Here is a 60948-nt window from a genome sequence, read left to right on the forward strand (position 1 = left end):
AGGAGAACTCAATTATCTTGTCAGTGACAAATGTCTCACTCTTCCCTCATAGCCAGATGTGCACTGCAGTGCATGTACCAGACATTCAGCGAGGTGGAGAGGGCATGGAGCTGTGGCCTTGAATAACACCAGACGAGGGACGCAACCGTTTGCTCCACCTTTAAAGTGCACTCACATGTGAGTGAATTTCTCTGTCACTCAACCCACCTTTTCATGAGGGCATGAACAGAAGCACCATTTCAAATTATCAGCACAGATTATGTACAAAAAAGATGATGATAATGATGATGATGATGATGATGATGATAATGAGAAGGTGTTGGCAGTTATTGAACAGCTATTTAACAAGTACTTTAACTAGTACACCTGAGTTATTAAAAGAACAGGTATCCAGTTGTCTTTAAAAGACCACCTTGACTTCCTCTCATCTCAAAGACTACAAAGCCCCTGAGCCACTTTCGTTGTTTCACAAAGAGGCCAACCTTGCCTGATGAGCTGAAGTTGGCGTGGTGCCAGTGTACCAGTTATTATGAATGAAATGATGGCCTACTTACTAATGCAGTACCTGCACCTGCTGGTGTCGGCTGTCTGGTTGGATTAGTAGAAATGTGGCCAGCTGACACTCTTTGGTGAGTTACAATGGTAGCATAAAAACAAAGGCAGGTTTGAGGCTCCATGACTTGTTGACAGCTGCTGTTGGGCTCCTCGGACGCAGCTGACCACATTGTCAGAAGCATTTTAACGACTACCATCAGTTGTTTTGGGGAGATTCAGTTTCAAACCTAGATTAAATCACCAGGACCCAATTTATTTGTTTTCAAGATAAAACAAAAACAACAAATATTGAATTCAATGTAAAAATTATTATTTTTTTAAAGTCTAAGAGGTCCTGCATATCTTAACACTTGAATTATTTCCTGTTTACTATTGTGTTTATTAAGAATTGAACAGTAAATCGCTTAACCTAAGGTTAGCTTGAAAAACTGTTTATAAAGGGTAAGTGAATTCCAATACACAGTTCATAAAAATTCTACCTTTGCCCATCTCCTGTGTTGGAGGACTTAATTAAATGTGTTAATGTTTTATATCATAAAAATAATTTAGCAAGCTATCATGTTCACTACTTGTAGGCACTGGTGCTAGACTCACATTTGATAGGGAAATTGTAAGGTTCTCAAAGTCAAAAAATAAGTCAGACTATTTTCATTGCATGAGCTGAAGTTGGTTGTTTATAACTCACAGTGTTAACACAACACTTTTCAGCAGTCCAGGACTTCCTCAGCCGACGCTGAGCCGCTCTGCTAACTTGGCCATTACCACGCAGGTCTCCTGGAACCTGGAAGAAACCAACAGCCTCAACAAGAGAGCGGGGTCTCTTTATATCAGTCAGCCTTATATATGAATATAGTTCATTTGGAAATGAGCCATTGGGTTTAAAAGTTTATTATCAAAGCTGAATAAAACACTCAGTGAAAATATATATTTAACAATTTCAATAGCCATTCAATCTGAAAGATATCAGTTCTCCCCTCAAACTGAATGAGCACGATAGCTCTGCAAACTACCAACTACTGGTTTTCTTATTTTTGAAAGAAATTTAGGCTTTATGGCTTTAGATTAACGTGTACAACAGATTTACAGACAAAAGTTATATCTCATACTTTGTACATCCCATACTCAGTTCTTGAAGTAGAAAAAATAATTTCACTAGCAAGGACCTCCACCTCAATTGAGTAAGAACAGAATTTATCGATTATGATATGATGGAATGCACTGCAGCCTGGGCAAGACATGGGGTTTGGGGAAAGCTCAGCTGAGAATCCACTGCGGCTCTCGGGCCTCGCAGACCCCCCAAAAAGCCTTCAGAGAAACCAGTGATGACGAAGCCATGCGCAGGTCCTAGAGCCGTGGCAGGTGTGGAGCTGTCAGGAGTCCAGTTTTTTCCTCCGTTTTGCCCCCCGATCACCTCTCCTCCTGTGTCCCGTCTTTGTCTGTGGCCACGCCCCTCACCTCCCGTGGCCACGCCCCTCACAGGTCCCAGCAGATGCAGCCACTCACCCCCGATCACCACCTGCAGGTGTACTGCATCTCCCTGATCACCTCCCCAGACTATATGTAACCTGCCCCTGCACAACTCTGGTTGTCGGTTCATTTTTGTTTAGTCACCCATCCGTCCTCCGTCTGCTTTCCGTCAGCTCTCCATCAGCTCTCCGTCAGTCCTCCGTCAGTCCTGTTCCCGTTCCTCCGGCCTCTGTGCCTCCTGCGGATATTCCCCGTCAAAGTCACCAGTCGGTGGAGTTGCCCTCCCGGCTCGGAGGATTGTTGACGCCGTCCCTTCCGCTGGTCTGCCGGCTGCCCTGTCAGCCGTGTCCCCCTGGAGCTGTCGGTCGAGTTGCCCTCCCGACTGGACGCAAGTGGACACGATCGGTGCCACCTTTTCGTTTGTTGTTTTTTTGTTTTTTATAATAAAGACTGTACTTTGGAACTTATACCTCGAGTCTGTGAGCTTGCATTTGGGTCCTGGAAAAACACCCACCACATAACAGAATGAACCGACCAAGGAAGGACCCAGCAGCCACAGACTCGAATCCAAGATACATGACTTTATTTCAGTATTTTTCCAGTCAGGCCCGCCGGAATGACACTGTTTCTGCTGAACCCCGGGCTGGGTTCGAGGGAACCCGCCTGGCCTTCTGGGACCCCCCCAGAAGGAGGCGGCGATGCTGGGGTCACCGGCCATCTGGTCCTGCTGCACCCTTGATCTCTGGACATGTAGCCATCAGTCACCACGTGCAAGCCTACAGCCCCGTCGGTCGCCACGAGCGAGCCTACAGCCCCGTCGGTCGCTACGGGCGAGCCTACAGCCCCGTCGGTCGCCACTACGGACTCTCTACCCCGCAGCGCCGGTGAGCGAGCCAGACGCCGCCTGGGCGTTGGCCCACAAGTGCCTGCAGCGTGGCCTACGCGGCAGTAACGCTGCTCCTTCGTTCCCTGTCGCTGGACGGGTCGCTGACGTCCTGCCTCCAGCTCCTGCTGCCTGCGGATGGGTCGACGCCCCGCCTCCGGCTCCATCCTCCGGCGCGTTTGTCGCCCCGGCTCCGTCCTCCAGGGCGGTCGACGCACCTCCTCCAGCTCCTGCTGCCTCCAGGGTGGTCGACGCCCCTCCTCCGGCTCCGTCCTCCGGCGCGGTCGTCGCCCCGCCTCCTGCTGCCTCTGGCGCGGTCGTCGCCACGCCTCCTGCTCCGTCCTCCGGCGCGGTCGTCGCCACGCGTCCTGCTCCGACCTCCTGTGCGGTCGTCGCCCCGTCTCCGGCTCCTGCTGCCTCCGACGTGGTCGTCGCCTCGCCACCGGCCCCTGCTGCCTCAGGCGCGGTCGACGCCCCGCCTCCGTCCTCCAGGGCGGTCGACGCCCCTCCTCCAGCTCCTGCTGCCTCCGGAGCGGTCCTCCGGAGAGGTCCCCCGAGCCCGTCCTGCCCCGTGAGCGTCCTCCGGAGAGGTCCCCCGAACCTGTCCTGCCCCGTGGCCATCCTCCGGAGCGGTCACCTGAACATGTCCTGCCATGGCAGGACATACCTCGAGTCTGTGAGCTTGCATTTGGGTCCTGGAAAAACACCCACCACATAACAGGAGCAGCTTGGAAGCCCATCTGAACATAACCATGACAAGGTGATCTGGGACTCCTCTGTCTAGGGAAGAGATGGCTGGAAGGAGTGGCCAGTAAAAGGGGTCGGGAGAAAATCCAACGTGGTGAAAGTGGGAGCGCAAGCAGGAACGAGTGGAGGTGTTGCTGCACTTCATGGTGAAGAAGGCGCGACGGGATCCGCAACTGCAGGTTATGCGTCCATATCTGCCAGGGGTCCAGATGCAATTGAACATAGGAACCATGTTGCCGATTAGGCATGTTTGCTTGTCGGAGTGGAGCTCGCAGTCCTTGCAGAGGTTGGATAAGCAGAGGTGACGACCAAGAACGAGTTGATGGGCGAGGGTTAACTCAACTTTTCACAGGACATAGAAGAAGCAGCAAGAATGTTGGTTCCTGGGCACATGGAAAGCAATTTAAGCGAAGGGTGGTAATGCAGCAGTAGAAGAGATCGAAGGCGTGAAAAAGACGGAGAACACGTTCGACTCAGGCATGAAAAAGTGAGCAAGTGATGGCCACACGAGACATGAAGGCGAGGGAGTCTCCTCTTCTCTGCCATTGATGTCGACGACAGGGAGGTCGCCGGAATGGATCTCCTTGGTCCTTACTCCCATTAAAAAGGGAAGCGATGACCACCGGATGGTTCCATTGGCGGCAAAAAACGATGGAGGGAGGGAGTTTTGGATAAACTGTTTTAATATGATGGCTATTTCGCAGAGAAAATCCACCACCATGAGGACCCCCAAAGATTGGCAGAAGGAACGGCATCCGTTCGGAGCCGAACCCCGGCCAAGTGTTACGGTCAATCACTGAGGAAGGTGACACCGTTCCAGTTTGCAAGGAGATGTTGCCATCCCTGCCCTGGATGAGCCGATGGGTCCAGAGCTGGGGACGTAGATGATACGAATGAGAGCGAGTGGCGGGAAGAAAAAGAAGAAATGCAGCAAGCATCCCGACAGCCACAATGAGAGCAGCAAATCATTGAAAGGGGACAGAAGAACCCGAAACCAGCAATCTGGAGAAATGGAAGGACTGGCAAATCTGAAACTGGCCCGCTAGAGCCCAAATGAGACCTGTAGTTGGATGAAATGGGGGATGGCCAACTCTGGAACGGGTATCTCTGTGCCCGAATGGCCTCTGTGGACTGATGAGATGGGGGGGACAGACAAAGCAGAATGGAAACGGGCATCTCGGTGCCCAAACGGAACTCCACAGTTTGATGAAACGGGGGACGGGCGAAACGGGAACGGGCCTCCCTGTGCCCGAACTGAGCGCTGCAGCCCGAAGAGAATGGGACGGATGAATCTGAACAGACATCTCGGTCAGGTGTCAGACCGGATGAGTCTGCGTCTCCTGAGAACAACATCACCCTCACCAACCTGTTGAACACAGCATGTTTACCCTCCTCTGAATTCCTGGACCTTTGGACAGGTTACAAGTCAACAGGTCCCCATCCTCTCCACATAGGAGCAAGACACCCTGCCTGAAAGAATTGTGGTCGCTTTTTGTCTCTATGCAGTTACTTTGTGTATCTTTCCATCATTTTGCATGCATTTGTGTTCATGTTGTCTCTCTTTTTGTTCTTTTTAGTCTATTTTAATCTATTCATTTTACAGTTGTATTTCATTTCATTATTTTGTGTCTTTTTAGTTGTTCTGCATGGGTTTTTGTTGATTTGGCATGTTTGTTTTAATTTATTTCCCAGTTAAAATTCTCCTTCTATTTTATGGTCATTCTGCATTGTTTTGTGTTCATATTGGATCTTGCAGTGTTAATTTTTTTGTCTTTTTACAGTTGTTTTGTGTATCATTTCATCATTTTACATGCATTTGTGTGCATGTTGCGCCCCTTTTTGGTCAATTTTGTGTCTTTTTGGCAGTTATGATCTATTCTTTTTATTTTGTGTATTTTTGCAGTTGTTTTGCATGTGTTTGTGCTTTTTTTCAACAGATCAATTTCTTTGTTTCTTTTCTGCACATTTTGAGGCCAGACTGCAGCACTTTGTGGTCCTTTTGTGTCTCTTTGTAGCTGTTTTACTTTTCTTTGTGGTTTGTGTATTTATTGTCCAATAAGAAATGTCTGTCACGTCAGGCACAGGCCACCACCTGTTGCCAGTAATCCTTCAATGCCTAAACCAACTTCTTGCTGCTTCCTGATAAAGATCTGAAGGTTTTATGAGTCATGTGGGTCTACACTGAGTAGATTAGAGAAAACAAAGGAGACGTCATCATCACTGTGACATTGTCTGTGACCTATACACATCCAACACACTCACCTGCAGCAGCCAGGAGTTCACCTGCAGCAGTCCAACACTGCCCTCTAGTGCAATTATAAAAAAAAACAAATCCTCAAACGCTCCAGTGTTAAAATTGGGATCGAGTTCAAGGCAGGTCATGGATTATTTCACCAATTCCTCGTGAGAACAGTTTTATTAAACCAATTGGAAGAAACTTTGTTTCATCCACAAAGCCTCAGACATAACATTCGCCACATCAATAAAGATCATCTTATTCCACAAACATCCAACATTCTTCAGGCATCTACTTCCTTACCCAACGGAAATACCACCTTAGCCACCGTGAGCCTTTTTCTGTTTAAGGCATCATACGATTTTTATTTTTTATGTGTTTGTGAGATGGAAAGCGCATATTTTCAGAGAGTGATCATGCCAATAAAGCCAAAAAGTAATGACGGAAATCTGGAACTCGATGGCAAACGTTATGTTCAGCCTATATGATTTACATAAACAACAAATGGAAACACTGAAGACTTCTCCGCAATGAGTCACTTTTGGAGCACACTGCATCATGGGAGAGTTTGTGCCGGCAATAAGAGGGCAGCAGAGAGCTTTGAGATATGTTTGCTGTAAGGTAAGACTGTGTATCAACAATATTAAAGTGGATATATAATGTGATTATTACTAACCACCAGACACACTCGCACACACACAGTCACACCACACAGGCATGCAGGATGCAGAGCCGGCCAAAGGCACACAAACACACACAAACGTGCATGACCCACTCACACACAGGACTGTACACACCCACGAGTCCATACACACATACACGAGTCGAGTGCGAAACCACATATACACACACAGGAGCACTCGCTCGCCATAAACCACATTCATACACACACGCACACTCCTGCAGTGCATACCTCCCCACTACTGGTCCAGACCCAGACACCGCATGCCAGTGCACCTCGCTCCCTGACCACAGGCCGCAGGAGTAGAAGAAGAAACAGATGGGTACCAGCTGTTTGGATGAGAGCCCCGGGTACACAGCTACTGTATTGCACCACACACACACACACACACACATGCATGAACACTTGAACTCATTCCAGTTGTTTAACTGCAGCCCTGCCTATACAGTTTCTAGTATTTACTCACACAGCATTTACAAGTAATGCATTGTTCGTGCTCTATTAAACAATTCAAAACCTTCCAGTGTTGGCATTAAACAGTCTTTCTGATACATCCAACGTGGTGTGTTTATGTTAATTATAATGACGTTTCAAATTACTACGTATTTACTGATGTTTAAATGCAACACAGTCCCTTTGGACAGGCTATAGTTCGATATTATTTTAGTTCTTTACCCTGGCAAGCACACTTAATACAAGGAATAAGACAGAGGAAAAAAGAACAGACAAAGCTTTGTGTGTGTGTGTATACATATATATATATATATATATAGATAAATCAAGCAGAAACAAGAATGAAATCCAAAAAGTCAAGGTTATAATATTAAGAAAAAAAACAAAAAAAACAAAAGGGTTTTAAGATGGTTTTGAGTATGGTCACAGATTTTTTTTGATACGAGTGCATCACATTTTAAATGAAAGAATAACTATGAGGTTAAAGTGCTGACTTTGAATTTGTTCATGTCCATATTAAACAGTGTAGGAATGATACACAGTATAATGGAGAATGCTTTGTGTTTCGCTTGCTCAAGAAAAGACCCTTAAAACAAGCAGAGAAACTACAGACTTCAGGCAATCTGTATTTGCAACCAAATGTTGAAGCTGCGTTGATTAGTATTTCTTTTCTTTATGTAATATAAGAGGTGTTGCTTGTAGATAGAATCCCAGAGAGAATTATGACCCAACTTTGCTGTTCTCCTCCTTTATGTAGCATTTTAGCCTCTTTCAGCTCTTTGTTTTTACATCGTGCCCTGCAGCGTTTGTGTTTTGGTTCATTCTCATTGCCAAAAACAACAAATCAAGAATAACTTCTGGTTATATGTCTCCACCAACCAGTCAAGCTGCAGTTTACGTCCATTATTTGTGATATACGGATATTTGAATAAAATTGATTTGACTTTGTTAAGTTCTGTTGTTCTTATTCTGCTTTCTGTCTAATGATTTTTGTCATAGCCATGAGAGTGGACAACCCTTCAAAAATGGATGTTGCTGCAAAGAAACTACAAATTCATGGTTCACACACATCTTCATCCTGACAGCACAGATGATCTATACAATCACCACAGTTTCAAGATTAGTATGGCCGATTAAATTTCCAACCAAATGTGACATTTAATCACAATCTCCCTGTTCCTGAGTTACGCTGTTGAATAATGACCAAAAAGGTGATGTTTACAAACATTATGATGTCACAGTAAAGTTGACAGTCGACCTTTTGGATATTAGACATCTGTGTGAAATTTTGTCAAAATGAGTGTAATTTTTTTTTAGTTGTGAGCACAAACGTGTATCACAACGTTTGTGTCACAGTGACCTTTGACCTTCGATCAACAAATTATCATCAATTCATCCTTGAGTCCAAGTGGACCTTTGTGCCAGATGCAATGAAACTCCCTCAAGGCGTTCCTGCTATATCGCGTTCTCAAGAACGGGATGGACATGAGATCACAGGGACCTTAACCTTTGACCTTTGACCACCAAATTATTAACAGTTCATCCTAGTTTTAAAGCATAAAACGTCTGATGGACCCATCTGCTCAACACCGAACAATAAACAAATAAAATCAGTGACAAACCGGTAAACGTAGTCGTGCATTTAGCTGCGAAAGAATCAGATATTTCTCTCAGGAGGAGACCAAAACAGAGCAAAAAGGAGAGTTAATATTTAGACTTACACTTATCAGGTGCACAGATACACAAATCCAAATAAATGTTAATGTTGCAAAAAAACACCTGCTTTAAACATGAGGACTTCATTTGTTAATGCTAATTGTCGTAATTACAAATGGTCCACTAACATTTATGGCACTTTAAAATCCAAGTTATTGTTTCATTCCAATTCTTATGCATCGGTGGACAGAGATGACCAAAATGTGTGTGTGAGGATATGAAATAAATGTATCTTTACAAGTGTGTTTTCTTAGAAACTGCGACCACTGTTCCCTAAATAGATGTCAAGTTAGCTGTCCACAACGATGGCAGCGGATGCTGTTGATCATTCTCGACTCTCCTTTTTCTTTCTTTCCTTCCTTCTTTCTTTGTGTTTCCTCCATGAACCCAGCAATTTCTGATCCAACCTCAGCTATCAACTTTCTTCCTATGAGTCAACTTGAGGTGGTGACTCCTTCAGCTCATTACAACATGACTTACCCAAACCAAAACTCTCCTACTGCCTGAGATGCATGTTTCCTCTCTCTGAATGGCATTAGTTACAGCCAGCGGTCGTTCTCTCTTATTACTCTGACTTTCAACACAATCTGTCCCATTAAATACAAATACAGCATTGTGTGAAGTACAGTAAAGTCAGGGTTTATTTTATCAGTGTTTGAGGCTGGTGTGACAGTCCTGCTACTACAAACGTCACGTTTCTACAGAAGGCCATCTGCACGGCTTACCGGGATCCTGGAGCAACACTCTCTGGTCCTATACCAGTCGTTGCACACTGTGCAGGAAAAAAAATGACAAATGGAAATGGTATTGTGTGTATGGTTGACCACGGTCGTCCTGTGATTTCCAGCTTCAGCGCTGATGTGGTCTGGCCAGTGTGGGTTTAGAGGGCAGACCGGATCAACAGTAGGCTGGTTGGGGATCATTTTCCCTCTTGAAGCCAACAGGATGCCTTTAATGAACCGCAGCGTGTTTGAACTGTCGCATCTCGCCATCCGAGCAGTCCAGGCCTCATCGCTGCCGTGCATGACATAAAAGAAACATGCTAAAAACTGAAGATGTATCAAATCCAGACAAAAGACCACAAATCAAATGTTGGCTATAACGGAGGGGAATGTCTTTGGGTAATGTAGAGGTTCCAAGAAACAGTTCTTGTTGTTTCCAGGCAAATGCTTTAAGCTCCCTGTCGTCTTCATGTCACGTCTGATGCAACTTCAGAGTCATATCACAGCCAATGTTTTAGTGAAGACTGAAGCTGCTGGTTGCTTCTCTGCTCTCCCCTCAACCCAACCGGTCGAGGCGGATGACCGCCCACCTCTGAGCCTGGTTCTCTTGGAGGTTTCTTCATGTTAAAAAGGAGTTTTTCCTTCCTTCTGTTGGAGGTTTTTCTCCCTTAAAGAGGAGTTTTTCCCTCCTAGCCTACGTGGGAATTGTTGAATTGATGGGTTTATCTGTATAATGCTGTAAAATTCTGTTGTAAGGACTTTAATGTGTGAAATAACCTGTGTTGTGATTATATAAATCACAATTGAATTGAATTAAATTCATATCTGAGGGCTTTAAGGAAACACCGTTGTTTACCACAGGTTCCAGTCTGCTTGGACTGACCCTGCTTGATGAATAGCTGCTGCTGAATGAGTTTACCTGTTGCGTCCACAAGATGGTGTCGCTCGTGTATCACATAACTGACAGACCTGCGGCACCTCTCGTTGTGGCAGCAGCAAAGGAGAAAACAGGCTCACATAATTTTCAGATAACTGCAACCTGTGATTAAGGTTCAGTAACTGCGAGTGTTGATATGCTGCATATTGTTTCAATTACTCCAAACTGTTGTTCCAGGCCGTGCCATCGGAAAAAATGCTCAAAATACTCCATGTTTGATCTTGTGGGCTCTTGTGAAACTGGAAATGAATGGTGATTAACTATAATGATGATCATCGTGGTGAAAGGTTTTGTGCCACAGGTTATTTGACTATGTGAGCCGGTCTATGTAGAGTAGGTCTATAGACGAGAGACCTTAAAGATCATTACTATTCATAAGGAATATGGCACATAGAAGAGTCACGTTCTGTTTGATCAAAGAAACAGAGAGAACTTACAGTCAGCAAATAAACATGTCATATTTAATCATAAATATATGATGAAAGAAAAGTATAACTAGTTTTTTTTTTCCTTACGATAATGCTGGTCAGTTAGAAACACATGAACTACCTACTGTAGGTCCAGCTCCATCTTTTTTGTTGTAGTGGGAGGCTTTGTAGTGTTGAATGAGAAAGAAGGTTATGGTTATGATTAAAGTAGGCACTAAAGCAAAGGTGGTAATTGGGATCATAAACACTCACTTTTCCATTTACCCCTCTAATGAAGCGTTCCTGTTTATTCCGAGCACCCGCTTCATCAGAAGAAATAGCATCCACACCGAGCCGGCCCGTTTAGCACCCTTCACATCTGTTTATATTATTTTGGTGGCACGATGAAGGATGTCAGCAAATAGTTTGCGGGCGTGCAGCACAATCAGGCAGAGAATACTTGTGTGCAAAGATATCTTGTTTTTGAGGGTCGATACTGTACCAGTATCACTGTGCTGAGGCGGCTGCCAAAAAAAAATGGGATTAGAATTAGATAGAGATAAAGATATGATTCTGTGACAAAACCTTGAGACGGGATCCACAATCCATGTCTTTTGTGGATCGAGGCTGGAACAGATTGTGACAGTGTGTGCTGCTGGAAACTCAGCTGGCCTGATCATACTCACAAGCCTGTGTTAAACCACCTGTTTAAGCCCACCGTGATGCCACCCATTGGTTTGTGCCGTTCTGAAACCTTAAAACAAATCTGTGACTGTCATTTTGGTATTTTAGAGGGAGGGGTGTTTCTGACTCGTAGATCTGATCAAGAACCAAAGGGCACTATTCCCACCCACTTATACCACAAACCTGACCACACCCCAGGCCTGTCAATCAAACCAAGCACCTCCAAATAGACCACAAGAACACAGGTCAGGAGTGACTCTAGCTAATGACATCATAATGACTTGTGGAAAGAAATGTATTGACGTTTTGGAACCAGCCCCCAGTGGTCCTCAGTGCTATTGCACTAAGAACTCATTTTGTTTAGTTAATTCTTAGCTAAACAGTAATTCATGTATTTTAGTGCAATTAACCTTGAAAATGGTCTTTTCTACTTGTGTCTTTATGAAAGCATGTAACACAGGAGCTCTGAGCTGTCAGAGAGTCCAGACACAGGCTTGTTTTACGGCCGATCCAGAGCTCTGCCAGGCTCTCTGCATACCCTGGTGGTGGCTGCTGTAGTGCAGGGAGCCAGACGGTAGAGATACAAAATGAAGCCAAAGCAACTGATGGCTCATAATCATAACTTTTAAAGGGGGACAAATTCACTGTGGCTTTTCTCATCAGGGCAGAGGTGTTTTTCATCAGTCATAGGAGGTTGTATTAGGACATTAAACTCAGACATGTGTGGATCAGGTGTCAGGTGGTTATGTTTGGTGTGTGTTTTCAATGAATCGTGTCCTTCTGCAGTATCAGAGGACCCAAGATGCATCAAAGCTACTCATCAACTGTGGGTGTATTTTCACTGGTTTGACAGATATTTTATTCTGACTGGAAGTGTTTAACTAAATATTACGCCTGCCCTCTGGCTGTTCAGATTAGGGTCACTTTAACATTCTTCTTCTTCCCTTTAAAAAAGCAACATGTATCTATTAGGCCATCTGCATTTCCAGTGCAACCCCACTTTTTAAACATAATTCCAGTCAACTTCACCCGATGCGAGGAACGTTAATTTATCATAATTCTTTGAAGATCGGACCTGGAGGAAGCTCACTCAGCCAGCGTGTTCCCTTTGCCTTTCCAAGTCCAAATGCCGTGTGGCATGTTTGACATAGCGAATGAAAGGAATAACGCAGGCTGTCAGGTAGGAGAGAGCCAGGCTGCAAGGCCACAGCAATCAGGAAAACTTGGTCCGGCACAAGGCATGACTTCAATAAAATACCTCCAGTCCTACTTTTAAAAGCATTAGTCCAGGACAAATTAAAAAGTAGAGTGCAATTAAAAGAAATCACTGTGTAAATGTTAGCATGTGGAAGTTTTTCTTTTTCTTTTCCTTTTCCCCTTTCTCCCCTTCCTCCTAGCTGAACAAAGAATGCCCCAGAGGCAGAGCTGTGCAGCTGCTGAATATTACTACATACATGTGTTTTAAATAAGACCCCATTATAATCAAAATCATAAAAAAAAAGGTAATGTGGCTCTCTTAAACAATTTAAATTTAAGTTAACCAGTGTAGAGTTGCAGCCTGTGAGCATTTTGCTCCTAATTGAATGAATCTTTAGAAGAAACCGATTAAACAACCATCAAAGAAGCCATTATTGGAAACAAATATATTGCTATAGAAAGTATTTAAAGAGCTAGAACAATTAATTGAAGGCTATTGCTTGTTGTATTTCCCTACACATTTTGTATTTGCCCTTTTGATCAAATGATGGATCCAGGAAAATGCTTCCAAGACTGAAAAGACGAGTTTACAAATCATATTCAACGACACAATCAGAACACTGACACTGCAGGTTGTTTTTTTCCAATGTGTTTGAAACAATTATGGACTCTGTAGCGGTGAAACACAACATCACAATGTTCTGCATAACTCTTGTGGTCCTGCAATAGATTTCTCTGGTCACCCTCCACAGCCTACTAAGAAATGTTTGACATTGGCAGGAGTGAACGCACTTTGTGCACATTTTACTTCACTGTATTTATTGAGTAGATGTGGCGGGGAGTGATATTGAAGAACCCAGGTGCCACCACGTCGTTTGTGCCAAATATTTTCCCTGAGAAGCCTCAGAACGTCACATTAGAACTCGGTGTTGACAGTTTGACCGTGGAGGATGAACGACAAACAAAGCCAGCAGCATGCTCTTGGTTGCGATCCTGACCTGACGCACTTCTTCAGTCTGGGACAGTGGCGTTTTCCTCCTCTTGAAAATAGAATGTCACCCTGAACATCTCGCCCAGCCCCGTTGCTTCATTGCCATTAGCTTTCTGAAGCATTTCAAGGGCCTCTGTTGACAATTTCCTGAGTTTGACACAACATTTTATGTGTGCGTTCCGTTCTCCCCTGGTGAAATTGCAAATGCACACATACCAGTGGTCACAAAAATGCCTGTAACTCAGGTGTTGATGTTGATCAAGTGAAGTAACTTAGACATTGATGCACACATTACACATTGATGCATCAGTATTAATGATGTTATTCTGTGATATGTAAAAATACATCAAAACAAGTACTTCAATTACATTTTGCTGATTTTACTTTTGCCTTTAGATTTTAGAAGGATTTTTAATGCAGCACTTTAACTTTCAATGGAGTATCTTTTCATTCCGGTATTTGTACTGTTACTTAAGTAAAGGGTCCAAATACTTCCCAACACTGAAGATTGCACACAGTTGGCTGAGTGTAAAATACACCTACCAGACGACTTTTTTGGACTGTCCACAGTAGTCAGCATGCTCATACTAAGTGGATCTGAAATGAATTCATTGTAAAGAAACCAGAGGACCAAATTGCAGATACATTTTGTGGGGCATGCTGGTCTGCAGAAGTCTGCTTTGCTCAACCCTTCAGTTAAAAGTCACTGAGGGTGTCGCCTCACACCAGGACAGATGAGTTTCCATGGGAGGAACGAAGAAGTCTGGCCAAATCCACTTTTCCCCCTTATTAAAATGGATATTTCCGAGCTGTCAGGGGGTGAAGTCTGGGTTTGCAGAGACTCGTCCTGACTTCTCGCTGACATCAGGCTTCCTTTCCCCAAACGTTCAGTATCTCCTGTGGCTCTCCCTCCCACTACGCAGCATAGCGGTGTTCCCTATGGGTCCTGAGCCAACACAGCTCTGGCAAGCTGTTCGCTTTTCACTTAGCGGCACACACTAATTTACTGAGACTCGACACTGTTTTGGGTCCGCGGTGCAATTCCCAAGTTCCAGCTGAGAAAATATATCATTAGCCCCTCATCGTGTAATGCTTGCCACGTTACGTTATAAAAGCTGGGTGTAAAGCGACATGGATAAAACAGGAGCAATTTCCAGTGTGCTTCATTTCGACCGCCCGCTTCGAATAAGTGGTGGGCGTCAAAAATTTGAAAAGGGGACAAGATGCGGTGTTGAAAAGGCCATTTTGCTTACTAAATGCTCCTGGGTGGCTGGAAGACTAAGCATTTCCATTGCAAATGTCTCCAATAACGTGTTACAGCCATATGAGTGCAGATCTTTACGAGCCTTCCTTGAAAGTTATGTGGATTAATTAACTTTCCAGGCAAATTAAGATTCCATGCTAATTGTAGTCTAGGTAATTTTAATGAGATCTGCACAGAAGATGGGTAATTCACAAATAAATTCTCTGCTGTAAGGCTCGATAAAGAATAAAAAGAAGTTACTACTCAGAGGCCAAGTCGACTCTCACCGAGAGCGACCGATGTGCTGCTCTGTCATTAAGCGCTGAGAGTGCATGAAGACCCTTTTTTTGGCACGAGACCACAGTTCTCTGGGTTTTTCAGTTCACAAACATTTTTACAGGCGTGACAGGCTGCGACCGAGCAGGCCGCAACAGACAGCTCTGTCACCTCAAGACAACCACCCTGCAGCGCCACACGAAACAGCTAAATATATCACCCTCCAGGAAGCACCAAAAGAAACCGTTGAGTCTGACCGGCGAGCTCGTGGCTTAATTAACAAACACGCGACACATAAATTAGAGACCAGCGGAAGCTCTTAAACTGGATGCTTTGTAGGCATCACCAACGCACACAAGCTCTCATATCATATCACTCATCGATGCCATATTATACACCCGGTTATCTTGACTCACGTCGTCCATCTACTTAGTGCTCCTACCTATCCAGACTACTGAGAAACCCTTCCCTCTATTCTCTTAATAACAAGTGCACGAGTCATTCATGTGGCAGCAATTTTGGGTTCGGCCGACACCCAGTGGCGAATGTGCCTGACCCCCTTTCTGCCCCCTCCAGCCTCCCTCTCCCCCCTAACACCCTCTGGAAAGCCACATCTATCACCAGAGCTTTCAGGGCCCTGACTGGGAGCCTGATCTCATTAAGGCCGGGCAGAGCTGTGTGTGTCTGCAAAGTCAAAGTACTACAGGTTACGAAATGTTGTACCAGAGGCCTATTTGGGACCTAACTTGTAGTAATGAGCATGGCAAGCTCCTGTACTGTATTAAACACTTAAAGGAGTTTCAGAAGCTCTGTAATCCCATTTAAAAAGCCTCACTGAGCAATTTTTATGGAAGTTTCTAACAAGCATCAGTGCTCCGTTGCAGATTTATTGAAAAGCATCCATGTTACTTAGCAGATAATGAAACCAAATCAAACGAGCAACACATCGCAGTGGTATTTTTTTTATTTATATCTTTAATAATGGTTAGTGGAAACGGATAAAAAAAAAGGCTGAAATTTAATAGATGAGTTTATTATATCCTCATCTTAGGAAACAGAGAAGCAGCTGAACTTTTTCTACAGTAGCAGAACGCAGGTTTTGTTGGTGACAGGGCTCCTGTTAAATCATTTCATTGCCGCAGAAAAGCAGTGGCCTTTGACTCCGTGCAGAAGACATCATCACAGTAAAACCCATTGCAATAAGCCCCCCTTTGTTTCTAATACATCCAAGTGAAAACCTTTTTTTGGACTTATTACAATGGTTTGGGATTTTCTTCCTGTGTTATACACACTTTGGCAAATTTCCCAGTATTGTGTCAAAATGTCCCACCACTCATGACTGTGGGACTGACTGTCTGGCATAGAGAAGTAAGGAAGAAGAGAAAAGCACAATGGAGGTAAACCAGGAATATGGGCATTCCATTTTTGCCCTGTTGTAAATACTCAAAACATCTCGTCTGATGTAAGACTCACAAACTGCAGCTCGGGGACAGTTGTGAGTGTTAACAAAATGTTAAATGCTCTAACTGCAGCAACCTGCTAATCTGAAGTCCATGGCCACCCAAAATACTGTGTTTGCCTGGTGCAGTTCATAGATTATTGTATTTACACAGAGAAAGGAAAACAAAGTATTGATTGTTGTTGGGGTAAGTTTTGCACTGTGGACCATAGCAGCCCCATTTTGATGTGAGACTGGGCTGCAGAGGAGTAAATGAAAGCAAAGATTTCGTATACGCATGCTATGTCCCAGAGCTGTTCCGGGAAAAGAAAAAAAGTTCACATTAACTTGATGTTTTAGGACAAACATTTTGTCCAACAAACAAAAACTGATAGTTTCCCATTGGTCGGGAGTTTCAAAGGGTCACACAGGGGTGATGGGAACAGGGAGTGTTGCAAGCTGGTTCCTGACAGCAGGTAGAGTCAGTGCTGTGAGCGATGAGGCAACAGTGGTCCAAAGGAGGATAAATACCAGCACCTCCTGCTCAGTCATCCTACCGGATAACCTGTTGTTTGGAAATAAATCTTCTTCGGTCCACTCTCACCACATACCGTGACATAATCAGCCCTAGCTGCAGTCAAGTACCCATCACCCCAGTCAGTATATATTCTCTCAGTCTCCACTCCCTGGTTGTCAGTCCGTGACATTAATGCTACAAGGTTCCACCAAGTCAAAAATGTTAGGCCATCCTTGATTTGTCAAAGCACAGTAAACAAATACCACGTCCTTCGTGTTAACACCGTTAGATAAAAAAGAGCCGAGTATCAATAACTGTATTTCAAGCAGGTGAGCACAGATGCTGTATTCCAAATGGCATACTTGTGCACTAATACTCACGATATTGAGTGCATAAGTGCGTTCACACTGTCAAGTACAGAGACATGTAGTGCACTACAAGTACCAGGATGATGCACTTATATGGTCCAAAAAAGCAGTGACACTGAACACTTTTCACCCTAAACTGTTGCCGCACCACCAACCTGCACTACACAAGAGTCACAATATGTAAGAGCACTATTTGTCAGTGTACTACAGGAGGTATGTGATTTGGAACACAGCAAGAGTCACTGGGTGGAACTCTAAGTTGATGGTTGATCCAAAATGTAGGGGATGGCTAAATTAAAACAGAACAAGGTTGGTACTTTAACATTTATTACCAATTTTTGTTTTTGTATCATTATGGCCTGAGCACCAATGGTGCAAAAGCCCTATTGTTATTCAAGCGATTATTATTATTCCCCGTAAACAACTGCATTTTTGGCAGCTTTATCATTCTCAAAAACTCATGAAAGTTGTTACACACGTCTCTCCCGGCGAAAAATTTCATATTTTAGTGGAGTCGCAAGTGGGCGTGGCCAAATGGCTTGCCCCCGGCGGCTACATTTACCTACGTGCACGAAATTCGGTGGACATGTGTACCACACCTAGACGTACAAAAAAGTTACAATACACCATTACGTCAACTCAACAGGAAGTCCAACATTTTTTATTTAGTTACCATTTTTGGTGACTCACACGTATTGTACTTTAACGAATTCCTCCTACGGATTTTGTCGGATCGACTTAAAAGTTGGTCAGTGTACTCTTAACATGTTTGGAAATAAAAGAGAATTTGTTTTCGTCGATGGGTGTGCCTGTGGCATGGTGGCCAGTTTGAGCAGTCTCGCCATGAAACTACAAATTGCTGTAAATCTTATGTACATGGACTGACTGTCTCCAAACATTACATGTATGATAACAGTCCAGCCCTGAACACATCTGCATGGTAATATTTGCTTATAGTCATAGTGCCCCTTGCTGACAACAGGAAATGACACTTTTCATACTTTCACATGCTACATCGAGCTGGTTGATCACATGAACCTAAAGTCGGGTCAGAATAGCCTTAACATGTGGTTGATGATATATATTGAGATTTTCGTTCGACTTTGTCAAAGGGCGTCGCCATGGCGAGGCGGCAACGTTTGATATTTCGGTGTGACACAGGAAGTTGATCTTTAAGGTCAAAGGATGCTTGAAACCTCATGAAAAGTGGCACATACATCTGGCGTGGTGAGACCATACATCTGATTTGCGTGTGGGCGTGGCCAAATGGCTCGCTAGCGCCCCCTAAACTGCAGCCCCCGCACCTACTTTAACCTACACGTACCAAATTTGTTGGACGTGTATAACACAGAGATGTACAAAAAAGTATTTTGGCATCATGACCTCAACTAAACAGGAAGTCCGCCATTTAGAATTTTGTTACTATTTTTGGCTATTCGCACGTGTTGTATTTTAACAAACTCCTCCTACAGATTTTGTCAGACCAACTTGCAATTTTCTCTGTCCTATCTTAACACATGGGAGATGAAAAGTTATTAAAATAATTTGTTTTTGTTGATTGATGTGGCATGCCGTCGCCATGAACCTACAACTGACTGTAACTTTTATGTACATATTCCAATCTTTCTCAAACATTACATCTTTGATAACAGTTCCTCCCTTAAGACACCTGTATGGTAATATTCGCTCAGTCATAGCGTCCCTTGCTGGCAACAAGAAATTTAAAAAAAAAATTAAAACTGCAAGCGGGGATATGCGGTGCCTCAGATCCTGCATGTTGGGGAGCCAGGGGCCCGACCCGCCGGATCCCCAACATGCAGCATGCGAGGGCCCGCATATCACTGCTTGCAGTTTTAATTCACAGGCTTGTTTTACTGGCAACTTGAGATCATTTATGGAAGTACCCGTTATAGCTTTTTTAAGTTTAACTTTTAAATTCAGTAATTCTGTCCATTACCTTAATACTGTTATCGAGTCTGTCTCTGGCCTGCATAAAAGACATTTAGCTGCGAATCTTTCTTGGGGAAACTCTTAAATTGAGATATCAACCAGAAACACCAAATGTGTTATGTTGATCTAATGCAGACTGCATATGAAAGGGCACGTTGCATCCAGGTATGAAAAGGGACACGAGTGCGGAAATGCCTTAAACTGCAATACCACTGAGGGCCCACTGGAGGAGACAGAAAAAGATTAGTGTTAAGGGTTTAAACAATGGAGGACTCAAGAGCAGACACAGAAGCCGAGATAGTGATTAATATCTGTTTTATTGAACACCATGAAGTGGTGGAGTTGTTGGCTTCTGGGGTGGATGATTAATGCAGGACTTCAGACGAGTGTCTACTTGTGATCTCCGAGGACCGACACAGGACTTCAGGTGAGCCAAAGCTGCATCTCCTTTCCAACTGGAATGGTATCATCTTCTTCTACGATGACCAACTTTCCAACCCAGAAGAGATTCAGCTTTCAACCAACGCTGCTCCTTCCACCAGCTTTGGCGGGCCACTAGGGTCGAAGATGGTTTTCAGCTAAATGGCCCATGGAATTCCATAAATTCCTCCAAGGCTTCCTCCAATCATCTTCAGCCATCCACGAAATGTATCCAGTCATCATTGCCACTCTCCTGTGGGGGCACAGATGGCCAAAAAGGTCTATTCTCATTCATTCAGACAATATCGCTGTAGTTGACATCATTAACAAAGGCAGAACAAATTCACCCACGATCATTCCCTTCATGCACCATTTCACGTGGCTGTCGGTCACTCATCAATTCATTCTCCAAACCGAACATGTTGCCAGTCATCGTAATGCTACCGCTGACCCTCTGTCCCGCTTCTCTTTCCAGACTTTCAGAACCTTGGCTCCAGATGCAGAGAAGGATCCAACCCCGGTACCACCATTTTTAGAAACGATATTCCTCATCTAAAACCAACCATCGCAGAACTCATCACTTTATCTCAATGTGACCAGGTTATAATACACAGGGGCCAGAATAAACTGGAACTTGAGACTGATGTAGACAAAGATGTGAGCTTCATTACATTATAAAAAATAAAATGTATCTCCAGTTGACTGTATAATCTGGGGAATAATGAAAGGGTTGAAATAACTACGTTTAATACAAAAATCAAATAAACCATAAATTAACAACCAAAGAAATAAAGAATGTGGGTCAAAACTGCACTGACAGAGAGGCTGGTGGCAAATGAGATGTACAATAAATAAACACCACTGCAAACAAATTAATTAGAGCTAAACCAAACAATTTAACAGCACTACAAAATGCCAAAACTTAAACTCAAACAAGACATGCATAAGGACTGCCACCATTTTGTTCTCCCTGGCAGCCAAACCAAAGCCTCACTGGAAAGAAATGAAACAGAAAAAACAGCCCAAATAATTTTGTATTAAAACAAACTAAAACCTAACAAATGGTGGAAAAAAAGAACAGTGGCTGGCTTCTCAGAAGTGTCTGGTAAAAGAACTAAGGAAACAAACAAAAATTAATATACAAAAGAAACTTTACAACCACATTTTACAAACAAAAGCAAATACCGTCCAGGCCTGAAACAAAGCCCTTCCCCTCAGTTGGAAGCATGCAGGTGCCTGGAGAATATTTATATAAAAAAGCCGCGTTAATATGTTAAAAAGAACAATTGATTAACACATCTTTTATTTTGTCTAAAGAGCTAAAAGACACAGTTCATCTTTATATTTGTTCACTAGTAAAACCATGTTTTTCAACAAATCGTGGTTTGGCTCAGCTGTAGGAGGGGCTGATTGGGGGAGTGGCTCAGGGAACGGTGCCCGGGAGAAGCCTAATTGGCCTCAGCTGAAACTGATCCCTGATTGTCCCTCTCTGGTTTGATAAAAGGGAGTAGCAGGACACCAGACAGGAGAAAGCACACGGAGTAGCAGGGTGGCTGTGAGACAGATCAGTACACAGAAAGCGTGTATGTATGTAGTGTATGGTTGTGGTGGAAATAAACACCTTGGAGACAAGAATTCATCTGACTATTGTCGTTCGTGCTGGGAGAAACCACCCGCGGTAGGAAGACGCATGCCACAGCCACCCTCCGCTCTAATCACTTTTCCGCCCACCTCACTTGCACCCTGAAATCCATGTTTCTACACGCATTCTTCGGCTTCTTGTGATGCTCAGAATTCACATCTTCAGCCAAGTTCGACCCTAGCCACCACCCTTGCGTGTCTGACCTTTATCCTATCTCTGAGGATTGCTTGGCCTATTCACTCTAATGGAGTAAATCAAGTCCTGATCACTGCTCCTTCTCCGGCCACCCATTCCGCATCGGGGCAGCCACTACTGCGTCAAGCAGAGGAGTCCCAGACCACCTAATCAAGGTCATGGGCCGCTGGTCCTCCCAAGACTACCAGCTTTACACTCGCCACAGCCTCAAAGACCTGCGTAACGGGCAGGCATCCCCGAGGGCTTTTTTGGGGGATCTGTGAGGCCCGAGAGCCACAGTGGATCCTCAACTAAGCCTTCCCCAAACCGCTAACTCGCACCTTGGCGCCGTCTCCCTCAACCATTCCTCATCGTTCAAAATAATCAATACAAATTCGTACTCTGCATTTGAGGTCGTGATCCTTACTCGTGAACTGTTTGAATGCTACAGTCACATCAATATGCATACAGACTACAGCATGACCACTTAAATCAATAATGATGGGCATACAGTTAGAAAAAGGTAATAAAAGGTAGAAAATTAATAAGTGTGTAGTTAGGACTGATACAATAAGAAGCCATTTGAATTCTTGAGAACTTTTCTTTGTAAATACTTTCTAAAAATGTTTGTGCAAAACAAAATATTCTGTCTTCACCTGCTGACCTGTGTGTTTGTTTCACAACTTACTGTTTCTTCATAGAAACAGGAAGCATCACCTTGTTTTCCAGTAATACCACTACTTATTACCAACACTACAATGACATGAAGCTGTTGAGTTGGTTACTTGCTTGTCTGAGTAGTTAAAGTCTCGCTGTTATGACATCAGCCAGTCAGAATCACAAAAACGTGTCTTGTGTGTATTCTCCTGTTTATCCATGGTAAAAAATATTAGGAATTTAATTTAAAAGATCACTTTTGTTGCTATACAACAGAAAACATGACAAAAAGTCAAAGGCTCATTAGCAGGTAGATGCGAGTTTAAATATTAGTTGATGCGAATGTTGCAAGCTCGTTCCTGGTAGCAGGTTAGAATGTTAAAATGACTCATGAGGTGAGTGGACAAAATTACAGTAAATATTAGCACTTTGCACACTCAAACAACACAGAACTAGAACAGAGGTGAAGAAAAGTTGCTACTTTACTCTTCAAAGCACTGAACGCCTCCTCAAGATGAAGACATATATGCGTTGATTCATCGCTCACAGCACTGACTCTACCCGCTGTCAGGAACCATCTTGCCACACTCCCTGTTCCCATCATCCCTGAGTGACCCTGAGAAACTCCCGAGCAATGGGAAATTCTCAGTTTTTGTTTGTCAGGAGACAAAGATCAGGAGAAATCTCGTTGGCCAGTGATGAGGCAACAGTGGTCCAAAGGAGGATAAATACCAACACCTCCTGCTCACTCCACCATCAGACAGGAGAAGTCAAAGGAGCTGACGACAGTCATCAAGATCAGGAGAAATCTCGTTGGTTCAACATGAAGACCTTCAGTGTTGCAGTTGCAGTGGCCGTCGTGCTCACATTTATTTGTATCCAGGAGAGCTCTGCTGTCCCACTCACTGAAGTAAGAACTGGACTTCAGCTCACTTCATTATCTTGTTAGCTACAAATGCTCTGTTTACATGTTAAAATGTTCTTCTTCCTGTAAACAATTCATCAACAGGAGCAAGAGCTGGAGGTACCAGTGAGCATCTTTGATGCAGCTGCAGCAGCTGAAGAGACATCAGTGGACTCCTGGAAGGTCGGTAACTTGAACTGAACACCTTCAACTGATTCAACTAGAAGTGGATGTGTTTTGTCTCCAGAGTGTCCTGATGCTTCCTCCACATAAGTAGAGAGAAGAAACAGAGTGAGTGATCATGCTGCAGATGAACACTGAGCTCTTGTCTCTTGTCTTTCTCACAGACGCTGTATAGCAGCAGACAGAAGCGCAGCGCCAAGTGTCGCTTCTGCTGCGGCTGCTGCGGCATGAGCGGCTGCGGAGTTTGCTGCCCGTTCTGAAGACTCCTGCATGAGATTCTCACAACAACTACTTCTTATTTGTTTGTTACACTCTTTGTTCTACAACTTAAATCTGTTTTAGTCTTTTTTAAGATTCTGACAGTTTCTCAACTCAAACAGGTGATCAGTGATGTGACGACATCATCCTAATGACTCTAAACATCTCATACTACACTGTGGTCTTACAATAAACTTTGATGTCACTATATTGCAACGTGTAAAAGTGTTTTCATCACGAATTTAAAAAGTCTTTTCCACAGAAGACATCCTGACATGTAAACACAAGAAAATAAATGATGGCTGAATTCCATTTAGCTGCTTCAGTTATAGGATGACCTGCAGAGTGTGATGTGACATAGCCTGAGAGGGATTCTGTTAACAAGACCATGTAGAGACAGTTGGGTGCAGATAACTGTGTCAATTACAACAAGAATGGCATTGAAATTTCATAGGCACACACACAAAAGATTTACATTTCTACACATGGTTTAAATTTGTGAAACTACAGTTGTTATGATCCTCTAGCTCATTGAGAGGAGGGAAGCAACATCAAACCATTTTAATTGATAAAACACAGTTACTTGTTAATTAAACGGAGCTCAATAGTTTGCACATAAAAAAATAGAAGAAAATTAAATTGTGGTTGCAAACTTTACAAATGTACTTAAAAAGGTTTACATTTCTTCACAGGTTTTCAACTTGTGAAACTACAGTATTTTAAAATGTTTCCCAGTTAATGAAACAACAATATGTTATGTATGGTGGAAGAATTACAAAGATTAAAAATAAAACCAAGTAGTTAATCCAACCTCATAATATTGATAGAACATATCTCTTGACATATCATGAGTATCTACAGTTTCTTATCAGGTGACTCATAGTTCAGAAAAACACTTTAATCTCACAATGGAAGCACATTTAATTTTTATGATTCTTTTTCTTTGAAATATAATAAAAGTTAAACTTTAACTATACAAACAAGGAAATAACCAACCTAACAGCTCCAGATCAATTAGTAACAGTACAATATTGTAAAAATTTGTGGTCTTACCGGAAGGTGATGCTTCCTGTTTACATGAAGATAAATATGGGTAGATTCCATCAGAAGCTATTCATGGTTTTAACTTTCAGCACTGCTGACAGACCTGAAAGGTTTTCAGTAAATGACAGAGAATGAAGACAGAATATCACTTATCGCAAGAGATTTGTTTAGATAATGCTTGCAAAGATATGTTATCAAAAAATTCAAATTATCTCTGTTTGTATAACTGTTTAATTGTGTATAATTTTGGAAATGTATTCCCTTCATCTTTGGTTTATGTGTTTGATCATAAACTGATGTGTTGTTGTTTTTACAGTAATAGGTCAGTATAAATGATGAAGTAACAAAAATCAAATGACACATAATGGTTATTCAAGGTTCCTTTGCCAGTTCTAGTCATAATAGTAGGTCTACCTTTTTCATTTGCATATATGTCATACTATTTAAAACGAACCAGTGCATGTGATGTGGATCCATTACCAGTAGATCATATTTTGTATTTCAGAACATCAGTTCCAGTCAACAGCCCAGTGTCACATTCAGATGTGTCACAGCTACGTTGGTTCACAGCTGCAAAACATATTAGTTTCACAGTAACAGATAACACATTGTGAGGTGCCAATGTTTGTCTTGCCTTATTCATTCATATTGTCCTGCATATACATCCGGTGACTGTTCAAAAAAGCCATCTGGCCTTTTAGAGATAATGATAAGGTGCCTTAGGTTTAGGTACCAAAACAGCTGGGATAGGTTTGGGAAAAGACCACGGTTTGGGTTAAACTAAGTACTTTACTTATAACCCTGCTTCCAAAGATGGTTGGACATTGTGTAAAATCTATAAAAACACAGAATGTGATTATTTGCAAGTCAGGGCTGTTGCAAGACAGATTTAATGGGAAAAAAAAAAAGCCAAAGACAACATTCAATTTTGAAACTGAGAAATTGTATTATTTTTTTGAAAATAGGCCGCTTTTGAATTTGATGCCAGCAACACACTTCAAAAAAGTTGGGACAGGGGCATGTTTACTATTGTTACATCACTTCTTTTTACGACACTCTGTAAAGGTTTGGGAACTGTGGACCAGTTGCTGGAGTTTTGAAATTGAAATGTTGTCCTATTTTTGCCTGATATAGCATTTCAGCTTCTCAACAGTTCAGGGTCTATCTTGTTGCATTTTATTTACAGGATGTGCTAGTGTTTTAAATGTGTGACAGGTCTGGACTGCAGGCAGGCCAGTTTAGCTTTCAGACTCTTCTGATACACTGCAATGGAAAAGTTGTCTGGATGGCAGCATATGCTTCTCCAAAACCTGAATATATTGTTCAGCAATTATGTTTTTTTGCCAGATGTGAAAGCTACCAATGCCGTTTGAACTAATATACCCCCATACAATCACAGATGCTGACTTTTGAACTGTGATTTTTTTTTTATTTATTTTTTTTTTTTTTTTAACTCTGATAACAAGCTGGATGGTCCCTCTCCTCTTTAGCCCTGAAGACACGGCATCCATGATATCTGAAAATAATTTAATAAAAGACCACAGGACAGCTTTCCACTTCACCTCAGTCCATCTTAAAGGAGCTTAAAGGGCCTGGAGAAGGCGTTGGTGTTTCTGGATCATGTTTATATGTGGTTTCTTCCTCACATGGTAGAGTTTTAACCAGCTTTTGCAATGTAGATGATAAAACCCCCGAATCATTTGCAATTTTACATCATTCTTAAATTGTGTACTATTTGCCCATGCAGTCTTTTACAAAGTGTTAAACCCTTCCCCATCATGACTGCTGTGAGACTCTGTCTCTCTGGGATCGCATCATTTTTTCGCACTTACTGTGAAACTAATTTGTTTTGTGCTGTGGACCAATGTAGCTTTTACTCATTTCAATGTAACTGTGCTGCTGCAGAGAAATTAAAAGTACATATTATAAGCATGGTGTGTGACAGTCCTATACTTCAAAGCAACCCAAACAAAAAAAACCTCATGATGATGAGGACAAAAGCTGTGGGTAATAAACAAAACAATGATAATTTCCCAGGTTCACGCAATGATGATGGGAAAAGGGAGTGATGCACGCCTGTTCCTGATAGCAGGTAGATTAAGTGCTGTAAATCATGAGGCAACAGTGGTCCAAAGGAGGATAAATACCAGCACCTCCTGCTCGCTCCACCATCAGACAGGAGAAGTCAAAGGAGCTGACGACAGTCATCAAGATCAGGAGAAATCTCGTTGGTTCAACATGAAGACCTTCAGTGTTGCAGTTGTAGTGGCCGTCGTGCTCACATTTATTTGTATCCAGGAGAGCTCTGCTGTCCCACTCACTGAAGTAAGAACTGGACTTCAGCTCACTTCATTAGCTTATTAGCTACAAATGCTCTGTTTAAATGTTAAAACGTGGTTTTACAATTCATCAACAGGAGCAGGGGGTGGAGGTACCAGTGGCATTTATTGATTCATCTGTAGCAACTGAAGAGACATCAGTGGACTCCTTGAAGGTCGGTAACTTGAACTGAACACCTTCAACTGATTCAACTAGAAGTGGATGTGTTTTGTCTCCAAAGTGTCCTGATGCTTCCTCCACATAAGTAGAGAGAAGAAACAGAGTGAGTGATAATGCTGCAGATGAACACTGAGCTCTTGTCTCTTGTCTTTCTCACAGATGCTATCTAACACCAGAGAGACGAAAGGCATCAAGTGTCGCTTCTGCTGTGGCTGCTGCAAAATGAGCGGCTGCGGAGTTTGCTGCCCGTTCTGAAGACTCCTGCATGAGATTCTCACAACATCCACTACATTTTTTTTATATTTTTTTGTTCTACCACTAAGAACTGTTTTTTGTCTGTAAAAATCTGACAATGTTTCTTAATTTGGTCACGCTGTAAGTATAGTGTGCTCAGTGATGTAACATCATCCAGAGATTGAGTTAAAAATCTGCTACAAGTTTCTTGCAATAAACTTTAATGCTACTATATTACGATGCGTAATAGTGCTTTCATTACAAATATAAACAATTCTTTTTGACAGAACACAGTCTGACATGTTACAAAACCTGTATTTTTTTTACTGGTCATTGCACTGGGTACGAGGAAATTAAAGAAAACAATCCAAGTTGATGAAACACAAGGAAAATTGAAAATTGTACCTATAATGCTGCTGTAGCGAAAAAAAATGTCCCCTTGTGGGTTTAATAAAGTATCTATCTATCTATCTATCTATCTATCTATCTATCTATCTATCTATCTATCTATCTATCTATCAAATAAATTTAAAATAAAAATACTTATCTTCAAATATAAAGAAATATGTGTGTTTTCCCAACCCTATGTGAGCAGCATGAGTGGGGAAGCTGGAGCAGTGCACTATGTTTTGGATGTAAAAAATGTTACGTAAACGGGAGTACAGTTGTTAAATTATATGTATTGGACTACTTAAAAGTATGTACATGGAAGGTGCAACAATCAGTTTGCAAAAAGGAAATGTATACATGTGGATATGTTAATGGTGGACAGGTGGACACAATAAAATGAATGAGGGCTGCATTACATTTAGCTGCTTCAGTTTCATGTTGACCTGCAGTGGCTGAAATGACTGAGAACAGTTCTGTTAACATGACCATGCAGAGACATTTGAGCATTGTTTTAAATAAGGCAACCATTTGTGTGAGCAAGAAATAAATATAAATCTGGGTTAAATCTGATAAAAACAAGGTTACATTTTACTTGGAGTTTTAATGTGTGAAACTATTTCCAACCTGACCTCATTGGGAGGAGTGGAGCAACATAAAACCAGGTGTAATTGATGAATGAACGTTATTTATTCGTTAAAAGGAGCTCAATAGTTTGCACATAAACAAATGAGGTGAAGTAAAGTGGTAAAAACAGGTGCTGCTCAAATGAAAACACAAATATAACCTACGAGTCTCTAAAAAAGGAGAGTTTTTTTTCCAAACTTGTATTAAAAACCTTTCTGAAAATAAAGCCTGATTAAAAACCCAACTAAAACTTCAGAACCAAAAATACAGAGTCAGCACTTCCTGTTTCTAGAGTTTTAGATAAAGTAGGCTCCGAGGTGTGAGCAATTACTTTTCCTGGACTTGCCGCCCTGCCCCCAGGTAGTTTAACGAGTACCTCGCACACTTTACAGAGAACAAAGTTGAATGAACGAACTAACATTTTCAACAATAACTGAGTGGTTCTTTTGGCTTTCTTCCACCTGAACAGAAAGTTGGTCAGGCATTTGAACATTCATGCTGCCTTCAAATAGGGTCGTATTTACCGTGTACACGAGAAGAGTCCATATGAACGGTCCCCTCTTGTGGTCTTCACGACATCAGAACTCAAAACGTTCTATAAGCCTCGAGTTCACGAGTTGTGACGTGTTTGCTGACGTTTACGGAAATGGAAAAGACCAGGGAAATTAATATTCTATTGGATGTTAAGCTAAATAAAGTAATTTTAGTCACGTATAATTTTTCATTTTAACTTAGATAATAGTTTACGTCTCAGAAAAATGTTGATCTCCCAACGGCCTCATCTTTTCCATCGGTGCCTTTGCGTTTCCTTCCTTAAAATATCTCCCCATTATCTTGCTAAATTTTGAACCTCTTTGGCCTCTAGATGCTGTCCATGTTGTCGTTACCTAGCAACGGTGTTTCTATGACTTAACCACTTGAACCCCAAACAAAGGGTGCACACGATTTCCCATGTTGTAACCACGAGCTCACGAGTCCCATTTGAACGTAGCAATAGTCCTCGGCTGTCCTCTCTCAGCTCATTCACAGAAAAGGTGAAACAAATCAATCCATCAATCAATCAATCAATCAATCAACCAATCAATCAACCAGTCAATCCGTCCGTCTATCCATCTATCCATCAATCAATAAATCAATCAATCAACCAACCAGTCAATCAACCAGTCAATCTGTCCGTCTATCCATCAATCCATCAATCAAAAAATCTTTTTCCAATCACAGACGCGAGATGCTGCAACTGGTTATTCAAACACAAAAACAAACACAAAACCAAACAGTGTTTTAGAACATGAAACTGAACCACAGTAATCTCAGACTAGTTTTAGTTTACGTAAAAACAAAATGTTTAGTATGGTGAGATTTACAAAAGACTACAATGCAGTTTAATCCAACTGAACTACTGGTAAGATTGTGAGAAAGTATCTCCTGATATTCACTGTCAGTGTTGTTACGTGACTCATGGTTCAAACAAACACTCAAATCTTCTTGCTTTCAGTGATATAACAACAGTTAGACTTTAACTTTACAAATAAGAAAGTAACTAACCAACAGCTGCAGGTCATTAAGTAATAGTGTAATATTGTACTAATACTAATTTTACTGAAGGACGAAAGAAAAAAGTTCATTTTGATTTGAAGTTTCAGGCCAACAAACAAAAACTGAGAGTTTCCCATTGGTCGGGAGTTTCCCAGGGTCACAGGGATGATGGGAACAGGGAGTGTTGCAAGCTGGTTCCTGACAGCAGGTAGAGTCAGTGCTGTGAGCGATGAGGCAACAGTGGTCCAAAGGAGGATAAATACCAGCACCTCCTGCTCACTCCACCATCAGACAGGAGAAGTCAAAGGAGCTGACGACAGTCATCAAGATCAGGAGAAATCTCGTTGGTTCAACATGAAGACCTTCAGTGTTGCAGTTGCAGTGGCCGTCGTGCTCACATTTATTTGTATCCAGGAGAGCTCTGCTGTCCCACTCACTGAAGTAAGAACTGGACTTCAGCTCACTTCATTATCTTGTTAGCTACAAATGCTCTGTTTACATGTTAAAATGTTGTTCTTCCTGTAAATAATTCATCAACAGGAGCAAGAGCTGGAGGTACCAGTGAGCATCTTTGATGCAGCTGCAGCAGCTGAAGAGACATCAGTGGACTCCTGGAAGGTCGGTAACTTGAACTGAACACCTTCAACTGATTCAACTAGAAGTGGATGTGTTTTGTCTCCAGAGTGTCCTGATGCTTCCTCCACATAAGTAGAGAGAAGAAACAGAGTGAGTGATAATGCTGCAGATGAACACTGAGCTCTTGTCTCTTGTCTTTCTCACAGACGCTGTATAGCAGCAGACAGAAGCGCAGCGCCAAGTGTCGCTTCTGCTGCGGCTGCTGCGGCATGAGCGGCTGCGGAGTTTGTTGCCCGTTCTGAAGACTCCTGCATGAGATTCTCACAACAACTACTTCTTATTTGTTTGTTACACTCTTTGTTCTACAACTTAGATCTGTTTTAATCTTTTTTAAGATTCTGACAGTTTCTCAACTCAAACAGGTGATCAGTGATGTGACTACATCATCCTAATGACTCTAAACATCTCATACTACACTGTGGTCTTACAATAAACTTTGATGTCACTATATTGCAACGTGTAAAAGTTTTTTCATCACAAATCTAAACAAGTCTTTTCTACAGAAGACATCCTGACATGTTGCAGTAGAAAAAGTACAGATGGACACAATAAAATGAATGAGGGCTGCATTACATTTAGCTGCTTCAGTTTCATGATGACCTGCAGTGGCTGAAATGACTGAGAACAGTTCTGTTAACATGACCATGCAGAGACAGTTGAGCATTGTTTTAAATAAGGCAGCCATTTGTGTGAGCAAGAAATAAATATAAATCTGGGTTAAATCTGATAAAAACAAGGTTACATTTTACTTGGAGTTTTAATGTGTGAAACTATTTCCAACCTGACCTCATTGGGAGGAGTGGAGCAACATAAAACCAGGTGTAATTGATGAACGAACGTTATTTATTAATTAAAAGGAGCTCAATAGTTTGCACATAAACAAATGAGGTGAAGTAAAGCGGTAAAAACAGGTGCAGCTCAAATCAAAACACAAATATAACCTACGAGTCTCTAAAAAAGGAGTTTTTTCCAAACTTGTATTAAAAACCTTTCTGAAAATAAAGCCTGATTAAAAACCCAACTAAAACTTCAGAACCAAAAATACAGAGTCAGCACTTCCTGTTTCTAGAGTTTTAGATAAAGTAGGCTCCGAGGTGTGAGCAATTACTTTTCCTGGACTTGCCGCCCTGCCCCCAGGTAGTTTAACGAGTACCTCGCACAGTTTTACAGACAACAAAGTTGAATGAACGAACTAACATTTTCAACAATAACTGAGTGGTTCTTTGGGCTTTCTTCCACCTGAACAGAAAGTTGGTCAGGCATTTGAACATTCATGCTGCCTTCAAATAGGGTCGTGTTTACCGTGTTCACGAGAAGAGTCCATATGAACGGTCCCCTCTTGTGGTCTTCACGACATCAGAACTCAAAACGTTCTATAAGCCTTGAGTTCACGAGTTGTGACGTGTTTGCTGACGTTTACGGAAATGGAAAAGGCCAGGGAAGTTAATATTCTATTGGATGTTGAGCTAAATATTGTAATTTTAGTCATATATAATTTTTCATTGTAACTTAAATAATAGTTTACGTCTCAGAAAAGTGTTGATCTCCCAACGGCCTCATCTTTTCCCTCGGTGCCTTTGCGTTTCCATCCTTAAAATATCTCCCCATTATCTTGCTAAATTTTGAACCTCTTTGGCCTCTAGATGCTGTCCATGTTGTCGTTGCCTAGCAACGGTGTTTCTATGACTTAACCACTTGAACCCCAAACAAAGGGTGCACACGATTTCCCATGTTGTAACCACGAGCTCACGAGTCCCATTTGAACGTAACAATAGTCCTCGGCTGTCCTCTCTCAGCTCATTCACAGAAAAGGTGAAACAAATCAATCCATCAATCAATCAATCAATCAATCAACCAATCAATCAACCAGTCAATCCGTCCGTCTATCCATCTATCCATCAATCAATAAATCAATCAATCAACCAACCAGTCAATCAACCAGTCAATCTGTCCGTCTATCCATCAATCCATCAATCAAAAAATCTTTTTCCAATCACAGACGCGAGATGCTGCAACTGGTTATTCAAACACAAAAACAAACACAAAACCAAACAGTGTTTTAGAACATGAAACTGAACCACAGTAATCTCAGACTAGTTTTAGTTTAATTAAAAACAAAATGTTTAGTATGGTGAGATTTACAAAAGACTACAATGCAGTTTAATCCAACTGAACTACTGGTAAGATTGTGAGAAAATATCTCCTGATATTCACTGTCAGTGTTGTTATGTGACTCATGGTTCAAACAAACACTCAAATCTTCTTGCTTTCAGTGATATAACAACAGTTAGACTTTAACTTTACAAATAAGAAAGTAACTAACCAACAGCTGCAGGTCATTAAGTAATAGTGTAATATTGTACTAATACTAATTTTACTGAAGGACGAAAGAAAAAAGTTCATTTTGATTTGAAGTTTCAGGCCAACAAACAAAAACTGAGAGTTTCCCATTGGTCGGGAGTTTCCCAGGGTCACAGGGATGATGGGAACAGGGAGTGTTGCAAGCTGGTTCCTGACAGCAGGTAGAGTCAGTGCTGTGAGCGATGAGGCAACAGTGGTCCAAAGGAGGATAAATACCAGCACCTCCTGCTCACTCCACCATCAGACAGGAGAAGTCAAAGGAGCTGACGACAGTCATCAAGATCAGGAGAAATCTCGTTGGTTCAACATGAAGACCTTCAGTGTTGCAGTTGCAGTGGCCGTCGTGCTCACATTTATTTGTATCCAGGAGAGCTCTGCTGTCCCACTCACTGAAGTAAGAACTGGACTTCAGCTCACTTCATTATCTTGTTAGCTACAAATGCTTTGTTTACATGTTAAAATGTTGTTCTTCCTGTAAATAATTCATCAACAGGAGCAAGAGCTGGAGGTACCAGTGAGCATCTTTGATGCAGCTGCAGCAGCTGAAGAGACATCAGTGGACTCCTGGAAGGTCGGTAACTTGAACTGAACACCTTCAACTGATTCAACTAGAAGTGGATGTGTTTTGTCTCCAGAGTGTCCTGATGCTTCCTCCACATAAGTAGAGAGAAGAAACAGAGTGAGTGATCATGCTGCAGATGAACACTGAGCTCTTGTCTCTTGTCTTTCTCACAGACGCTGTATAGCAGCAGACAGAAGCGCAGCGCCAAGTGTCGCTTCTGCTGCGGCTGCTGCGGCATGAGCGGCTGCGGAGTTTGCTGCCCGTTCTGAAGACTCCTGCATGAGATTCTCACAACAACTACTTCTTATTTGTTTGTTACACTCTTTGTTCTACAACTTAGATCTGTTTTAATCTTTTTTAAGATTCTGACAGTTTCTCAACTCATACAGGTGATCAGTGATGTGACTACATCATCCTAATGACTCTAAACATCTCATACTACACTGTGGTCTTACAATAAACTTTGATGTCACTATATTGCAACGTGTAAAAGTTTTTTCATCACAAATCTAAACAAGTCTTTTCTACAGAAGACATCCTGACATGTTGCAGTAGAAAAAGTACAGATGGACACAATAAAATGAATGAGGGCTGCATTACATTTAGCTGCTTCAGTTTCATGATGACCTGCAGTGGCTGAAATGACTGAGAACAATTCTGTGAACATGACCATGCAGAGACAGTTGAGCATTGTTTTAAATAAGGCAGCAATTTGTGTGAGCAAGAAATAAATATAAATCTGGGTTAAATCCGATAAAAACAAGGTTACATTTTACTTGGAGTTTTAATGTGTGAAACTATTTCCAACCTGACCTCATTGGGAGGAGTGGAGCAACATAAAACCAGGTGTAATTGATGAACGGACGTTATTTATTAATTAAAAGGAGCTCAATAGTTTGCACATAAACAAATGAGGTGAAGTAAAGCGGTAAAAACAGGTGCAGCTCAAATCAAAACACAAATATAACCTACGAGTCTCTAAAAAAGGAGTTTTTTCCAAACTTGTATTAAAAACCTTTCTGAAAATAAAGCCTGATTAAAAACCCAACTAAAACTTCAGAACCAAAAATACAGAGTCAGCACTTCCTGTTTCTAGAGTTTTAGATAAAGTAGGCTCCGAGGTGTGAGCAATTACTTTTCCTGGACTTGCCGCCCTGCCCCCAGGTAGTTTAACGAGTACCTCGCACAGTTTTACAGACAACAAAGTTGAATGAACGAACTAACATTTTCAACAATAACTGAGTGGTTCTTTGGGCTTTCTTCCACCTGAACAGAAAGTTGGTCAGGCATTTGAACATTCATGCTGCCTTCAAATAGGGTCGTGTTTACCGTGTTCACGAGAAGAGTCCATATGAACGGTCCCCTCTTGTGGTCTTCACGACATCAGAACTCAAAACGTTCTATAAGCCTCGAGTTCACGAGTTGTGACGTGTTTGCTGACGTTTACGGAAATGGAAAAGGCCAGGGAAGTTAATATTCTATTGGATGTTGAGCTAAATATTGTAATTTTAGTCATATATAATTTTTCATTGTAACTTAAATAATAGTTTACGTCTCAGAAAAGTGTTGATCTCCCAACGGCCTCATCTTTTCCCTCGGTGCCTTTGCGTTTCCATCCTTAAAATATCTCCCCATTATCTTGCTAAATTTTGAACCTCTTTGGCCTCTAGATGCTGTCCATGTTGTCGTTGCCTAGCAACGGTGTTTCTATGACTTAACCACTTGAACCCCAAACAAAGGGTGCACACGATTTCCCATGTTGTAACCACGAGCTCACGAGTCCCATTTGAACGTAGCAATAGTCCCCGGCTGTCCTCTCTCAGCTCATTCACAGAACAGGTGAAACAAATCAATCCATCAATCAATCAATCAATCAACCAATCAATCAACCAGTCAATCCGTCTGTCCATCCATATATCCATTCATCAATCCATCAATCAATCAATCAGTCAATCTGTCTGTCTATCCATCTATCCATCAATCAATCAATCAACTAGTCAATCCGTCAGTCTATCCATATATCCATCAATCAATCAATCAATCAGTCAGTCAGTCGATCTGTCTGTCTATCCATCTATCTATCTATCAATCAATCAATCAATCAATTAACCAGTCAATCCGTCCGTCTATCCGTATATACATTCATCAATCCATTAATCAATCAATCAATCAATCAATCTGTCCGTCTATCCATAAATAAATCCACCAATCAAAAAAAAATCTTTCTCCAATCACAGGTTATAGATGCTGCAACTGGTTATTCATACACAAAAACAAACACAAAACTAAACAATGTTTTAGAACATGAAACTGAACCACAGTAATCTCAGACTAGTTTTAGTTTACGTAAAAACAAAATGTTTAGTATGGTTAGATTTATAAAAGACTACAATGCAGTTTAATCCAACTGAACTACTACTAAGATTGTGAGAAAATATCTCCTGATATTCACTGTCAGTGTTGTTACGTGACTCATGGTTCAAACAAACACTCAAATCTTCTTGCTTTGAGTGATATAACAACAGTTAGACTTTAACTTTACAAATAAGAAAGTAACTAACCAACAGCTGCAGGTCATTAAGTAATAGTGTAATATTGTACTAATACTAATTTTATTGAAGGACGAAAGAAAAAAGTTCATTTTGATTTGAAGTTTCAGGCCAACAAACAAAAACTGAGAGTTTCCCATTGGTCGGGAGTTTCCCAGGGTCACAGGGATGATGGGAACAGGGAGTGTTGCAAGCTGGTTCCTGACAGCAGGTAGAGTCAGTGCTGTGAGCGATGAGGCAACAGTGGTCCAAAGGAGGATAAATACCAGCACCTCCTGCTCACTCCACCATCAGACAGGAGAAGTCAAAGGAGCTGACGACAGTCATCAAGATCAGGAGAAATCTCGTTGGTTCAACATGAAGACCTTCAGTGTTGCAGTTGCAGTGGCCGTCGTGCTCACATTTATTTGTATCCAGGAGAGCTCTGCTGTCCCACTCACTGAAGTAAGAACTGGACTTCAGCTCACTTCATTATCTTGTTAGCTACAAATGCTCTGTTTACATGTTAAAATGTTCTTCTTCCTGTAAACAATTCATCAACAGGAGCAAGAGCTGGAGGTACCAGTGAGCATCTTTGATGCAGCTGCAGCAGCTGAAGAGACATCAGTGGACTCCTGGAAGGTCGGTAACTTGAACTGAACACCTTCAACTGATTCAACTAGAAGTGGATGTGTTTTGTCTCCAGAGTGTCCTGATGCTTCCTCCACATAAGTAGAGAGAAGAAACAGAGTGAGTGATCATGCTGCAGATGAACACTGAGCTCTTGTCTCTTGTCTTTCTCACAGACGCTGTATAGCAGCAGACAGAAGCGCAGCGCCAAGTGTCGCTTCTGCTGCGGCTGCTGCGGCATGAGCGGCTGCGGAGTTTGCTGCCCGTTCTGAAGACTCCTGCATGAGATTCTCACAACAACTACTTCTTATTTGTTTGTTACACTCTTTGTTCTACAACTTAGATCTGTTTTAATCTTTTTTAAGATTCTGACAGTTTCTCAACTCAAACAGGTGATCAGTGATGTGACGACATCATCCTAATGACTCTAAACATCTCATACTACACTGTGGTCTTACAATAAACTTTGATGTCACTATATTGCAACGTGTAAAAGTGTTTTCATCACAAATCTAAACAAGTCTTTTCCACAGAAGACATCCTGATATGTTGCAGTAGAAAAAGTACAGATGGACACAATAAAATGAATGAGGGCTGCATTACATTTAGCTGCTTCAGTTTCATGATGACCTGCAGTGGCTGAAATGACTGAGAAAATTATGTGAACATGACCATGCAGAGAAAGTTGAGCATTGTTTTAAATAAGGCAGCCATTTGTGTGAGCAAGAAATAAATATAAATCTGGGTTAAATCCGATAAAAACAAGGTTACATTTTACTTGGACTTTTAATATGTGAAACTATTTCCAACCTGACCTCGTTGGGAGGAGGGAAGGAACATAAAACCAGGTGTAATTGATGAACAAAAGTTATTTATTAATTAAAAGAAGCTCAATAGTTTGCACATAAACAAATGAGGTGAAGTAAAGCGGTAAAAACAGGTGCAGCTCAAATCAAAACACAAATATAACCTACGAGTCTCTAAAAAAGGAGACTTTTTTCCAAACTTGTTTTAAAAACCTTTCTGAAAATAAAGCCCAATTAAAAACCCAACTAAAACTTCAGAACCAAAAATACAGAGTCAGCACTTCCTGTTTCTAGAGTTTTAGATAAAGTAGGCTCCGAGGTGTGAGCAATTACTTTTCCTGGACTTGCCGCCCTGCCCCCAGGTAGTTTAACGAGTACCTCGCACACTTTACAGAGAACAAAGTTGAATGAACAAACTAACATTTTCAACAATAACTGAGTGGTTCTTTTGGCTTTCTTCCACCTGAACAGAAAGTTGGTCAGGCATTTGAACATTCATGCTGCCTTCAAATAGGGTCGTGTTTACCGTGTTCACGAGAAGAGTCCATATGAACGGTCCCCTCTTGTGGTCTTCACGACATCAGAACTCAAAACGTTCTATAAGCCTAGAGTTCACGAGTTGTGACGTGTTTGCTGACGTTTACGGAAATGGAAAAGGCCAGGGAAGTTAATATTCTATTGGATGTTGAGCTAAATATTGTAATTTTAGTCATATATAATTTTTCATTGTAACTTAAATAATAGTTTACGTCTCAGAAAAGTGTTGATCTCCCAACGGCCTCATCTTTTCCCTCGGTGCCTTTGCGTTTCCATCCTTAAAATATCTCCCCATTATCTTGCTAAATTTTTAACCTCTTTTGCCTCTAGATGTTGTCGTTGCCTAGCAACGGTGTTTCTATGACTTAACCACTTGAACCCCAAACAAAGGGTGCACACGATTTCCCATGTTGTAACCACGAGCTCACGAGTCCCATTTGAACGTAGCAATAGTCCCCGGCTGTCCTCTCTCAGCTCATTCACAGAACAGGTGAAACAAATCAATCCATCCATCCGTCAATATATCAATCAGTCAATTCGTCCGTCTATCCATCAATCAATCACTCAAACAACCAATCAATCAACCAGTCAATCCGTCTGTCCATCCATATATCCATTCATCAATCCATCAATCAATCAATCAGTCAATCTGTCTGTCTATCCATCTATCCATCAATCAATCAATCAACTAGTCAATCCGTCAGTCTATCCATATATCCATCAATCAATCAATCAGTCGATCTGTCTGTCTATCCATCTATCTATCTATCAATCAATCAATCAATTAACCAGTCAATCCGTCTGTCTATCCGTATATACATTCATCAATCCATTAATCAATCAATCAATCAATCTGTCCGTCTATCCATCAATAAATCCACCAATCAAAAAAAAACCTTTCTCCAATCACAGGTTACAGATGCTGCAACTGGTTATTCATACACAAAAACAAACACAAAACTAAACAATGTTTTAGAACATGAAACTGAACCACAGTAATCTCAGACTAGTTTTAGTTTACGTAAAAACAAAATGTTTAGTATGGTTAGATTTACAAAAGACTACAATGCAGTTTAATCCAACTGAACTACTGGTAAGATTGTGAGAAAATATCTCCTGATATTCACTGTCAGTGTTGTTACGTGACTCATGGTTCAAACAAACACTCAAATCTTCTTGCTTTGAGTGATATAACAACAGTTAGACTTTAACTTTACAAATAAGAAAGTAACTAACCAACAGCTGCAGGTCATTAAGTAATAGTGTAATATTGTACTAATACTAATTTTATTGAAGGACGAAAGAAAAAAGTTCATTTTGATTTGAAGTTTCAGGCCAACAAACAAAAACTGAGAGTTTCCCATTGGTCGGGAGTTTCCCAGGGTCACAGGGATGATGGGAACAGGGAGTGTTGCAAGCTGGTTCCTGACAGCAGGTAGAGTCAGTGCTGTGAGCGATGAGGCAACAGTGGTCCAAAGGAGGATAAATACCAGCACCTCCTGCTCACTCCACCATCAGACAGGAGAAGTCAAAGGAGCTGACGACAGTCATCAAGATCAGGAGAAATCTCGTTGGTTCAACATGAAGACCTTCAGTGTTGCAGTTGCAGTTGCCGTCGTGCTCACATTTATTTGTATCCAGGAGAGCTCTGCTGTCCCACTCACTGAAGTAAGAACTGGACTTCAGCTCACTTCATTATCTTGTTAGCTACAAATGCTTTGTTTACATGTTAAAATGTTGTTCTTCCTGTAAACAATTCATCAACAGGAGCAAGAGCTGGAGGTACCAGTGAGCATCTTTGATGCAGCTGCAGCAGCTGAAGAGACATCAGTGGACTCCTGGAAGGTCGGTAACTTGAACTGAACACCTTCAACTGATTCAACTAGAAGTGGATGTGTTTTGTCTCCAGAGTGTCCTGATGCTTCCTCCACATAAGTAGAGAGAAGAAACAGAGTGAGTGATAATGCTGCAGATGAACACTGAGCTCTTGTCTCTTGTCTTTCTCACAGACGCTGTATAGCAGCAGACAGAAGCGCAGCGCCAAGTGTCGCTTCTGCTGCGGCTGCTGCGGCATGAGCGGCTGCGGAGTTTGCTGCCCGTTCTGAAGACTCCTGCATGAGATTCTCACAACAACTACTTCTTATTTGTTTGTTACACTCTTTGTTCTACAACTTAAATCTGTTTTAATCTTTTTTAAGATTCTGACAGTTTCTCAACTCAAACAGGTGATCAGTGATGTGACTACATCATCCTAATGACTCTAAACATCTCATACTACACTGTGGTCTTACAATAAACTTTGATGTCACTATACTGCAACGTGTAAAAGTGTTTTCATCACAAATCTAAACAAGTCTTTTCCACAGAAGACATCCAGACATGTTGCAGTAGAAAAAGTACAGATGGACACAATAAAATGAATGAGGGCTGCATTACATTTAGCTGCTTCAGTTTCATGATGACCTGCAGTGGCTGAAATGACTGAGAAAATTATGTGAACATGACCATGCAGAGACAGTTGAGCATTGTTTTAAATAAGGCAACCATTTGTGTGAACAAGAAATAAATATAAATCTGGGTTAAATCCGATAAAAACAAGGTTACATTTTACTTGGAGTTTTAATATGTGAAACTATTTCCAACCTGACCTCATTGGGAGGAGGGAAGGAACATAAAACCAGGTGTAATTGATGAACAAAAGTTATTTATTAATTAAAAGAAGCTCAATAGTTTGCACATAAACAAATGAGGTGAAGTAAAGCGGTATAAACAGGTGCAGCTCAAATCAAAACACAAATATAACCTACGAGTCTCTAAAAAAGGAGACTTTTTTCCAAACTTGTTTTAAAAACCTTTCTGAAAATAAAGCCCAATTAAAAACCCAACTAAAACTTCAGAACCAAAAATACAGAGTCAGCACTTCCTGTTTCTAGAGTTTTAGATAAAGTAGGCTCCGAGGTGTGAGCAATTACTTTTCCTGGACTTGCCGCCCTGCCCCCAGGTAGTTTAACGAGTACCTCGCACACTTTACAGAGAACAAAGTTGAATGAACGAACTAACATTTTCAACAATAACTGAGTGGTTCTTTTGGCTTTCTTCCACCTGAACAGAAAGTTGGTCAGGCATTTGAACATTCATGCTGCCTTCAAATAGGGTCGTGTTTACCGTGTTCACGAGAAGAGTCCATATGAACGGTCCCCTCTTGTGGTCTTCACGACATCAGAACTCAAAACGTTCTATAAGCCTCGAGTTCACGAGTTGTGACGTGTTTGCTGACGTTTACGGAAATGGAAAAGGCCAGGGAAGTTAATATTCTATTGGATGTTGAGCTAAATATTGTAATTTTAGTCATATATAATTTTTCATTGTAACTTAAATAATAGTTTACGTCTCAGAAAAGTGTTGATCTCCCAACGGCCTCATCTTTTCCCTCGGTGCCTTTGCGTTTCCATCCTTAAAATATCTCCCCATTATCTTGCTAAATTTTGAACCTCTTTGGCCTCTAGATGCTGTCCATGTTGTCGTTGCCTAGCAACGGTGTTTCTATGACTTAACCACTTGAACCCCAAACAAAGGGTGCACACGATTTCCCATGTTGTAACCACGAGCTCACGAGTCCCATTTGAACGTAGCAATAGTCCCCGGCTGTCCTCTCTCAGCTCATTCACAGAACAGGTGAAACAAATCAATCCATCCATCCGTCAATATATCAATCAGTCAATTCGTCCGTCTATCCATCAATCAATCACTCAAACAACCAATCAATCAACCAGTCAATCCGTCTGTCCATCCATATATCCATTCATCAATCCATCAATCAATCAATCAGTCAATCTGTCTGTCTATCCATCTATCCATCAATCAATCAATCAACTAGTCAATCCGTCAGTCTATCCATATATCCATCAATCAATCAATCAGTCGATCTGTCTGTCTATCCATCTATCTATCTATCAATCAATCAATCAATTAACCAGTCAATCCGTCTGTCTATCCGTATATACATTCATCAATCCATTAATCAATCAATCAATCAATCTGTCCGTCTATCCATCAATAAATCCACCAATCAAAAAAAAACCTTTCTCCAATCACAGGTTACAGATGCTGCAACTGGTTATTCATACACAAAAACAAACACAAAACTAAACAATGTTTTAGAACATGAAACTGAACCACAGTAATCTCAGACTAGTTTTAGTTTACGTAAAAACAAAATGTTTAGTATGGTTAGATTTACAAAAGACTACAATGCAGTTTAATCCAACTGAACTACTGGTAAGATTGTGAGAAAATATCTCCTGATATTCACTGTCAGTGTTGTTACGTGACTCATGGTTCAAACAAACACTCAAATCTTCTTGCTTTGAGTGATATAACAACAGTTAGACTTTAACTTTACAAATAAGAAAGTAACTAACCAACAGCTGCAGGTCATTAAGTAATAGTGTAATATTGTACTAATACTAATTTTATTGAAGGACGAAAGAAAAAAGTTCATTTTGATTTGAAGTTTCAGGCCAACAAACAAAAACTGAGAGTTTCCCATTGGTCGGGAGTTTCCCAGGGTCACAGGGATGATGGGAACAGGGAGTGTTGCAAGCTGGTTCCTGACAGCAGGTAGAGTCAGTGCTGTGAGCGATGAGGCAACAGTGGTCCAAAGGAGGATAAATACCAGCACCTCCTGCTCACTCCACCATCAGACAGGAGAAGTCAAAGGAGCTGACGACAGTCATCAAGATCAGGAGAAATCTCGTTGGTTCAACATGAAGACCTTCAGTGTTGCAGTTGCAGTTGCCGTCATGCTCACATTTATTTGTATCCAGGAGAGCTCTGCTGTCCCACTCACTGAAGTAAGAACTGGACTTCAGCTCACTTCATTATCTTGTTAGCTACAAATGCTTTGTTTACATGTTAAAATGTTGTTCTTCCTGTAAACAATTCATCAACAGGAGCAAGAGCTGGAGGTACCAGTGAGCATCTTTGATGCAGCTGCAGCAGCTGAAGAGACATCAGTGGACTCCTGGAAGGTCGGTAACTTGAACTGAACACCTTCAACTGATTCAACTAGAAGTGGATGTGTTTTGTCTCCAGAGTGTCCTGATGCTTCCTCCACATAAGTAGAGAGAAGAAACAGAGTGAGTGATAATGCTGCAGATGTGTCTTTCTCACAGACGCTGTATAGCAGCAGACAGAAGCGCAGCGCCAAGTGTCGCTTCTGCTGCGGCTGCTGCGGCATGAGCGGCTGCGGAGTTTGCTGCCCGTTCTGAAGACTCCTGCATGAGATTCTCACAACAACTACTTCTTATTTGTTTGTTACACTCTTTGTTCTACAACTTAAATCTGTTTTCACCTTTTTTAAGATTCTGACAGTTTCTCAACTCAAACAGGTGATCAGTGATGTGACTACATCATCCTAATGACTCTAAACATCTCATACTACACTGTGGTCTTACAATAAACTTTGATGTCACTATACTGCAACGTGTAAAAGTGTTTTCATCACAAATCTAAACAAGTCTTTTCCACAGAAGACATCCAGACATGTTGCAGTAGAAAAAGTACAGATGGACACAATAAAATGAATGAGGGCTGCATTACATTTAGCTGCTTCAGTTTCATGATGACCTGCAGTGGCTGAAATGACTGAGAAAATTATGTGAACATGACCATGCAGAGACAGTTGAGCATTGTTTTAAATAAGGCAACCATTTGTGTGAACAAGAAATAAATATAAATCTGGGTTAAATCCGATAAAAACAAGGTTACATTTTACTTGGAGTTTTAATATGTGAAACTATTTCCAACCTGACCTCATTGGGAGGAGGGAAGGAACATAAAACCAGGTGTAATTGATGAACAAAAGTTATTTATTAATTAAAAGAAGCTCAATAGTTTGCACATAAACAAATGAGGTGAAGTAAAGCGGTATAAACAGGTGCAGCTCAAATCAAAACACAAATATAACCTACGAGTCTCTAAAAAAGGAGACTTTTTTCCAAACTTGTTTTAAAAACCTTTCTGAAAATAAAGCCCAATTAAAAACCCAACTAAAACTTCAGAACCAAAAATACAGAGTCAGCACTTCCTGTTTCTAGAGTTTTAGATAAAGTAGGCTCCGAGGTGTGAGCAATTACTTTTCCTGGACTTGCCGCCCTGCCCCCAGGTAGTTTAACGAGTACCTCGCACACTTTACAGAGAACAAAGTTGAATGAACGAACTAACATTTTCAACAATAACTGAGTGGTTCTTTTGGCTTTCTTCCACCTGAACAGAAAGTTGGTCAGGCATTTGAACATTCATGCTGCCTTCAAATAGGGTCGTGTTTACCGTGTACACGATAAGAGTCCATATGAACGGTCCCCTCTTGTGGTCTTCACGACATCAGAACTCAAAACGTTCTATAAGCCTCGAGTTCACGAGTTGTGACGTGTTTGCTGACGTTTACGGAAATGGAAAAGGCCAGGGAAGTTAATATTCTATTGGATGTTGAGCTAAATATTGTAATTTTAGTCATATATAATTTTTCATTGTAACTTAAATAATAGTTTACGTCTCAGAAAAGTGTTGATCTCCCAACGGCCTCATCTTTTCCCTCGGTGCCTTTGCGTTTCCATCCTTAAAATATCTCCCCATTATCTTGCTAAATTTTGAACCTCTTTGGCCTCTAGATGCTGTCCATGTTGTCGTTGCCTAGCAACGGTGTTTCTATGACTTAACCACTTGAACCCCAAACAAAGGGTGCACACGATTTCCCATGTTGTAACCACGAGCTCACGAGTCCCATTTGAACGTAGCAATAGTCCCCGGCTGTCCTCTCTCAGCTCATTCACAGAACAGGTGAAACAAATCAATCCATCCATCCGTCAATATATCAATCAGTCAATTCGTCCGTCTATCCATCAATCAATCACTCAAACAACCAATCAATCAACCAGTCAATCCGTCTGTCCATCCATATATCCATTCATCAATCCATCAATCAATCAATCAGTCAATCTGTCTGTCTATCCATCTATCCATCAATCAATCAATCAACTAGTCAATCCGTCAGTCTATCCATATATCCATCAATCAATCAATCAGTCGATCTGTCTGTCTATCCATCTATCTATCTATCAATCAATCAATCAATTAACCAGTCAATCCGTCTGTCTATCCGTATATACATTCATCAATCCATTAATCAATCAATCAATCAATCTGTCCGTCTATCCATCAATAAATCCACCAATCAAAAAAAAACCTTTCTCCAATCACAGGTTACAGATGCTGCAACTGGTTATTCATACACAAAAACAAACACAAAACTAAACAATGTTTTAGAACATGAAACTGAACCACAGTAATCTCAGACTAGTTTTAGTTTACGTAAAAACAAAATGTTTAGTATGGTTAGATTTACAAAAGACTACAATGCAGTTTAATCCAACTGAACTACTGGTAAGATTGTGAGAAAATATCTCCTGATATTCACTGTCAGTGTTGTTACGTGACTCATGGTTCAAACAAACACTCAAATCTTCTTGCTTTGAGTGATATAACAACAGTTAGACTTTAACTTTACAAATAAGAAAGTAACTAACCAACAGCTGCAGGTCATTAAGTAATAGTGTAATATTGTACTAATACTAATTTTATTGAAGGACGAAAGAAAAAAGTTCATTTTGATTTGAAGTTTCAGGCCAACAAACAAAAACTGAGAGTTTCCCATTGGTCGGGAGTTTCCCAGGGTCACAGGGATGATGGGAACAGGGAGTGTTGCAAGCTGGTTCCTGACAGCAGGTAGAGTCAGTGCTGTGAGCGATGAGGCAACAGTGGTCCAAAGGAGGATAAATACCAGCACCTCCTGCTCACTCCACCATCAGACAGGAGAAGTCAAAGGAGCTGACGACAGTCATCAAGATCAGGAGAAATCTCGTTGGTTCAACATGAAGACCTTCAGTGTTGCAGTTGCAGTTGCCGTCGTGCTCACATTTATTTGTATCCAGGAGAGCTCTGCTGTCCCACTCACTGAAGTAAGAACTGGACTTCAGCTCACTTCATTATCTTGTTAGCTACAAATGCTTTGTTTACATGTTAAAATGTTGTTCTTCCTGTAAACAATTCATCAACAGGAGCAAGAGCTGGAGGTACCAGTGAGCATCTTTGATGCAGCTGCAGCAGCTGAAGAGACATCAGTGGACTCCTGGAAGGTCGGTAACTTGAACTGAACACCTTCAACTGATTCAACTAGAAGTGGATGTGTTTTGTCTCCAGAGTGTCCTGATGCTTCCTCCACATAAGTAGAGAGAAGAAACAGAGTGAGTGATCATGCTGCAGATGAACACTGAGCTCTTGTCTCTTGTCTTTCTCACAGACGCTGTATAGCAGCAGACAGAAGCGCAGCGCCAAGTGTCGCTTCTGCTGCGGCTGCTGCGGCATGAGCGGCTGCGGAGTTTGCTGCCCGTTCTGAAGACTCCTGCATGAGATTCTCACAACAACTACTTCTTATTTGTTTGTTACACTCTTTGTTCTACAACTTAAATCTGTTTTCACCTTTTTTAAGATTCTGACAGTTTCTCAACTCAAACAGGTGATCAGTGATGTGACTACATCATCCTAATGACTCTAAACATCTCATACTACACTGTGGTCTTACAATAAACTTTGATGTCACTATATTGCAACGTGTAAAAGTTTTTTCATCACAAATCTAAACAAGTCTTTTCTACAGAAGACATCCTGATATGTTGCAGTAGGAAAAGTACAGATGGACACAATAAAATGAATGAGGGCTGCATTACATTTAGCTGCTTCAGTTTCATGTTGACCTGCAGTGGCTGAAATGACTGAGAACAGTTCTGTTAACATGACCATGCAGAGACAGTTGAGCATTGTTTTAAATAAGGCAACCATTTGTGTGAGCAAGAAATAAATATAAATCTGGGTTAAATCCGATAAAAACAAGGTTACATTTTACTTGGAGTTTTAATGTGTGAAACTGTTTCCAACCTGACCTCATTGGGAGGAGTGGAGCAACATAAAACCAGGTGTAATTGATGAATGAACGTTATTTATTAATTAAAAGGAGCTCAATAGTTTGCACATAAACAAATGAGGTGAAGTAAAGTGGTAAAAACAGGTGCTGCTCAAATCAAAACACAAATATAACCTACGAGTCTCTAAAAAAGGAGAGTTTTTTCCAAACTTGTATTATAAACGTTTCTGAAAATAAAGCCTGATTAAAAACCCAACTGAAACTTCAGAACCAAAAATACAGAGTCAGCACTTCCTGTTTCTAGAGTTTTAGATAAAGTAGGCTCCGAGGTGTGAGCAATTACTTTTCCTGGACTTGCCGCCCTGCCCCCAGGTTGTTTAACGAGTACCTCGCACAGTTTACAGAGAACAAAGTTGAATGAACAAACTAACATTTTCAACAATAACTTAGTGGTTCTTTTGGCTTTCTTCCACCTGAACAGAAAGTTGGTCAGGCATTTGAACATTCATGCTGCCTTCAAATAGGGTCGTGTTTACCGTGTTCACGAGAAGAGTCCATATGAACGGTCCCCTCTTGTGGTCTTCACGACATCAGAACTCAAAACGTTCTATAAGCCTTGAGTTCACGAGTTGTGACGTGTTTGCTGACGGTTACGGAAATGGAAAAGGCCAGGGAAGTTAATATTCTATTGGATGTTGAGCTAAATAAAGTAATTTTAGTCATGTATAATTTTTCATTGTAACTTAGATAATAGTTTACGTCTCAGAAAAGTGTTGATCTCCCAACGGCCTCATCTTTTCCCTCGGTGCCTTTGCGTTTCCATCCTTAAAATATCTCCCCATTATTTTGCTAAATTTTTAACCTCTTTGGCCTCTAGATGCTGTCCATGTTGTTGTTACCTAGCAACGGTGTTTCTATGACTTAACCACTTGAACCCCAAACAAAGGGTGCACACGATTTCCCATGTTGTAACCACGAGCTCACGAGTCCCATTTGAACGTAGCAATAGTCCCCGGCTGTCCTCTCTCAGCTCATGTACAGAACAGGTGAAACAAATCAATCCATCCATCCGTCAATATATCAATCAGTCAATTCGTCCGTCTATCCATCAATCAATCACTCAAACAACCAATCAATCAACCAGTCAATCCGTCTGTTCATCCATATATCCATTCATCAATCCATCAATCAATCAACTAGTCAATCCGTCAGTCTATCCATATATCCATCAATCAATCAATCAATCAATCAGTCGACCTGTCTGTCTATCCATCTATCTATCAATCAATCAATCAATCAATCAATTAATCAGTCAATCCGTCCGTCTATCCGTATATACATTCATCAATCCATTAATCAATCAATCAATCAATCTGTCCGTCTATCCATCAATAAATCCACCAATCAAAAAAAATATTTTTCCAATCACAGGTTATAGATGCTGCAACTGGTTATTCATACACAAAAACAAACACAAAACTAAACAATGTTTTAGAACATGAAACTGAACCACAGTAATCTCAGACTAGTTTTAGTTTACGTAAAAACAAAATGTTTAGTATGGTTAGATTTACAAAAGATTACAATGCAGTTTAATCCAACTGAACTACTACTAAGATTGTGAGAAAATATCTCCTGATATTCACTGTCAGTGTTGTTACGTGACTCATGGTTCAAACAAACACTCAAATCTTCTTGCTTTGAGTGATATAACAACAGTTAGACTTTAACTTTACAAATAAGAAAGTAACTAACCAACAGCTGCAGGTCATTAAGTAATAGTGTAATATTGTACTAATACTAATTTTATTGAAGGACGAAAGAAAAAAGTTCATTTTGATTTGAAGTTTCAGGCCAACAAACAAAAACTGAGAGTTTCCCATTGGTCGGGAGTTTCCCAGGGTCACAGGGATGATGGGAACAGGGAGTGTTGCAAGCTGGTTCCTGACAGCAGGTAGAGTCAGTGCTGTGAGCGATGAGGCAACAGTGGTCCAAAGGAGGATAAATACCAGCACCTCCTGCTCACTCCACCATCAGACAGGAGAAGTCAAAGGAGCTGACGACAGTCATCAAGATCAGGAGAAATCTCGTTGGTTCAACATGAAGACCTTCAGTGTTGCAGTTGCAGTGGCCGTCGTGCTCACATTTATTTGTATCCAGGAGAGCTCTGCTGTCCCACTCACTGAAGTAAGAACTGGACTTCAGCTCACTTCATTATCTTGTTAGCTACAAATGCTCTGTTTACATGTTAAAATGTTCTTCTTCCTGTAAACAATTCATCAACAGGAGCAAGAGCTGGAGGTACCAGTGAGCATCTTTGATGCAGCTGCAGCAGCTGAAGAGACATCAGTGGACTCCTGGAAGGTCGGTAACTTGAACTGAACACCTTCAACTGATTCAACTAGAAGTGGATGTGTTTTGTCTCCAGAGTGTCCTGATGCTTCCTCCACATAAGTAGAGAGAAGAAACAGAGTGAGTGATAATGCTGCAGATGAACACTGAGCTCTTGTCTCTTGTCTTTCTCACAGACGCTGTATAGCAGCAGACAGAAGCGCAGCGCCAAGTGTCGCTTCTGCTGCGGCTGCTGCGGCATGAGCGGCTGCGGAGTTTGTTGCCCGTTCTGAAGACTCCTGCATGAGATTCTCACAACAACTACTTCTTAGTTGTTTGTTACACTCTTTGTTCTACAACTTAAATCTGTTTTCACCTTTTTTAAGATTCTGACAGTTTCTCAACTCAAACAGGTGATCAGTGATGTGACTACATCATCCTAATGACTCTAAACATCTCATACTACACTGTGGTCTTACAATAAACTTTGATGTCACTATACTGCAACGTGTAAAAGGTTTTTCATCGCAAATCTAAACAAGTCTTTTCTACAGAAGACATCCTGATATGTTGAAGTAGGAAAAGTACAGGTGGACACAATAAAATGAATGAGGGCTGCATTACATTTAGCTGCTTCAGTTTCATGTTGACCTGCAGTGGCTGAAATGACTGAGAACAGTTCTGTGAACATGACCATGCAGACAGTTGAGCATTGTTTTAAATAAGGCAACCATTTGTGTGAGCAAGAAATAAATATAAATCTGGGTTAAATCCGATAAAAACAAGGTTACATTTTACTTGGAGTTTTAATGTGTGAAACTATTTCCAACCAGACCTCATTGGGAGGAGGGAAGCAACATAAAACCAGGTGTAATTGATGAACAAAAGTTATTTATTAATTAAAAGAAGCTCAATAGTTTGCACATAAACAAATGAGGTGAAGTAAAGCGGTATAAACAGGTGCAGCTCAAATCAAAACACAAATATAACCTACGAGTCTCTAAAAAAGGAGTTTTTTCCAAACTTGTATTAAAAACCTTTCTGAAAATAAAGCCCAATTAAAAACCCAACTAAAACTTCAGAACCAAAAATACAGAGTCAGCACTTCCTGTTTCTAGAGTTTTAGATAAAGTAGGCTCCGAGGTGTGAGCAATTACTTTTCCTGGACTTGCCGCCCTGCCCCCAGGTAGTTTAACGAGTACCTCGCACACTTTACAGAGGACAAAGTTGAATGAACGAACTAACATTTTCAACAATAACTGAGTGGTTCTTTTGGCTTTCTTCCACCTGAACAGAAAGTTGGTCAGGCATTTGAACATTCATGCTGCCTTCAAATAGGGTCGTGTTTACCGTGTTCACGAGAAGAGTCCATATGAACGGTCCCCTCTTGTGGTCTTCACGACATCAGAACTCAAAACGTTCGATAAGCCTCGAGTTCACGAGTTGTGACGTGTTTGCTGACGTTTACGGGAATGGAAAAGGCCAGGGAAGTTAATATTCTATTGGATGTTTAGCTAAATATTGTAATTTTAGTCACGTATAATTTTTCATTGTAACTTAGATAATAGTTCACGTGTTAGAAAAATGTTGATCTCCCAACGGCCTCATCTTTTCCCTCGGTGCCTTTGTGTTTCCTTCCTTAAAATATCTCCCCATTATCTTGCTAAATTTTTAACCTCTTTGGCCTCCAGATACTGTCCATGTTGTCGTTGCCTAGCAACAGTGTTTCTATGACTTAACCACTTGAACCCCAAACAAAGGGTGCACACGATTTCCCATGTTGTAACCACGAGCTCACGAGTCCCATTTGAACGTAGCAATAGTCCCCGGCTGTCCTCTCTCAGCTCATGTACAGAACAGGTGAAACAAATCAATCCATCAATCTGTCAATCAATCACTCAAACAACCAATCAATCAACCAGTCAATCCGTCTGTCCATCCATATATCCATTCATCAATCCATCAATCAATCAATCAGTCAATCTGTCTGTCTATCCATCTATCCATCAATCAATCAATCAACTAGTCAATCCGTCAGTCTATCCATATATCCATCAATCAATCAATCAGTCGATCTGTCTGTCTATCCATCTATCTATCTATCAATCAATCAATCAATTAACCAGTCAATCCGTCTGTCTATCCGTATATACATTCATCAATCCATTAATCAATCAATCAATCAATTTGTCCGTCTATCCATCAATAAATCCACCAATCAAAAAAATCTTTCTCCAATCACAGGCTAGAGATGCTGCAACTGGTTATTCATACACAAAAACAAACACAAAACCAAACAATGTTTTAGAACATGAAACTGAACCACAGTAATCTCAGACTAGTTTTAGTTTACGTAAAAACAAAATGTTTAGTATGGTTAGATTTATAAAAGACTACAATGCAGTTTAATCCAACTGAACTACTGGTAAGATTGTGAGAAAATATCTCCTGATATTCACTGTCAGTGTTGTTATGTGACTCATGGTTCAAACAAACACTCAAATCTTCTTGCTTTGAGTGATATAACAACAGTTAGACTTTAACTTTACAAATAAGAAAGTAACTAACCAACAGCTGCAGGTCATTAAGTAATAGTGTAATATTGTACTAATACTAATTTTATTGAAGGACGAAAGAAAAAAGTTCATTTTGATTTGAAGTTTCAGGCCAACAAACAAAAACTGAGAGTTTCCCATTGGTCGGGAGTTTCCCAGGGTCACAGGGATGATGGGAACAGGGAGTGTTGCAAGCTGGTTCCTGACAGCAGGTAGAGTCAGTGCTGTGAGCCATGAGGCAACAGTGGTCCAAAGGAGGATAAATACCAGCACCTCCTGCTCACTCCACCATCAGACAGGAGAAGTCAAAGGAGCTGACGACAGTCATCAAGATCAGGAGAAATCTCGTTGGTTCAACATGAAGACCTTCAGTGTTGCAGTTGCAGTTGCCGTCGTGCTCACATTTATTTGTATCCAGGAGAGCTCTGCTGTCCCACTCACTGAAGTAAGAACTGGACTTCAGCTCACTTCATTATCTTGTTAGCTACAAATGCTTTGTTTACATGTTAAAATGTTGTTCTTCCTGTAAACAATTCATCAACAGGAGCAAGAGCTGGAGGTACCAGTGAGCATCTTTGATGCAGCTGCAGCAGCTGAAGAGACATCAGTGGACTCCTGGAAGGTCGGTAACTTGAACTGAACACCTTCAACTGATTCAACTAGAAGTGGATGTGTTTTGTCTCCAGAGTGTCCTGATGCTTCCTCCACATAAGTAGAGAGAAGAAACAGAGTGAGTGATAATGCTGCAGATGAACACTGAGCTCTTGTCTCTTGTCTTTCTCACAGACGCTGTATAGCAGCAGACAGAAGCGCAGCGCCAAGTGTCGCTTCTGCTGCGGCTGCTGCGGCATGAGCGGCTGCGGAGTTTGTTGCCCGTTCTGAAGACTCCTGCATGAGATTCTCACAACAACTACTTCTTATTTGTTTGTTACACTCTTTGTTCTACAACTTAAATCTGTTTTCACCTTTTTTAAGATTCTGACAGTTTCTCAACTCAAACAGGTGATCAGTGATGTGACTACATCATCCTAATGACTCTAAACATCTCATACTACACTGTGGTCTTACAATAAACTTTGATGTCACTATATTGCAACGTGTAAAAGGTTTTTCATCACAAATCTAAACAAGTCTTCTCTACAGAAGACATCCTGACATGTTGCAGTAGAAAAAGTACAGATGGACACAATAAAATGAATGAGGGCATGAGCGGCTGCGGAGTTTGCTGCCCGTTGTGAAGATCTTATTGGACTATGTCATGCTTCAGTTTAATGTGACTGTATCGTCCACGTGTATTACCAAATATCTGCATGTACTGCGTTGTATTATCAATACATTTTTAAATTACCATATTATATCGTGTAAAAGTGACATTTCTGATAAGAATTTGAATATTTGTCAAACAGCAACTTCCAAAATCATCTCAACATTTTCTTCAACGCAGTATTCAGTAGTGAAACAATGTCTGAGCATTACATGAAAACAACAGTGTGCCCTGCTTTTGTGCACAAGAAGGGCACAAGAGGTTAAAACTCTAATATGTTTGTAGTGAAACATTGTCATCAAGTAATAGTTTTACCTAAAAAATAATCAACAACTATAAATGAATTAGAGAATAACATTTTAAACATTATTGACATGTCACAAGTGATGCTCTCAGTTTCAGCACTAAACGTGAAATCATGTCTTCTGTACAATTATTCAGAGACCCGTTAAAAATGTATTTGAGAAAATAACCCTAACCCAACTTCAAATGCATCCCCTGGTAGTCTTCATCAAATCAATCAAGCAAATGTAGCTGACTATAAGGAAGGTAACTAGGCTAACAGCTGCAGCTAGTCGTTTTAAAGGCCTGTGTTGATGAGCTGGCAGGAGAAATTAGTCACAGTATCTGTCCAAGCCCTTTTTTCCTCCACGTTTAGTTTATAAAGAACAGACTTTTGGATTAGTCATCATCATTGACGAGCACGCTAACCACAGAACAAGCTAATCCCAGTAGACTTCTACCAGACTACTGACAATGAGATATATGTCGATATAAAACAAGCTCAGATGTCAGCTGAGTCTGCTTCTTTCTTTCTTTTCTCTTTTTTAAGACTATATTCTTGTGTAGATAACTAACGGCAGGTCTGACACAAAACAATAAAACCAGTTGTGGTGTCAAAACAGTGTTTCCCTTGCAACTGTAACTTTTAGTTTGCTGACAAATAAATGCTACGCAGGAAGATTGAAGTATTTATGGATATTCATCATGACTGGATATCAAAACAGAAGGTGCTGAAGGTGATGTTTCTCTCCATTGTGACACTTTGAAACAAGTCCCGTAGTGACAGTGGTTATCAGTACACGAGTAAGAGAGGGATTTTGGTTATTGCACAAGATATTTGGTAACATTAAAAACTGAAATTTCCCCAGACTTTTTCAAGGTTATGCAAACAAAGGTCTTAGATAACTTTTACCATTGCTAATTCTGCAATAACGGCTTTTTTGTGGGTGTTTTGTACGTTAGGTTCTTCATTATGTTTAGCTGGAAGATGCATGGAGGTATAGATAGGTTTAAATAGTAAACTGTGTGATAAAACTTTCGTGAGGACATCATGATATAGAATACCATTAACTTTTAGTGGTTTCTTCATCCAGATTGGCACTATAGGATTGACCCGGCTTTCTCACTGGCAGGTCCACAATTTTAGAACAGCCTCCTCCTCTAGATCAGGACATCACCTTCACTACCAGGAATCAAATCTCAAATGAAAATGTGTATGTTTTCTGGCGTTTCCAGATTAGGCATACTTAAATTTCAACCTCTCTTTTTTTTTTTTTTTTTTTTCCTCGTGCTCATGTAAATCCTCATGTGTTGTTCTGGCTTATCAATACTTTTAATCTCTTTCTTTTCTTTTTTTTTTATAATTTACTAATTACGTCTTTAATGGCTCAAATGTGTCAAGTCTTTTTTTGATGTTCAGCTTTTTAGGCGATTCTTGTTGTATCTAAAATGTGTTATATCAATAAAAATTGATTTGACATTAGGGTCAAGTGTAATTGATCAAATCATAATTCATGACCTGATATATTGTGCCACTGATTCCTATTGATTTTCTAGATTTAAGATAATGCAATTCAGTTAACTTCATAATACAGAAAGTGAACCCATTCTGTCTCACACTTTGCCATGAGAAGGTTTTTTTTACGTCTATGCCATAAAAAACATACTGAACACATACATTTCTTAAACTGTTGCTGGCAGTATTAGCAGCATATCAATACACAGCACACTGTATATTGTGAAACTTGGGAAGCAACCTTTTCATGTAATGAACTGCATTTTCTATCTGCAGAAAGATCATTTAAAATTGAATAGATAAATTGAGTTTATTGAACATGTTTGTTCAATAAACTCAATTTATCTATTCAATTTTAAATGTTGTGTCCAATAATTCAAAACACACCACATCCCATTCATCAAGAAGTTTCCAATTATTACAGTATTCCCAGCATCATCCGGGGAGTGATGAAAGGCCGGTCCTCGAAGCAAATAAGGGATGAGGCAACATTGATCCAAGTGAGTATAAATACCAGAATGCTTTACACACCCAGCCATCACACATCCAAAAGAAGAACTAGAGGAGGCGATGACCAATGAAAATCCAGCCTCAGCACAAGAAGAGACGTCAGTGGAAACATTGATGGTATGTTAATTTAAATGTTAATGGTTGTGTTTTTCCTGTAAACTGCCATGATGCTTTCGATAGGAGAGTAACAGAACAGAAGTTGACTCATGTTTTTTGTCTTCCACACAGACGCCATATAACATCAGGCAGACAGGCTCTACTGGCCCCATTAGATGCCGGCAATGCTGCGGCTTCTGCGGCTTTGTGTGTCTGCTCGGATATGAGAACCTACAGCTACAGTTGTCTTAAATTAACAATCTGATGTCACTAGATTTGGTCATGCTGTAGTTACTAGGTGCTCAGTGATATGGTGGCATCATTAACACATTATCACCAGTGGTGTAATGTAACATTCACTCAAGTACTGCAGTAAATATTTGAGGTAATTGTACTTTACTTGAGTAGATTCATTTAATACAATATTATATTTCTACCCCACAACATTTCAGAGTGGAGTTTTGTACTTTTACTCTTACATTTTTACTTTTAGTTACAAGTTACTTGTAGGATTACAGATTTGCATGCCCTTTCTGTTCATTGAAAACCATGTATCTCCAAATGTGGTGATCGTAAATTTTACTTTTTAAGCGAAATAATCTACTTTAAAACACCCTTTGATTCGCTGGAAAATGTCTTGTTTTTCTGAGCTTGTTGACATTTTAGAGAGACATTGTTCATACAGAACAGAAACGATACAAACATACGATGATATTATGGAATACGATGCATTTCTGTAGATGAGACTAACCAACAGTACATAAAGCATATAAAGTAAGCACCTTATGTAACTACAGCACTAAAATGTGCATTGATTCAACAGTGATATTAATCCAAAAGCATTACATAAAACTTTTATTTTTGATACTTTAAAAGAATAAACTTCACAATTTTCAAAATTCTGACTGCTTTTAAATAACAGTATTCACCTTTAGTTTAAATACCTTGAGTACATTTCACATAAAAAAAAAAAACATACTTTGGATACTTAAGTCCAGTAAATATGGGATAATTTATGACTTTTACACAAGTAATTTTCTACTTGGTGACTTTAACCTCTACCAAAGTCATTTTCCTCCAAGATATCTGTACTTTTACTTAAGTGTGGCTTTCAGGTACTTTAAACAGCTCTGATTATCACAGGTTTGTTAAGGTCATTAAAATATTCTATCATTAAAAAGAGTGCTGGATAAAACAGTTATTTCTGTGTGTGTGCATATGACAAATTTATACAATGATCAGAAGGAGAGAGTGCAGGGGCCTCTGAAACTTATCTGTCACCATATAGGCTCACACATACATGTGTGTTTAGGAAGTTATATCCTCCATTGGCCTCTAACAAACAACACTCACAGAGGCAACTTCACTTTCCAAAGGGTGGTCTGCTGTCCAAGTGGACCAAACTCAGCTCTGCGGTGGTTCACTTGTTATCCAGTATAGTACGGGGAGGAATGGCGTCCGGCCATGGTGGTGTGCACGTGATTGTGTTACTTTGGGCACGGCTGGATCGCGCCTCACAATTATAATGACCACAAAGGTCAAATAAACGGTCTGGTGTTAAACCGGTGCAGAAATGATTAGGGAACACACAGACTCACAATCCGTGATAGAGTACTGAATAGTGAAACAGCATACAGAGAGGTCAACATATTGCAAGTGACAGGCAGAACAATGGCCAACTTGTGGTTGCTGCTTAAGCCTGTGTGATTACGATGTAATTACCCCCATACACACAGAAGTGCATATACACGCAGAAACACACATTTGCTTGCCGTCACCCATACACAGACTACCAGTCTGGAGCCTGGCGGACTCCTGCTCTGATCCCACCCTCATGCAGCCTTGCAGGGGGCTGAGCGGCATGCCAGGCCTGCCTCTCGTCCAGACGGATGCCCGTTGTACGCCCCCATACCAACAGAGCTGCTGCCAAACCACACAAGGAGATAGTAAATGAGTGCAGAAGGTTCTGTTTAGCTTCCACACACACACACACACACACACACACCATGTGTTTTTTTTTTTTTTTTTTTATCTGACTCACACACATACAAAACACAATTCAGGCAGGCAGCAATTAGGGGCCTGTTCATCGGTGAACTGCAGTATACTAGCTCTATAAATCTTCAAGCTGGTGGTTTTAAGAACAAACTGAAGTTGTTGGGTAGTATGGTGAGGAGTTTACAAGATGTCGCTGCTGTTGGTCGTTTGATTAGTAGACACTCTTTGAGTGGATGGCATTCAACAGGAACAATAAAAAAAAAGAGTCCCAGATCTTCACTGAGACAAACAGATTTGAACTTAACTTTATACTGTACCTACAGTAGATACAGCATTGCTTTAAACTGAATGCCAAAGTCACAATGCTAAAATGCTTACAATGCCCGTGCTTGCATGCTGCTGTTTACCAGGTATTGTGATGTACATGTACACCATATAAACTGAGCAAATGAGTATTAAACACAAAGTACAGCTGAGGCTGATAGGAATGTCATTCATTTAGAAGGTATTCAGCTATAAACCACCGTACTTGTTAAGGTTCAAGGAATAGGGTACCCAATTGCACGACAACAAACAAGAGGGTTCATGAAAACCAAAAGGCTTTAATTACTGATTGAATATATCTCAATTCAAGTCCCACAAACAGAACCAAACTCCAGCAGGCTGTCCAAAAAGACAGAGATAATCCAAAAGGGACTAAAGAGGGAAAACATATCTAAAAGAGCTGAAACATAAAGCACAAAGAACTCACTGGGTATTTTAAGGCATGGGAACATGGCAGGCAAACTCTAATAACGAACTGACAAATAGGAAAGAAGAGCGCACAGAATAAATAGATCAGGGAGGGAAGGACAACGAGGGACAGCTGAAACAAATCAGGGCGGGGCAGACAATCAAACAGAGGAGCAGGAAGTAAAACAAGACAAACACAGGAAGTGAGTCTTTTCAAAATAAAACAGGAAACACCAAATCCAGACTTAAATAAAAACTACCAGATAGAAAAGTCAAAATCATGACAGAACTGGAATTATCAAAAAAATTGACCTGAAGATGGTGTTACCTGATGTGTCAGGAGATAACAAAGTCTCCTGCCATTATTCAAGTCCATATGTCCAGTAGTTCTCAATACATGTCAATCAAAACCACAGATGTCAAGTACAAAATGCTGATGAGTCAAGGGTCATACACCATCTGGGAACCACAAATGTACAACGTTTTGCACTAAGTGAACCTTTTGTATCTGCTGGTGGAGCCACAGGTAAAGTCAAGGAATCACCAAAGTCTGTGTACTTCAAGCTCTGTGGACTATGAATGTGTGGACAAAAAAAACGCATCAACTCAACAGTTAGTTGTTGAGATATTCCAGTTTGGACCAAAAGCAGTGACCAACCAACAGATCAAACTGATATTGCCATCTGGATCCACACCTGCACGGCTACAAACAAATTATACAATTGGACTTTGGTTGTCAAAATAAAAAAAAAAAATTTTATAGACTCATTTCTCTGCAGTGAATTACGACTTTCTAACCCTACCTAATATAACTTTCTATTATTGTTCCCCTTGATTGGTTCCAGAGGGCACTATTACATTCAATATTTTCAGTAATATCTCATTTAACTGCAATTGTTTCAGTCTCTTAACCGACAGATTAGTCATCACTTTCTACAGTTAATCACTTAAACCAGCAACAGCGGAGAGCAGAGTGTGAACCAGAGGCTCCACCGCAGGTCACACTCCACAGCAAAGGCTGTGAGCCATTCACACACACACACACACACACACACACACACACACACACACACACACACACACACACACACACACACAATCAAGGCTGGGAACCACTGCCATGAGGTCAAGACCTCCCCTATAGCTGAGTTGATTAAACACGTTTCTACAACCCACACACTGCCCAATAAATTCTGCTGCTCTGAGGATGATGACTGCGTCGCTCTCACTGGGAGCATCGCTGGCTCCAGTCTTCCCGGAGAGCACAGCCCAGCCAGCGAGAGTTCGGTACAACACCCCGCTGCAGCGGCTCCACTTCCACCTACTCTCCACGGCTCCAGGGAGCAATCAACCTGGCTTCTTGTCAGGAGGATAACGACTGTTTGTACATGTGTATATGTATGAATGAATATTTCTTCCACAGACCCTCCAAGTGGAGGCAAAGGTTGCTTGTGAAGCATGCTGCTGCATAATCCGGCCCTGAATGAAGGCGGGGTGGGGGATAAACATTCCTGGACAATGAAACCCTCCTTTACCCCCTGCTGTATTCATACCCACTTAAAATCTGCTTACCCACAATGCAACACTTGGCTCAAGTGAATAGCCCCCCTGGAACCAGCGCAGTGCCACTGCAGAACAACATATCCTCACTCATAGAAGCCACAAGTGTCAGCTACGGCTCAGAAACAGCCCTTCTGGGCCCTTACTGAGCACATTATATCCAATTCAACTGGTCTTAATGTGCTTTAATAAGACCTGTTTTCGATTAATTCTCCCTTGAAACCGGTAGTAACACAGCTACTAGGCAGTGGGCACATATAAAAATTGAATGAATGGAGCCGGGCTGCCAGAGAGTCAGGAGGGGGAAAATAGGAATCCTTGTGGATTTGTCCTCACCAGCTGGCTCCTGAGCCCAATATAATGGTTATGCCCATGGCTTGGGGAGCACCAGTGAGAGGAAATGTTTGCCCAGTCTGTTATGTGTTTAAGGTGCGCAGTGTGATTCAGTTCAGGTCATAAAGCCCTTGCGTGTCACATCCTGAGTGGAAGGACAGAGCTGCCTTGCCTATATTCCACTCAAGCGAACAGGGACAATGGCTTTGTGTTGCGTTTGGATCCTGATGTAAAAGAAAAAGCCAGATATTCCAGAGCACGTTAAATAAGTAAAAAAAAAAAAAAAAAAGTTACAGCACCCAGAGGAAAAACCAAACCAGGTCGGTATAGAAATGCCTGTCTGTTCCATGTAATGGATAGTGATAAAAAAATAAATAAAAATAAAAAAAATTCTCACAACCCCCCACTGCACCTGCTGCAATGAAAACAAACTGAAACACTACTGCAGCAAGTGACTCATAAATATTCCCCCATTTGTCATACAGGAATTTAAACTATAATATATATGTATATACATGGCAAATACAGCGTGGGGATATTAATGTGCAAGGTGAGCATTAAGACCGTGAATCTGCACGTCCTGTCCTGCAGGTGAAGCGCGTGTGAACGGGCTGCACGACTGTGATCATCAGCCTCACCAGTTAACTGCTCGTCCAGCTCCCAATCTTTTTTACAATTTCCCGTTTCGAATGTTTCT

The 60948-nt window shown here is 41.0% G+C and overlaps 10 protein-coding genes across 10 annotated transcripts; all 10 read left to right on the forward strand.

The window, feature by feature from the left end:
- The first annotated feature begins 23131 nt into the window (after positions 1–23131).
- LOC138192652 (hepcidin-like) lies at positions 23132–23907 on the forward strand. The gene is made up of 3 exons (XM_069140189.1): positions 23132–23272; positions 23372–23449; positions 23614–23907. Exons 1-3 carry the CDS (start codon positions 23186–23188, stop codon positions 23707–23709), a joined length of 261 nt encoding a protein of 86 aa, XP_068996290.1. The 5' UTR covers positions 23132–23185; the 3' UTR covers positions 23710–23907.
- A 3028-nt stretch (positions 23908–26935) lies between these two features.
- On the forward strand, positions 26936–27505 carry LOC138192668 (hepcidin-like). The gene is made up of 3 exons (XM_069140215.1): positions 26936–27076; positions 27168–27245; positions 27410–27505. The coding sequence occupies exons 1-3, from the start codon at positions 26990–26992 to the stop codon at positions 27503–27505; spliced, it is 261 nt and encodes an 86-aa protein (XP_068996316.1). The 5' UTR covers positions 26936–26989.
- Positions 27506–30330: 2825 nt separating this feature from the next.
- Positions 30331–31120, forward strand: LOC138192659 (hepcidin-like). Its single transcript, XM_069140203.1, has 3 exons — positions 30331–30475; positions 30575–30652; positions 30817–31120. Exons 1-3 carry the CDS (start codon positions 30389–30391, stop codon positions 30910–30912), a joined length of 261 nt encoding a protein of 86 aa, XP_068996304.1. The 5' UTR covers positions 30331–30388; the 3' UTR covers positions 30913–31120.
- Positions 31121–33280: 2160 nt separating this feature from the next.
- Positions 33281–34070, forward strand: LOC138192674 (hepcidin-like). The gene is made up of 3 exons (XM_069140228.1): positions 33281–33425; positions 33525–33602; positions 33767–34070. Exons 1-3 carry the CDS (start codon positions 33339–33341, stop codon positions 33860–33862), a joined length of 261 nt encoding a protein of 86 aa, XP_068996329.1. The 5' UTR covers positions 33281–33338; the 3' UTR covers positions 33863–34070.
- Positions 34071–36441: 2371 nt separating this feature from the next.
- Positions 36442–37221, forward strand: LOC138192681 (hepcidin-like). The gene is made up of 3 exons (XM_069140242.1): positions 36442–36586; positions 36686–36763; positions 36928–37221. Exons 1-3 carry the CDS (start codon positions 36500–36502, stop codon positions 37021–37023), a joined length of 261 nt encoding a protein of 86 aa, XP_068996343.1. The 5' UTR covers positions 36442–36499; the 3' UTR covers positions 37024–37221.
- A 2396-nt stretch (positions 37222–39617) lies between these two features.
- Positions 39618–40407, forward strand: LOC138192687 (hepcidin-like). The gene is made up of 3 exons (XM_069140255.1): positions 39618–39762; positions 39862–39939; positions 40104–40407. Exons 1-3 carry the CDS (start codon positions 39676–39678, stop codon positions 40197–40199), a joined length of 261 nt encoding a protein of 86 aa, XP_068996356.1. The 5' UTR covers positions 39618–39675; the 3' UTR covers positions 40200–40407.
- A 2395-nt stretch (positions 40408–42802) lies between these two features.
- On the forward strand, positions 42803–43572 carry LOC138192693 (hepcidin-like). Its single transcript, XM_069140269.1, has 3 exons — positions 42803–42947; positions 43047–43124; positions 43269–43572. The coding sequence occupies exons 1-3, from the start codon at positions 42861–42863 to the stop codon at positions 43362–43364; spliced, it is 261 nt and encodes an 86-aa protein (XP_068996370.1). The 5' UTR covers positions 42803–42860; the 3' UTR covers positions 43365–43572.
- Positions 43573–45967: 2395 nt separating this feature from the next.
- On the forward strand, positions 45968–46757 carry LOC138192702 (hepcidin-like). Its single transcript, XM_069140282.1, has 3 exons — positions 45968–46112; positions 46212–46289; positions 46454–46757. The coding sequence occupies exons 1-3, from the start codon at positions 46026–46028 to the stop codon at positions 46547–46549; spliced, it is 261 nt and encodes an 86-aa protein (XP_068996383.1). The 5' UTR covers positions 45968–46025; the 3' UTR covers positions 46550–46757.
- Positions 46758–49116: 2359 nt separating this feature from the next.
- On the forward strand, positions 49117–49906 carry LOC138192708 (hepcidin-like). The gene is made up of 3 exons (XM_069140294.1): positions 49117–49261; positions 49361–49438; positions 49603–49906. Exons 1-3 carry the CDS (start codon positions 49175–49177, stop codon positions 49696–49698), a joined length of 261 nt encoding a protein of 86 aa, XP_068996395.1. The 5' UTR covers positions 49117–49174; the 3' UTR covers positions 49699–49906.
- Positions 49907–52260: 2354 nt separating this feature from the next.
- LOC138192717 (hepcidin-like) lies at positions 52261–53050 on the forward strand. The gene is made up of 3 exons (XM_069140307.1): positions 52261–52405; positions 52505–52582; positions 52747–53050. Exons 1-3 carry the CDS (start codon positions 52319–52321, stop codon positions 52840–52842), a joined length of 261 nt encoding a protein of 86 aa, XP_068996408.1. The 5' UTR covers positions 52261–52318; the 3' UTR covers positions 52843–53050.
- Positions 53051–60948: the final 7898 nt, after the last annotated feature.

The sequence above is a fragment of the Embiotoca jacksoni genome, unplaced genomic scaffold (genome assembly GCF_022577435.1).
Source record: "Embiotoca jacksoni isolate LCO1_2020_lvr unplaced genomic scaffold, fEmbJac1.0.p SCAF_11, whole genome shotgun sequence".
Taxonomy (NCBI): Eukaryota; Metazoa; Chordata; class Actinopteri; family Embiotocidae; genus Embiotoca; species Embiotoca jacksoni.

What these genes read in the sequence shown, in the direction of transcription:
- LOC138192681 (XM_069140242.1), top strand. Translation starts at nt 36,500, where the DNA reads ATGAAGACCTTCAGTGTTGCAGTTGCAGTGGCCGTCGTGCTCACATTT. An exon ending in CTGCTGTCCCACTCACTGAA is followed by an intron (nt 36,587 to 36,685) that starts GTAAGAACTGGA and finishes ATTCATCAACAG; the next exon opens with GAGCAAGAGCTGGAGGTACC. An exon ending in CATCAGTGGACTCCTGGAAG is followed by an intron (nt 36,764 to 36,927) that starts GTCGGTAACTTG and finishes TCTTTCTCACAG; the next exon opens with ACGCTGTATAGCAGCAGACA.
- LOC138192674 (XM_069140228.1), top strand. Translation starts at nt 33,339, where the DNA reads ATGAAGACCTTCAGTGTTGCAGTTGCAGTGGCCGTCGTGCTCACATTT. An exon ending in CTGCTGTCCCACTCACTGAA is followed by an intron (nt 33,426 to 33,524) that starts GTAAGAACTGGA and finishes ATTCATCAACAG; the next exon opens with GAGCAAGAGCTGGAGGTACC. An exon ending in CATCAGTGGACTCCTGGAAG is followed by an intron (nt 33,603 to 33,766) that starts GTCGGTAACTTG and finishes TCTTTCTCACAG; the next exon opens with ACGCTGTATAGCAGCAGACA.
- LOC138192659 (XM_069140203.1), top strand. Translation starts at nt 30,389, where the DNA reads ATGAAGACCTTCAGTGTTGCAGTTGCAGTGGCCGTCGTGCTCACATTT. An exon ending in CTGCTGTCCCACTCACTGAA is followed by an intron (nt 30,476 to 30,574) that starts GTAAGAACTGGA and finishes ATTCATCAACAG; the next exon opens with GAGCAAGAGCTGGAGGTACC. An exon ending in CATCAGTGGACTCCTGGAAG is followed by an intron (nt 30,653 to 30,816) that starts GTCGGTAACTTG and finishes TCTTTCTCACAG; the next exon opens with ACGCTGTATAGCAGCAGACA.
- LOC138192693 (XM_069140269.1), top strand. Translation starts at nt 42,861, where the DNA reads ATGAAGACCTTCAGTGTTGCAGTTGCAGTTGCCGTCATGCTCACATTT. An exon ending in CTGCTGTCCCACTCACTGAA is followed by an intron (nt 42,948 to 43,046) that starts GTAAGAACTGGA and finishes ATTCATCAACAG; the next exon opens with GAGCAAGAGCTGGAGGTACC. An exon ending in CATCAGTGGACTCCTGGAAG is followed by an intron (nt 43,125 to 43,268) that starts GTCGGTAACTTG and finishes TCTTTCTCACAG; the next exon opens with ACGCTGTATAGCAGCAGACA.
- LOC138192702 (XM_069140282.1), top strand. Translation starts at nt 46,026, where the DNA reads ATGAAGACCTTCAGTGTTGCAGTTGCAGTTGCCGTCGTGCTCACATTT. An exon ending in CTGCTGTCCCACTCACTGAA is followed by an intron (nt 46,113 to 46,211) that starts GTAAGAACTGGA and finishes ATTCATCAACAG; the next exon opens with GAGCAAGAGCTGGAGGTACC. An exon ending in CATCAGTGGACTCCTGGAAG is followed by an intron (nt 46,290 to 46,453) that starts GTCGGTAACTTG and finishes TCTTTCTCACAG; the next exon opens with ACGCTGTATAGCAGCAGACA.
- LOC138192687 (XM_069140255.1), top strand. Translation starts at nt 39,676, where the DNA reads ATGAAGACCTTCAGTGTTGCAGTTGCAGTTGCCGTCGTGCTCACATTT. An exon ending in CTGCTGTCCCACTCACTGAA is followed by an intron (nt 39,763 to 39,861) that starts GTAAGAACTGGA and finishes ATTCATCAACAG; the next exon opens with GAGCAAGAGCTGGAGGTACC. An exon ending in CATCAGTGGACTCCTGGAAG is followed by an intron (nt 39,940 to 40,103) that starts GTCGGTAACTTG and finishes TCTTTCTCACAG; the next exon opens with ACGCTGTATAGCAGCAGACA.
- LOC138192708 (XM_069140294.1), top strand. Translation starts at nt 49,175, where the DNA reads ATGAAGACCTTCAGTGTTGCAGTTGCAGTGGCCGTCGTGCTCACATTT. An exon ending in CTGCTGTCCCACTCACTGAA is followed by an intron (nt 49,262 to 49,360) that starts GTAAGAACTGGA and finishes ATTCATCAACAG; the next exon opens with GAGCAAGAGCTGGAGGTACC. An exon ending in CATCAGTGGACTCCTGGAAG is followed by an intron (nt 49,439 to 49,602) that starts GTCGGTAACTTG and finishes TCTTTCTCACAG; the next exon opens with ACGCTGTATAGCAGCAGACA.
- LOC138192652 (XM_069140189.1), top strand. Translation starts at nt 23,186, where the DNA reads ATGAAGACCTTCAGTGTTGCAGTTGCAGTGGCCGTCGTGCTCACATTT. An exon ending in CTGCTGTCCCACTCACTGAA is followed by an intron (nt 23,273 to 23,371) that starts GTAAGAACTGGA and finishes ATTCATCAACAG; the next exon opens with GAGCAAGAGCTGGAGGTACC. An exon ending in CATCAGTGGACTCCTGGAAG is followed by an intron (nt 23,450 to 23,613) that starts GTCGGTAACTTG and finishes TCTTTCTCACAG; the next exon opens with ACGCTGTATAGCAGCAGACA.
- LOC138192668 (XM_069140215.1), top strand. Translation starts at nt 26,990, where the DNA reads ATGAAGACCTTCAGTGTTGCAGTTGTAGTGGCCGTCGTGCTCACATTT. An exon ending in CTGCTGTCCCACTCACTGAA is followed by an intron (nt 27,077 to 27,167) that starts GTAAGAACTGGA and finishes ATTCATCAACAG; the next exon opens with GAGCAGGGGGTGGAGGTACC. An exon ending in CATCAGTGGACTCCTTGAAG is followed by an intron (nt 27,246 to 27,409) that starts GTCGGTAACTTG and finishes TCTTTCTCACAG; the next exon opens with ATGCTATCTAACACCAGAGA.
- LOC138192717 (XM_069140307.1), top strand. Translation starts at nt 52,319, where the DNA reads ATGAAGACCTTCAGTGTTGCAGTTGCAGTTGCCGTCGTGCTCACATTT. An exon ending in CTGCTGTCCCACTCACTGAA is followed by an intron (nt 52,406 to 52,504) that starts GTAAGAACTGGA and finishes ATTCATCAACAG; the next exon opens with GAGCAAGAGCTGGAGGTACC. An exon ending in CATCAGTGGACTCCTGGAAG is followed by an intron (nt 52,583 to 52,746) that starts GTCGGTAACTTG and finishes TCTTTCTCACAG; the next exon opens with ACGCTGTATAGCAGCAGACA.